This window comes from Pelobates fuscus, chromosome 8 (assembly GCF_036172605.1).
Source record: "Pelobates fuscus isolate aPelFus1 chromosome 8, aPelFus1.pri, whole genome shotgun sequence".
Taxonomy (NCBI): domain Eukaryota; kingdom Metazoa; phylum Chordata; class Amphibia; order Anura; family Pelobatidae; genus Pelobates; species Pelobates fuscus.
Genome location: NC_086324.1, coordinates 163,844,632 through 163,916,720, shown reverse-complemented (window position 1 = coordinate 163,916,720; position 72,089 = coordinate 163,844,632). Strand labels below are relative to the sequence as shown.

Sequence of the window (72,089 nt, the reverse complement as noted above, 5' to 3'; positions counted from 1 at the left end):
TGTGTGTGTGTTTGGGGGTGATGTGTGTGCGTGTGTTTGGGGGTGATGTGTGTGTGTGTGAGGGGGCTGTTAGTGTGATTTTTTTAAATTTAAATTTAAATATTTTTTTGTTAATAATTAAAAAAAAAAAATTATATCCTCCCCCTCCCCTTCTTACCTTTAGCCTGGGAGGGAGGGGAGGGGGGGGTGAGGTGCCGTTGAAGCAGCCATGCTGGAGGTGGGGCAGTTGCTTAATATCCCCCCTCCCTTCTTAGATCATGCCTGGGAGGGGGGATTATTTCTGCAGCTTCCTTCCCTGGTGGTCCAGTGGTGAGAGTGAACTCTAACCTGCAGGCTAGAGTTCACTCTCGCGAGATCTGAGCGTTGCCACAGTTACCGCGGCAACGCTCAGACCTCGCGAGAGGACCCGGCGGAGCTGCTGGATAGAGCTCCGCCGGTCCTCTCTCCTGCTTCCCTCACTCCTCAGCCCCGGGCGGCCGCCTTTAACAGTGTCTCTGGGCCGGTGAGGGAGATCTTTGATCTCCCCACCGGCCCATGGAGACACACAGCAGGGCCGGCGCTCGGATAGCGCTGGTCCTGCAGCGGCCGGCCGGGGAGATCCTGTGATCTCCCCTGCCGGCCTCGGCCCCACGGCCATCGCGGCCCACCGGGCATTTGCCCGGTGTGCCCGATGGCCAGTCCGGGCCTGGTCCCCAGTATCTCTGCACATGGTGTATTATAACTGCAGCTATAAGATTACAGTGTAACCTTGAGGTCCCGTGTCAAAAATAAAAAGAAATTTAGCGTTTCTGTACGTGCTATGAAGTGAAAGGCTGTGAGGTTTCACCAAACCAGGAAGTGACTCAGAGGTCTACACCTTGCACCAAACTTGAGTGGATTCCTGGAATGTGCCGTCAAAGACTCTGTAAGTCTACAACCAAATCAGGGACTTTTCTCAAGGTCATAGAGAGGCAACAATTCGGCTTTAAGAGAACTACATAAACAGGTCCTTTATTTTAGCAACACTTTCCACACTTCCCTTTTCAAAACCTAAAATATACAAAATATACCAGGCTTGGTAAGAAGGTTCAGATATTTTCAGCCATCTGCCTAATGGAAATGTCAATTTATTTCAAGATGAACAAACAGAAAACAAAAGCAGAAAACAAAAACTAAAAAAAAGACCAGTATTTATTCTGCAAACATTATTATCGAATTCTGTAGACCAAGGGAATGTGCATATAGCTGGACCTTGAGCGCAAATTCCTAAATAAGACCACATGAGGCACGGCTGGCCACAGAGTGACAGAGGTGACTGTTGCACAGGGTGGACATTGCAGCAATCCTGGTCAATTAGACATGAAAAGGTCAAGAAGGTAAAGCCCTGCAACCATTTTTCTAAACTATGGCTGTACGCCTGTTTTTCTTTGCTGTAATATCACATATTGGGAGGATGGAGTACACCAATGGAGACTTGCCCAAGCCTCAGCAGAATATTGGGCAAAATAAAACGTGGTTCAGCTGTTTGGACATCATGGAACATCTTCTAGTTCAATACAAGCTGCGGGGCTCCTGTGTGACCAACAATGGTGTAAGACGCTCAGAAGGAAGCCTTGTTGGATAGAATCAATGGCAGCCAGGAGACTTTCCCCTGGCAAGTATCAGAGAATGAGTAAGGGCCCACCACACATGTGAACTCCAGTGATAAAAGCACTGTCAGCGACCCATACGTATGATAGTTAAAGGGACATGTCAAGCTGCATTTGACACATTGTTTAATGCATTCTATATATATTACAATAAATTATACACTGTGTAGTGGAGCACTAGTCCTAGCAGGGACTCTCCTCAGCTGGATACCCCAGGATATACTCAGCAACAAGTAGAATATTCCAAGGGAACAGCCATACACAGCAAAGTAAGCCAAGATTCTTCCAACACCTCCCCAGTAACTGGACGACACTCAGATTTGGGGGAATAACTGATTTTTACTGGAGGCACACTGCCTTTTTATTTTATTTTTTATTTTTTAATTCTTTATTTTTGTTGTGCATTATGGGTTACAAGCAAGCCTGTTGTGCCACGACAGCAGTTCCAGGCATATCAATGTAAGCATTGTCATTACAGGTTTAAGCTGCACATTTTTAAATAGTAGGTAAGCGTACTAATACATGCAATCAACGCTAACAGTATGCAAATTGTTGAATGTTGTGCTTGTTAAAAAGGTAGGTAGAGGAGAGACAAAGCTGGAGAACAAGGTTTGAGCATACAATCCACATTCAAGATTATATTAGTTAGCTCTTACTAGGCTGATCAACGAACGGTAATACATTTCACTTTTCTGCCTAGGTGGTGGGTAAATGGTTGCACATCATGCTAGTACTAAGATATGAGTAGCTTGAGCATATAAAGCATAACATAAAAGCAGTATCAACAGTTAGATTTTACTTCGCTCGTTTGAAATGTCCACCCCATGTCAGCCGGGCAAGGATCCGTTTCGGCGTGCTGGGTGGCCCGTCTGTGCTTAGTGCTGCCTGTGACAGTGGGACAAGAGGTTTGATGATTTTGGCTATAGTTTTAGTCCCGTTGGGCGTCCGAGTGAGGAGGCGATGGTTGCTTCTTGGGGCATTTGCAGTCTCGGCTGGTGTCTGTCTTGGATGAGGAGAGAGTCCCAATTTGGTTGTATTAGGCTGTCGGGCCCTTGTGGGAGGCTGAGCAGCGTGGTAGGGTAGTCCAAGGCCTTGCTGCCTCGTCTCATCTTTGGGCAGAACCCTCTGGTGTTGAGGATATTGGTGCTGCTCCTCCTTGGCTTGCCGGGTCCTGCTCAGGCAGAGTTTGCTATCTGTTTGTGTGGTATCAGACGAGGACCGAAGTTGCATGCCATGCGGTCTCCGCCATCTTGAGAGCGGGTTCCCGCCGGTTCAAAGGCGCTTCTATGGTGCTTCTATGGGTCACAGGGTGGGGGCCCGGATCACCCCCGCCGGCCCAGAGGGGGGGGGGGAAAGGGCCGGACTGCCTAGCTTCTCGGTTCTGCCGTACCGCTGGTGGGCAGGATAGCTGGGCAGCGGCCGTCCACCCAACTTACCGCCCGGGCGGTCTCCATCCTGTGCGATGGGGATCACCCCACCGAGGGACTAAAACCTTGCGGCAAGCCTCTCCTCGGGACCGGGGATGTTTGTTTGCACCGGAGCACAGTTGTCGGTTGTCGGGTAAGAATTTTGCCGGTTTTTAGGGGCTAAAACGGAGTAGCTTTTCAGGAGCTACTCCTCTGTGCGTCCGCTCAGCATGGCGGTCCGGCCCCGCCCCCCGGCACACTGCCTTTTATGTGATTTTACCAGCAAGGGTGACGCCCAGGTGGACCTTGTGGGGCACCTGGACACAAAGTTAACAAGCCAATGAAACAGTGTTGTACATGGAGACACTCCCATACAGTATGTACAAGCCCTCCCCTCTACCTGGTAGATAATTTAGACAGATAATGTAATAACTCAATTATCCCCAGGCAGGAAAACCACATATTTTTACAGTGTTTCAGAAGTACCACAAAAACATAACATATCCCCATAAATGTCACATCCCTAGATAGTTCTTATCTGGATGAACAACATATCCAAAAATCACCCAGATCAGAGCAGGGGTTCACGAATTCCCTGAAAGTCACTTTTTGACCGACCGCACGCATGGCTTTATGCCCAAAATAGTTCCAGAGGATTAGGTTGTGCGGCCGGTCTATTTTATCAGTCAAATAATGTGTAAATAGTCGAACGGATCCATTCATGCATAGTGTTAGTGCACGTATCATATTCAGTAGATTATTTCTACCGAATAGTGCTTCTTTCATGTAATTCCAGTCGAACTTAGGTGGAGGTGCAAGTCCCAGCGGTGTTCGTGCCGTTGAGTGTCCGATTTTAGTTCCATGCACTCGACGACCAAAGACCGCTGCCTTTGTTAGTGTCCCATGATGGCCGCCGCCACGTGTTCGTCTATACGAACAGCAACCACCCAGCCGACCACTTAGAACGTTCGTGTGGTTGCGATTTATGGAGGTGTGAACAGGGTTAATGAGTGGCACACTCCATATCTGGGCGGTCTACCGTTTGGTCGTTTGTTTGATTGTCGAACAAAACCGTGGGAACCACTTAATGGAATGGATTTTGACGAACGGCCAGGTGAAACAGGGAAAAACGTAGGTTTCAAAGCAAGGGGATTATGTCTCGCACCGTTATTGCACATTCCAAACATAGGGGACAAGGAGAAGGGGGAATGGGGGTACGGACAGCCCGGAACCGGTGTAAGAATATGGTAGCATTGTCTATTCTGCTACAACATATATGCAAACACAATAATTTAAAAATGAAAAAGATATATATATATATATTTTTGCAGCTCTGCAGAAAGCTCTAATTACACCAGGAAGTCACTCAGTCAACGATAGTGTACTCTTAACATTCTATAACATTACTTAGCTCCTAGCACCATAATGACTACAACCCACTTCAGTGGTTATGGTGCCTGGAGTGTTCTGACACTCCCCATTTTTCAATATTTTGGTTTCATACATGGATCTGCCGGGCAGCACTTCCTGTCTCCTCCACTAACACCAGGGAGCAGGAATGTCTGTTAGCTCTCCTGAGCTAAACTCTGCAGTGCAGGGCTTGGTTCATTGGCTGTGAGCAAACAGCTAATGCTGTCAGCCAATAAGTTAGGCATGGAGTACTAACAGACGTTCCTGCTTTATACGGCTTAGAACACAACAAATCATTGCCTGCACTATGACACTACCTTCCAAAGGGTAAAAAATGGCGTGGCTAAAGTCCTGCCATGTTTGTCATCACTTCCACCAAAAGCTAGGATTTGGCATTACAAGCTCACTGAGGGATTGTCTCTTTAATACACAAAGTCCAGGGGGCTTGGTAAAGGGTTACTAAACTTTCCTTTAGAGAATCAGCATGTTCATAAGAAATGTACAGTGAAAAAATGTTTTTTGTTTTTAAATGCAAGCTATTGTGACACCAGATATGAGTGGTGGCACTGGACAAGTGGGCACAGTATCCACTGTGAGCCTGACACACAGACGCTTGCAGACAACTAACTGCTATTCAATCTATTACAGTAAAAAAAAGTTTTTGGGTTTTTAAATGCACGCTATTGTGCCACCAGATATGAGTGGCACTGTGCACTGGCAGAGTACACGCTGTTGGCCTGACACACAGACGCTTGCAGACAACTAACTGCTAATTAATCTATTACAGTGAAAAAAAAAATTTGTTTTTAAATGCAAGCTATTGTGACACCAGATATGAGTGGTGGCACTGGGCAATTGGGCACAGTATCCACTGTGAGCCTGACACACAGACGCTTGCAGACAACTAACTGCTATTCAATCTATTACAGTGAAAAAAAGGTTTTTGGGTTTTTAAATGCACGCTATTGTGCCACCAGATATGAGTGGCACTGTGCACTGGCAGAGTACACGCTGTTGGCCTGACACACAGACGCTTGCAGACAACTAACTGCTAATTAATCTATTACAGTGAAAAAAATATTGTTTTTAAATGCAAGCTATTGTGACACCAGATATGAGTGGTGGCACTGGGCAAGTGGGCACAGTATCCTCTGTGAGCCTGACACACAGACGCTTGCAGACAACTAACTGCTATTCAATCTATTACAGTGAAAAAAAAGGTTTTGGGTTTTTAAATGCACGCTATTGTGCCACCAGATATGAGTGGCACTGTGCACTGGCAGAGTACACGCTGTTGGCCTGACACACAGACGCTTGCAGACAACTAACTGCTAATTAATCTATTACAGTGAAAAACATTTTTGTTTTTAAATGCAAGCTATTGTGACACCAGATATGAGTGGTGGCACTGGGCAAGTCGGCACAGTATCCACTGTGAGCCTGACACAGAAGCTGGCAGGCAGACTGATGTTCTAGCCCTAAAAAGGGCTTTTTGGGGTACTGTCCTTACAGCAGAGATCAGATGAGTCCTTCAGGACTGTAGTGGACACTGAATACACTAGCCTAGCTATCAATTTCCCTATCAAATGAGCAGCAGCTACACTTCCCCTCCTCTATCTAAGAATGCAGCTTCAGAATGAATCTAAAATGGATGCTGTACAGGAGGTGGGAGAGTCTGGGAGGGAGGGTCTGCTGCTGATTGGCTGGAATGTGTCTGCTGACTGTGAGGCACAGGGTCAAAGTTTAGTCAATGATGCCGAATAGGGGGCGGATCGAACCGCGCATGTGTTCGCCCGCCGTGGCGAACGCGAACACGCTATGTTCGCCGGGAACTATTTGCCGGCGAACAGTTCGGTACATCACTACAGCTGGAGTTAATGCTGCAATCCCCGTCCAGCTGTCAGACGGATATTGTTACCAATGTCTTGAGAAAGGAGAAATTGAATTACTATATACATATTAAACAACATAAAAACAGAGCTAACATCACAGTTGTGACTTCCTTTTTGTAAACTTCTTATTGTAAAATTTGGAATATGTATAAATCCTTTTAAACAAAAAAAAAAACTAACTTTTAAAAAAGTGGGTCATGTTAAATTGGCACCTTTCTAAGTTTGCTACTTTTTTCCCGTATATTTCTGTTCTTGCCTTTGAATCAAATGTTTTTACAACCTCTAAACGAGATTATTAAACAAGCTCCCCGGGCTCTCTGCAAAATCAATTGATATTGATCCGGTTCTTGATTTTCCAAGATGCCCTAGAATAGCAGCGAGCTCAGGAATCTTATAAAACACTGAACCTGTGACTATCAAAAAATGTCTCTTTTTAAATAGGAGCCATGTGCGTCACCTCTATGATTGCACTTCACGGACAGATCAAAGAGATTAGCACATCCGCATAAATTGAATAAACCAGCAATCTTACAGCCCCTTATTCTTAATATAATCTAAATCAATCGAATTGGCCACAGCTCTGTGAATTTGAAAGAAAGAAAAACATAAAGAAAGAAGAAAAAAAATAAAATAAATGGAAACGCTATACAGAAGAAGTTTTTTCAGTAAATTAAGAAATGAAAGAATTGACAAAAATGTCACATTTTAGGCCAGAATCACTGATTTCGAAAGAAAAAATCCTCAGTTCAGTTCTTCAATCTCAGCCGTCTTGATATTTTCTTTCCAGCTCTCTATATTTAATTATTGGTTTAAAGCATAATGCTTAAAAATGTTGACAGATCTTATCTATATAGATATTTTTGATAACCTAGAACCAAAACACTTCTCTTTAAAATTAGACGATTAGGTTAAGACTGATAAGAACAACTCTTAGTAATCAATATAGGTGTTTAGAAGTCCCCCTCCTCCCAGTTCACTGTTTTCTGATGTTGATGCTGCAGAAAAAAAATATATAGATATTGACAGATGCTGCGTACCGTGGATTTGTGGCTTGAGGGTTGTAGACCCAAGTGATTTGACATTCTGCGTTACTGCAGACATTGAATCTCTGTAAGAAAGAAGTTAAGACCTGTTTTGGTTCAATAAAGGTTACCGGTAGTCTCTACAAAGTCACTATGTGAAGCATTTAGAATTTACGCAAATGCCACTGTTAGAATGTTACTCAACACAATGGAATAGATTTTATTTTTAAATAAACAACATGCAGTAGTCTCTGCCAAAAAAAAACACATTTATCCTTTGATCAAAGGTAACTGATTTCTCTAATGATCATTTCTAAAGTCTAAATTGTCAGAGCTGCTCACAAAACTGTGAATGTCAGAAACCCAAAGTGAATTTAACATTTTGAAAAATAGCTGAAAACATAGATTATAAAATGTTAGCCATTCTGTAACTTTGCTATAAACATGTCAATTTCAATCTGAATTCACTTTGGATTCCTGTCAATTCACATTTAATTGAATAACCCTGAAACGCTCTACAACATATAAGCTTTTTCAAAAATAATCTTCTGAGAAAAAAAAAAAAAAGATTGCTAGAAGAGTCAGCATTTTAATCACAAGCAAATAATCTGAACGTTTTTTTTTACAAGGAAGGATACATTTCTATTTTCTGGCCTTTTCATCGGATATAAGGCAGGGGTGCCCAAAAGGTAGATTCCCAGATATTCACAAACTACAACTTCCATGATGCTCTGTCAATCTAAAGGCATTCCAAAAGCATGCAAAACATCATGTGAGTTGTAGTTCTGCAACATCTGGGGATCTACCTTTTGGGCACCCTTTATCTAAGGAAATTATGACACAGTCGTACTTATTTAATCAGCCTTAGGAAGACAAAAGAGTTACCCTGCCAGGAATAAAACTTACAGACCTGAGGTTTGAACAGGTTTATCAACCAATTGAGATATTTTCTGTTAGATGTAATTATACACCAGCTAAAGAACAGCGTACAAAAGTTTACATTTAGAATCTATACAGATATACAAACATTATAATAAGAGCGTCTCACAAAGCGGTGTCCTGCTCTGTACTATATACTAAAAAAGCAAAGACAAGTAACCTCCATAAACATTCATAGTTCCATTAATAAAACAATATAAAACTGCATAATAAAAACAGACCAGTTGAACAAAAGATTATCACTTGTACAAAAAAATGTCCTCTATAAACAATCTGATGGTTCCTACGCATTTCGCTTCTAAAGTTTTCCATTGTCTTGGTAGTGACAAGAACAGGGGCAGCGAGTACGTTACTTTGAAAATATATTCAACACATTCCCTGTTGGAAGAAAGACACAAGAAAGCAAATATTCTGCCTTCAATTATGTGATTTACGGAACAGACTTAGAAAGCAGTGGAATGAATACCTTCCCTTTAAACGCGGTCATTAATTATACGCATGTGGAATAAATTCTGTGTACACTAGATCCATGCTTATTCTGCCCATTAACGGGACTTTGGGCGTATTAGGAGAAGATGAAGAGCCTTGAAATGTAATGAGAAATCTTGCCGGATTATTTGCTGCTTCCCTCGGAGTGTGATACATTTGCATCTGTTAGCATTCACGTCTTTAAATATTAGCCTCAAATGCATTTATCACAATTCTCTAGGGTCTTAGAAAGTCGTATTCATTCCGAGTATTTCCTCTCCCCCTCGCTCTCCAGTTTAGCATATATTAGGGTAACGTGTGCAATAAAATTATCTCTAAGTGTTTTATTAACCATCTTTAGTGGGTTCATTAATCATTTTTTGGACTAGGGACCAGAAATAAATTTCCCCACAATGTCTTCAGCGTCAAAAACTATTCATCTTTGTTGTGTTTGCCTACATCATTTTATTATTTCCATATTTTAATTAAAGTCAGTTAACACCTATTAAATCCCACAAAGAAATAAAATGAAATGTAATTAAATAGGGGTAGTATATTTAGAGTGGCTTTGTTGCATGTTCTGTATAATAAAATGATAATTGTAATAATGACTGTTTAATGTGTTTTGTTTTTTCATTTATAAGTGATATCATTTCTAAGCTATGATATAATTACCCAGTAATAAAGCTCCCCATCTCTTTACAATGTACTATATGCAAATTGATTGTTGTTTGACCTCATCAAGCAGATTAATACAGTAGGGAGGGCAATTAGCATTAAGCGCCAACAGGATGTAGGTACCATTATTTTAAATTGGCCCCACGACTACTCCAAAAAAAATACCAGGACACACTTGGTAAAAACTGCTTTAGAAGTACATTAGTGATAGTTTAAATCCAAATGATCCTTAATTCCGTCTCTCGTATACGCAAACCTCAATTCTTGATCGTGTTGAACCTTACTTACCATTTAAAGAAAGAATTGTTTTATCCAGTGAACAAAAATTGCATTGCCAAATGTAGGCTAAAAATAGCCAAATTGTAACTATAGTGAGTTGGATTTTTTTTTCCCTACATAAGCCTTGTTTACTTTAATATTTTGCAATTTACTACAATATTTTTTTTTTAAACAAATACATTCTTTAGAATTTACATAGGAATTTAAAAACGATACATTTTAAAATCACCTTTTCACTGATCAGTTTGATTTCAACACACCTAGTAACGGTATTTTAAACAAAACTCTTAGCTTATGGTAAGAGATTGATGTGATAACATTGCAAATTCGTTTTTTGTTGTTGGTTCCATATTTCACATAATTCTCAGTTAGACAACTTCCGGTACTTCCCAGATAAGGACAAAAAAAATAAAACATTCCAGAAAAGTCTGTTTGTGAACAGCTATTCCTGTCAATGTCAGGCAACGTGGGGACGATTCTGACTCCACCACTTACCTTGCCTGTAGAACGGAGCTCTGGGACTGCTCTTTGGAAGCAAATTATGGGAAATTAAAGGAACAATATAGAGTCAGGGGCACTAACATGTATTAGTGACCCTAGAATGTTTAAAAAAAACACACAAAAAAAAATATTTACCCCCCCCCCCCCCGCTCCTCTCTCTTAATATAGTTACATCTTACTTTTATTCCAGTCTGCAGCTGGCTCTGCCCCTGGTTTGACTGCTTGGCTGATATAATCAGAAGAGTTGATCAAAGCAAATCACAATGCTTTCACATAGGAAAGCATTGGATTGGCTGAGAGTGTCAAGGAGGCAGATCAGGGGCAGAGCCAGCACAAGCCAAAAACAGCGCTGGCCAATCAGCATCTTCTCATAGATATACATTGAATCGATGCATCTCTATGAGGAAAGTTCAGGGTCTCCATGCAGAGGGTGGAGTTACTGAATGTCAGTCACACTGTACAGCACTGCCCCAAGAAGCACCTCTAGTAGCCATCTGAGGAGTGGCCAGTAGAGGTATCATTAGGCTGCAATGTAAACAGTGCGTTTTCTCTGAAAAGACAGTGTTTACTGCAAAAAGACTGAAGGGAATGATTCTACTCACCAGAACAAATACAGTAAGCTGTAGTTGTTCTGGCGACTATAGTGTCCTTTTAAGTTCAATTTAGGATTTCAGTCCAGAACTGCACTCTCCTGGTACGAGCCAAGTATAAGAATATTTCTAAATTAATTTGCTTGATTGTGTCGGCATTTTGCCCTACGCCTAATTTTAGTCAGAGAAATCTTTGGGAATAGCCAGAAGGGCTGGTGAAGGACAACTAATGTTTGGACTTTTAGGCAGAAAAGGATGAAGATCCCACAGGACCCTAGGCAGGTTACGGTTTTGTCCCCTCTCCTTCATATAGGGATAGTGAATAGGGCCAAGCATATTCATGGTTATGTGGCCCCTGGGCATCTGCCTAAGGTCACCTTATAGCAATCCTGCACTGCTTCTAGGACACACCTCTGTTCTCCGGGTGAGGAAAGTGGATTCACCCGCCTTTCTTGCCTGACTCTGGCTGCTTCTGTCCGGCTTTATTGGGTTTCCTGTTCTCGTTTGGAATATTTTTCCTTTTTAAAGTTAGGCCCACCCCTGCAGTTATATATATATATTTCTCCTGACCACCAACTTACCAACAGAGCGATGTATGGTTCTTCTTCTGTTTGGTAACTCACAGAAAAACATCCCTCTGTTTCCTGCTCTAGAACACTTGCCCTACAATGCTGGTGGTACAATGTATATATCCTCCCTTTAAACTTATTATTAAAGTTATTGAAGCACTGTTTAGGTGATAGATCTTTAGGAGCGTTTTCTGCCCTGTTCCATGAAATCATGGTGAATTAGCTATTGTTCAGAGCACTCACTAGAAGGCCAGGATGTGCTCTTTTAAGCGTTAAAGATTTGTAGTTCATCCAATGCACCACAACAGAACATTGCTGATCGATAAGCTCCACTGTACCGTAATCTACAGGGCATCCCCTATTACCAGTCATTGCAGCAGCGCTGCCTCTTGCTTTTGTTTATTTGCTAGCGCTGCCTTATTTCCAGCTTAATGCGGCTTGGCAGTCTTTGGAGTGGTTAAATCTTTGTCACAAGTAATTCATGCTTACAGTTGTTAATCAGATTGGGGTTCATGGGACAGTAATTCCTTTCTTAGGAGATTATCCATTTCATCGGCCACGGCTCACAAGGGACAGCTCAGAGCAGCCGAGGGATTTGTTGTTTTCTAATTTCCTTTAACGGGTTATGTTTACAAGGATGACACTGTCTGAGAAATCAGCGTCGGATGTTTCAATGGTTTGAGAGAATGCCACTCCAAAGCCAACACGCTAAATAACAACTAATACAGAATCACATCTCAACAGGGTAAAGCTGGGCCGGAGAAATTCTGTGACAGCAGGAAGACTAGATACAATTATTAGAAAATAATAACATGTAACTCAACTTTAACCCCTTAAGGACCAAACTTCTGGAATAAAAGGGAATCACACATGTCACACATGTCATGTGTCCTTAAGGGGATTAAGGGGATAAAGGGGGAAAAGTCCTTTGCACGGCTCTTTGTATGCATACGTGAGATTTATGCAGATGGAAGAGCTAAACATGAATTCATTTACCCAATGGTTGGTTTTTATATTCAAGGGGGGTGCTTTTCACGTTCATTATAGGATTAAATAGTGGATCTCTCTCTCTGCATATATACACACGCACACAACATACATTTTCATAAGCAGGTAGGAATATGCTGCAAGTATAGAGAATTTAGCATTGTGTAAAAAATAAAATATATAAACCACTCAGTAATTCCCATCTTTATTAACACTGGCCCATCCACATTAAATGGACTCTGCTATAACAGGTATGGTAGAAACATGCACAGCTGCTACATTTATATGTACATTACGCTAGCCTGAGGGACTGGCGAACGGGGTGTTGGCAGCATAGCAAGTGCTACCCTAACTACAAACAGTTTCTTAGTTGGAGTAACCCCCGTACACGAGAGGCATTTACCGGACGATACCTTATGGTGGGGAATGCTGTACACATATTGATAGGAAGGTAGGTTCAAACGTTCATTGCTGAAAGTCGACTTGAAGAAGCCGATGTAAACCCCGCAGTAGTTAAGTATATGTATTTATAACGCTATATGGTTTGTGGGTGGCAGAGTCATTGTAGCACTATCTGCATCAAGTCAGGTGTAAACATTCCATACTACGAGCATGGGGTGGCATAAATTACATCCCCACATCTCCGAGAAATTTAAGTTGTTGGTACCATACAGGGTTTTATGTGGCATTAACATATGGGGAGAGTAGGAGAAATTCCCTTGGAAGTAGGGACAAGGATATAACATTTTGGAAAAATCATAGAACCAAAATTTGTGTTTTTAATAAGGCATTAGTGCCAAATTTATTTAAACACAAACAAAAGTTATAAACTCACTGTAGCCATTCCCCTGTTTCTCACTATCTATCTCTGCAAGATTCAGGATTACCACCCGCACACCAGAGTATCTCTAATACAACACCAACTACAGCAAAGATAAGAAGCTTGCAGACCATTAGGTTACATTATATAGCCTAAATCTCTTTATTGCAACACATTCATACCTGCTTGATAAGCATCATAATCTATATAAGCCTGTAACAGGCTTAGAGCTAGATTTCTTTGTCTCTGCTTTCACAGTGGTAAGAGTGCTGTGCAGGCTCACATGTAGGGAATCCTTGATTCTCTTTAAAATGTAAAAATGCTACCTATCCTGCCAGCACTGCTTAGCCTAAACGCACGATTGGTTTGGGCCCAGGGAAACATGGTTGATCTGGAAGTAAATTCCTTCCAATTTTCTCCTTTACTGAGAAGGACATAACCCAAGCGGATAACCCAAAACATTTGTACGTTAGGTTCCTGTAAATAAATGTTTTTTTTTTAGCACTTGCTGTGCACATTTGTTTGCGCTGCCCTCCTTTTTATTTCTGTTGATTACTTTACCCTGCTTGGAGCTGCAGAGGGGGGTGTCAGCAGCACAATAAGAAAACTTTGTATTCTGATTTTCTCTGGGTACTGCAGTAAGTCTTGCCTGAGCTATATACTGGTCGGTACTGAGTTACAGAAACCTAACATTATCCACACATTTGAAATCATGTATGTCAGCAACCAACAGCGCCCCCTGGAGGAATTTTCAGCAGCAAAATTTACAAGTCAGTTTCTATACAATTATCCTAGGATGCAAAGATTTAAAGGACCACTCTAGGCACCCAGACCACTTCAGCTTAATGAAGTGGTCTGGGTGCCAGGTCCTTCTAGGGTTAACCCATTTTTTCATAAACATAGCAGTTTCAGAGAAACTGCTATGTTTATGAATGGGTTAAGCCTTCCCCCTATGTCCTCTAGTGGCTGTCTCATTGACAGCCGCTAGAGGCGCTTGCGTGCTTCTCACTGTGATTTTCACAGTGAGAGCACGCCAGCGTCCATAGGAAAGCATTATGAATGCTTTCCTATGTGACCGGCTGAATGCGCGCGCAGCTCTTGCCGCGCGTGCGCATTCAGCCGACGGGGAGGAGAAGAGGCGGATCGGAGGAGGAGAGCTCTCCGCCCACCGCTGGAAAAAGGTAAGTTTTAACCCCTTTCCCCTTTCCAGAGCCGGGCGGGAGGGGGTCCCTGAGGGTGGGGGCACCCTCAGGGCACTCTAGTGCCAGGAAAACGAGTATGCTTTCCTGGCACTAGAGTGGTCCTTTAAGGTTTGTTTTCCCACTTCTGATGCCCAATTGTTTTATTATTTATATAGTGCCAGCAAATTCCATAGCGCTGTACAATGGGTGGACTAACAGACACGTAATTGTACCCAGACAAGTGGACGCACAGGAACAGAGGGGTTTAAGGGCCCTACTCAATGAGCTTACTGATCTCTTCTATTTTCTTTTCTGAGTTCCCCCCTGGATCAACAAGGCCCAAACAAGGAGGTATGACATGTTGAGCTTGATACACACACCAAAACAAATGGACTCTGCTACAAGAATAAATCACACATTGCCCCGACTGTTTAATACCATTTTAATGCTTTTATTTTTAATTATTTTTGCATTATAATATCAACTACAGGTTATCAAACGTGTCCCCCACAAAGAAGCATTCTTGAACGTAAAAAATATAAATTCTGCATATTAAAAGTGCATACACCTTGAATAATAAAACATAGAAATAAATAAAAAGGCATTGTTACACCATCATGCACCAGGCCATACATTACTTAAGAACCTGCATTTGTAAAAAACAAAAACAAAAAAAACTTAGCCACCTGAACCTTAAAGAAGCGGTTCGAGATCCGCTTTCCTCACATTTCCAAATCTGTGCAGGGCAATCCGGAGATGTCTAAATCCCACCAAGCCACTGAAGGCGCTAGGAGACAGCTGCTTTTTGGCAGGCAGGACAGAGAGGTGGGCTATGGTTCGGAAAGCGTAAGACAGCAGCAGGAAACAGAAGATTCCTAAATCCAGTGTAAGCATAAAAAAAAAGGCAAAAAAAGGAGACTTGTGACAAGCAAGCAGCATTCGTAACAGGTTCTCGAAGTAAAGGCATACATAGCAATTTCCTGAAGACTTCTAATGAGAAAATGAAGTGAAGCTGCATTCAGTAGAGCAGATCATTAATGAAAGCCAGACACATGGGGAGGTGATGCGGATTCCGCATGCAGAGTTGGAGTGCGCTCAGAAAGGTTTTCTAATACCAAATTCCCAATAATGTCTGCTAGGATGTCTGCCGGGGCAGGTTTACACTGCTATATAACCCAAGAAATAAAGATTGCTGGGATTACTCATTAAACATTGGATTCTGGTGAATCAACAAGGGAATTTAGACATTTTAAACAAAAAGCTAAACTGTAAAACGTGCCCAAATTATATTTTCTAAACAACTGGTCTGTTTTATCCCTTACTTTACTATTCCCCTGTCAATTCTCCACATTTCCAGTTTAATGAATAAAGGCCATTAAATAACCAGTTTTGCCCAAAGGTGATCTAGAACAGCTTAGAACGGCTAGAAAAACCTAAAATGTGACTTCTTGTTACAGGAACACTTCAAGCACCATATCTACTACAGCGCAGTGTAGTGGTTATGGCACTAGGAGTGCCCCGACAGCCCCCCACTGTAAGTAGTCAAATAATTTCTTAACGGTTTGGCTTCTTACCTGGGGTGCACTGAGCGGTGATCTGGCCTTTACTACTGACGACAGCCAGAAACTCTGTCTGAGATAAACCTTGCATTGCAAGGATTAGTTTATTGGCTGAGAGTAGTCAGCTGACAAGCCTCTTTTAAAGAGCTAGCTCAATGAGATCTCAGGAGAGATTAGGAGCCTCCAGTAGTGGAGACAAATCCCAGGTAAGAAGTCAAACCGTTAAAAAAAAAAAAAAAAATGGTTTAACTACTAATGGTGGAAATTTAACTATTTTGTTGTGGTTTTATTGTCAACCCAACTCAACCCAAGGTCTAGTAAATAATGTCCCAGGTATCTACAGTGCTGGAGGCTGGGAGATGATGGGCTAACAAAGGCAGCTGTGCATACTGGGATTCTAGCTGCGTTAAGCAAGGCCATGCGTGATAGGTTGCACTATTGACGCTTGCTCTAATGCTGTACCCAATATATACAGGATGGGGCTGTCCACGCTGCCTGTACTAATCTGATCAGACCTTGAGAACTGGCAATGCTCGTGAGGCACATGTAATGTCTGAATGCGCGAGCTCGATCGATGCTAAAAGCCAGCAGACCACATATGGAGCACAAGGGAATTTCTGTGGCCCTGAGCTTTTCCTGAGATCCAAATGGCTTTATTAAATTACATCATACTCTAAAGAGTGCCTGTTGCTCTCCACCATATGAATCTAAGTGATCGATATCCTGCAAACATAAAAAAAAAGTAAATCACAGAAAGCAAAAAATGATGATGGTCTCTGCAGACAAGCTTTAAGATAAAACCTAATATTATTTTAAAAGAACCATAGCAAAGCCAGCATATTGTGGTGGTTATGGTGTAACAACTATGGGTGCATACTGTCTGGTTTTGTTTAAAATACGGGGAAATCCGCAGCACCCACAGGCCACCCTCACAGCCTGAGACGTCATATGAATAAAGTTCAGCTTCCTTCTTACATGTCCAAATGACTTGAAAAGGTAGCCAATCCATAGGGAATGAGCTTTGGATTCTGTGATAACCTGGACCATTTGTTTTTCTGCCAAACAGCTTGAAATCAGTTTGACAAAATCTATAAAAAAAAAAGACTGCACCTAGAGGGTCCTAGCACCATAGTCACTAGTGGTAACGTGCTTGGAGATTCCCTTTAAAAGTAAATCACTGGAGGGAAGAGAGGAAGAGACTGCAGGAAAATGCAAATAAATTACACCTGAATATATATGCACACATACACATACACACACATACATACACACTCAAAAAAACAAACAAACCTAGGCATAATTAAGATTTTGGTAAAGTTAAAAAATAAATAAAAATGAACATATGAAAATGAACAAAATTATGCATACTGCAAACCATAACAGTTAAAATGTAATAAAAAACACAAAAATATAGCAATTATACAGTATTAGCAATTTAGAAAAAAAGAGGCAATTTGACAGTTTTGCCTCAGGCAAAAAGGCCATAATGTTTACATGATGAAAAAATGCAATGAGTGTGCTAAGACATTGGTAGTGTATGTAAGCTGGGACCGGCATGAGATGAACAGGCATTAACTACACTGAAAGCGACTAAATTCAACCCATTATCTTTTATTGCAGTATTACTTTAAGATCATACCTGAATGGTATGCAATCAACCAATCACATCAAAACCTAGACATCACCCACGGGGAAAAAACAAACATACTAAACTCCTTGAGTACAAAGCCAGGTGTGTTTAATACTTGGAAAGGTAATGGGTATGACCTATAAACTATTGGTTGTCCAGCAAATTGCCAAGCTTCCAGGTAAATGCCCCCAACTCTATGCACACTGTAAATACTATAACCATTTCATCTCATTGAATTGGTTACAGTGTCTGGCATGGTCACTGCATTCAGTGTTAAACCATTTTTGAGCAGGTTAACACTAAATAAGATCCCTGGACACCCACAACCTAGCTCCCACCGGAGGTGTGGCTAAGGCAGAGATTATACACTTCCTACTAGCCATACCAGTTTATACCTGAATGGGTGCTGTGATTGACTAAAAGCAGTCAGATGACACTCTCAGCCAATCACAGCTGCTCAAGCTAATGCTTCCTCGTTAGCCAAAGCAGCACATAGAGGACAGTCTGCTGGGGACCTTGAAAGCATTAAAACATTAAGAACTATTCAACAATAACTGGAAAGATGGCACCAGGGGACTCCAGGCACTATAACCACTTCAACGAGATGATGCACTTACAACGGCTACAGTCCCTCCAAACCAATCTGAGGTGGTCTGAACTTGTCTCTTTTTTTGGCTAGTTCTATAAAGGTTCTGTGTTGGAACACAGTTTACCATGCAAATTCTGCCCAGTAGAAAAAGTAAGGAAAAGATTTTATGGCAAACACATGGAGAAACTCTTAAATATGTAAAACAGGCAGCCTTGCTCAAGAGATTATTTCAGAGAAGTGGTAACTTGTCATATCATATTCAGAGACTGATTAGATGAAATAGCCGTATTGGAAGGCTGATGCCTGCAATACCTAGTCCCTATGATTAACGCTATAAAGAGCTGTTCTGCAAGATCCGCACTCGAGGTAGTTCTCGCTGATAGTATAGAATCTGTTACTGTGCTGCATTTAATGCTTTGCAGATTTAGTGAGTCAGAAGTGAGTAATTTTCTCCACAATTACCAGCATGTTGAAAACCCCTTAATGAATCAACTAGACGTCTTTAGAATTTTGTGAGATGGAATGAAGACTGGGTAAAGAGAGAGATAGCAGCAGTTTATGGTTTTTTCTCACTCTTACGAAAATGCTACAAAAACAAAACAAAAAGACATATAAACATGTTTAGTGTTGTACACTGTAAAAAACAAAACAAACGAAAATAAAAATAAAAGAATATCAGTGCCAACTATTTCACATATTTCATAATCTACAACGCCAACTTACTGATTAACAAGCCTTTCGGAGGTATTTGGGGAACATTGTATTGTGAAGAAGCCGAGCTTGCATAATCAATGCAAAGTCAAGTCAGATGAGTTTTTATCGGATCAGTGTTTCCAAAGGATACAGTTATGAAAAGTGTAGTAACGGCTAACTTTACCACTGCAGAGGTTTGTGAAGTCACAACAAGACATTTGTGAACTAAATTTCCCATGATTCTTAGCCAAATATAGTCAACAGATATCAATAGCGCCAAGCCTTGCAGTCACTATACTACAGCATATTGGACCGACTATGTACTTTCAAAAACAAACAGCTGGAATACGCAAAATATAAAAAAAAGTTGACAATTAAATGGGCACTACAGGCACTCACATGTGTTGGATACAATGTGTAAAGACGTTTACTGTTTTCTAACCTGTTCTCAAGGCATTACAACATTCCAACTTTTAGGTATTTCCCAATTGTGTTTCAAAAGAGGTAGTGAAAAAAACAATTTTATGCATTTGGGACTAGGGCAGAAACTACTAGGTTAGGATAGGCCAAGTGATTTAAAAAGAAAAAAACAACAACATTTTTAATATAGTTTTGCTAAACAAGGCCACCATATTTCTGCCCCCTCCCTTGAAACCTGAAAGATTTTTTTTTTTGGGCTGTACATGGTGTGACTGTTTTTGGGAGTTGTGTGTTTTGTACTGTACAAAACAGCTGAACTACAACTGATTGACAACTCCCAGAAACCCTTGCTACACCCACAAAGCATTACTTATGGGCTAAGCCTGGAATTCTAATGATTCTTCAAGGAGCATAATGACTGGTCCATTTCCTGGTTTGCGGAGAGCCTATTGCAGAAGCTGCAAAACCTATATTTTTACAGCAAATTGAAATGGGGGAGGGGGGGGTATTTTGTAACCATTCTTTTCTACGTATTCTAATGCATATTTTAATGCATTATTGATGAAAAGCATAAAAATAAAAAATATATGAACTGATAGACGTAAGAATTTAATTTACAAATCAATGCCCTAGAAAGGACCATTTTACATATCCGCTTTCTGCATGGGTAAGGAGAGAAGTAAAACAAGAGAGAATAGGGTCTTATCTTTTTAGATGAGACTAAGCTGGAGAGCATTAAGACCTCCATAAAATCGGTTTTATATTCAGTCTGTAAGGGTTTAGAAAGCAGTTCTATGGCAGCAATATCCAAGTTTATTGTACATTTGACTAGCAAGGAGCATCATGGGAGCTTCAATGGCTCAAGAGTGTGACGGTGAAATTTTGGCACTCCCTGTTATTGGTCTACACTTCCCATCATTCTCTGTTGGCTAACTGCAGCTGGAGGAAAAAGATTGATCAGCCCCGCTATTACAAATACCAACCAGAAATCCAACTTTGAAAAAGTGTCCTTAAAGATGGGGCAACTGCTTTTATTATTTGGAACTGCAATTACGTGAAAAGAGTAATAAGGAAAATGCTGGATCCAGCTCCCTACTGACTATGGTGAAGTCCAAGGATGAATTAGATGGACAGGTAAAAAAAGATGAGACAGATAGGTAGATAAGTCAGAGAGATATTTTTTTTTTAAAACAGACATTCATCTAAAGGTTACAGATCTGGTCTACACTAAAATATGGCATTCTATAGTCAGATTTAAAAAAAATAAAAAAAAATTTAAAAAATGTTGTACACATCTACAAGCTCCCAATTGTATGTTTAAAATGCTAACGACAACGTTTCATCACTAACCAGAAGTGCAAATAAATGACCACTCTAGTACAAAAATAAAAGACTTCTATCATTCAGCCTTCTATCCCCAAACACGCTGAAGAACACACCAATGATTACTGTACACAGTTTGCTAGCAGTGAGAGTGCGAGAGGGTAAATACCAATGGTTGCTTGCATAGGTTACGAGTGCGTGCACATTCCATTTCTACTTTGCCATGCAATAGTGCCTGAGGTTTGAAAAAAGAAAATAGGTAAAGTCCAGCTTCTACGTCTCTGCCAGTCTGTGCTACGGTAGAGGAAATGGCAAAACTCCCACTACTTTTTAAGGCTACCAAATGGAGGGCTTCGCCAGATCTGTGATTCTTGGGGGAGGGAGGGGGGGCTGTAAATAGCTTTAAATGTTTACAAACATAAAAATTGAGGGGGGGGGGCGTTTATTTCAGTGAATATACAAAGCTTTCATAGGATGTTTTAAAATGTTCCAGTGAATTTATAAAGGATTGTGTTTTTGGTCTTGTTAAACCATCAAAGACAACCCTTCTATCCAGCATTTACACTCAATTCTAGGGAGAAATAACGGCTGTTAAGTGCCACTTTACTGCCAAGACGATTGTGACGCACAGAAGGTATACATTAGTAAGCTGACCTTTTTCTGCAATTGTAGTGGTGTAGAAGCTCTAAATAGTGCGCTCTTTCAGAGACTGAAGAATTACAAGTTTAAAAAAAAAAAAACCCTGTACAAATAGCTTTGCAAAATACTATAAGCACAAAGTGACACATTCTGGGCAGTTTTTTTGCCCCAGACACCTCTGATCTCTTTCCAGAGAGGTCAAATGTTGCTTAAATCTGAAATACAGCAGTATTGGTAAATACTGAAAGCACCACAAGTGACAGCAGCCATGACGAATGATTTCCCTTGCGATAGACTAGAAGGGCCCAGCTCATTAAAGTATTATACATGGCATGCCGGCATTGTTCGGATATACATAAAGGCGTCTGCACCTGCATTTCACTTGGCAGTTGTACGTAGCAGATACTGTTAAAATGTCCATAAAATAGAGTTGGAGCTCAGACGAAGCTAGAGGAAGATGGCCCATGGCTTGGCAGTAGGGTCTTACTATCTATCTTATCTAGAGCTTGACAGATGACAGTGGACACCTTGGTAGAGAAAGCAGAAAGCCAATGTAAAAACAGCCACATGTCAAGGAGCCTATTAGAAGGGTTGAACGAATAAGGGGGTTCTTCTCAGGCTATGAACCAAGAGGAAAGGATGCTTCTAGGGCAGAAACAATTGAGGTTAAGAGCAAAATGCAGGTACTGACCGTGACAATCCCAGACAATGGCTAGTGAAGCCAACTCTGTAGTCACATGAATAAGTTTGTAGTGCTTAGTTTCTCTAACATAATCCATGGGCCTACATAGGCAATAATATGCGCAATATCAAAGGCCATAATTACATAAAGCAGGAGAGTACTTTAGTTGCCCACATGAAAACATGCTTGGCACAGGGAAAGATCTCCAATGAAGTAACTATAAAACTTCTCAATAACTACGATATATATGATATGATAAGAATAAAACGGTGGTGGAAACAGACCAAAACATCAGCCATCTATGCTATAACGGACACAAACCTTCCCATGCATACATGAGAGCAGAAAGTTAGCTTGTCCCCTCTTTGTTTGGCATTGGAAAAACAATTCAACCTTCATCTTACCCACGTTTTGTGCTCAACTCGGAAGTGAGGCTTTGGTAAGGAAGAAAGCATAGATAAAAAGCAGCATTTTGAAGACAGAACAAATAAATTATATATATATATATATATATATATATATATATGCTGTACATAAATGCAGTATATATATATATATATATATATATATATATATATATTTCAACTTTCTCTTTTGAAAGTTAACAGCAAGCAGACGGGTTTCAGTAGGACTGGCTGAGAAGCATTTTTCTGCTGGTGGAACCTGTCCTGCACTCTCCAGCCAGCCGATCAGTTGTTTGATCCATAATGCAACAAAAGCCAATGTTCATGCGGCAAGAACTGGTAGGAAGAGTTAAAGATAAGATCTCCCGTCTCCCAAAAAGGTACCAGATAAAAACTAAAAATAAAAATTCAGGAGATCTGAAAACTGGGCATATTCTCAACAACTGTTGTAAGCAGGGACAGCTCTTCTGCATTCATGTCTACAAAGATCGCAAGTTACAGCTGCCCCTGCACCCTTGGTCACTGAGTTTTTGGAGATGGCTTTGACGTAGAAGGAAACCTTTTCAGGTATTTATCAGCAGTCTTTTTGACACTGTCTGACGACTGAACTGGTCTTTCATCTGAGGAAGACTTAGCTTTGTGTGCAGGTAAGGAAGAATGTTTTTTGGTGCTAGAATCAACCTCAGTGGATTTCAAAGGAGGAGCAAGCTCTGGCTTCTCCTGGCCTGAGCTCTTCGATCCTGAAGGTTTCTTAGACAACAGGCTGGTCTTTCCCAAATCTGCAGAGCGTCTGTTTTCTTTCTGCCTCAGAGCAGATTTAAAGAAGCTGAGTCCTTTGTCCTCTGACTTGCTGTCTCGCTTCAGGCTAGATCTTGCTGCACTATGGGGAGTTCTAAGGCTGGCCATAGAAGAACTCCGTACTGTCCGACTCTCTGTTGACATTTCACTTGCTTTGGGTGGTGCCACCCGGGGTGTGCTGGGTTTTGATGCACAGACTTTGTCTGAACCTATGCTGACCCTTGACCCTTCTCTGCTTAGACTCTTTTCCGGGGCGCGATGTTTAGTGGAAGAGGTGGATACAGTTGAGGTTTTTGTAGATTGAGCAGATTTCTTGGGTGCTGGGGAAAGAGTGCTACTGACTGCAGAACTTACTGATTTCTGTCTCTGCTGAGAAGCAGAGGAAGGAGTATCCTGTGTTCGAGTCGTCTCTTTCCGATGCTGTGTGGATGCACGTCGTACAGGAGTTTTCATTTCACTCCTTTTAGTTTTTGAACATTGCTTTGCAGAAGCAGCAGGTGTTTCCACAGAAGGTTCCTCTGCCGGCACACGTACATTTTTATCTTGTTCCACTGCTGACTTACTGTCTATTAGTTTTTTACCCAGTATTTCCTCACTCTGGGGATGGTTCTCACGTACAGGGGAGGAGTTTACAGAATCACTTTGATCCACGAAGGCAATATGGTTATTGTTATCTAGAGGATCAAGGAGAGGGTTCCTGCTCACAAGTTCAGCAGCACTTTTCCCAAATGACTCCACAGGAGCAGATTTTTTGGCCAGCGGTTCTCCATGGGTGACGCCATCTGCCACAGCAATCGGGGCCCGACATGATGCTCGATTCTCTCTTCTTCCACCCTCAATGTGCTCATGAAAGCTCCCTGACAGGTTTCGCAGGCTTCCAAAACAGGAAGTGGAGACGTGGTCATCTGCTTCCCCAATCTTGCTGAGGGATGAGCCATGGACTGGAGAGTCAGAGGGATGACGACAAGAAGTGGCTGCCCGCAAGTGGAGTTTCGCTGCAAGGGACCATGATGGGCGGAATACATTTTCATTAGCAACAAGTGGGCTGGTGACAGATCTCCCAGATATACTCTGTCGCTGAACGCTGCGAACAAACGGACGTGAAGAAAAGCCACCTGGATGGGAATACACAAATGTGAAAACAACTCAGTATCTAAAAAGATCTACATTGCAGAGCTACAAAATTCTGTGCTTTTAATACATTTGCTGCCTAGAGAATGAACCACTGGACTGTAAATACCATGGACATGTCTCAATGTACTGGTCATGGTGAAAAAGTTTCTTTGGGCACCGTTTACTTGATTTAAAGGAAAGCGTTGCCAAGCTCCCCTGCCCCAATGTGAGAGCCCCAGTGTTTTTCAAACTGCACAAAGATTTTGATACAATCCTAGGGGCAGTGGCACCCAAACACTATGCACCATAACTACTGCAATGAGCTGCACTGGTTATAGTGTCACCATGCTCTTTTATGGAGACAGACTGCAAAACATGAGCATGTAATTATGAGCATTTATTTGATATATGTTTTCATAAAACAAATTTAGTTTGAAGTCAAAACAAAGCCCTTTCCTGCTTTGACTTAAATCGATCAAAGGGCGTTATTTAAGATCAGAAAAGTGAGGCGACCATCTGCATAACAGAACAGTAATTACTACAGCCTGCCAGGCCTGCACCATATCACTAAATGTGTGCAGTGATGGAGTTTTATTAAAATAATAGTAAGTGATGGGCTCAACAGGAAAACAAAATTATTTATTGTTTCAAACACATTGCTAAGAATGAATATGGAGAGAAATACCAATGTTTAAAAATAAATATGGATATCTATGTTTGTTATCCAACTGGCTAGCACAGTGTACACATGAAATTATTAGAGAAATTAAAAGAGGCCTCTCCCTTTAAATGTAAATTATAGGCCGCTGCGAATCTAATGTGAAATAAATACATGTATGTTAGCTTTGGATCAAAGCCTATGAAAATAGTTCAAACCAGTGTTAAACACTGGAAACCTCACCGATGAAATATTCAATTTGTGAGGCATTAAATCTATAGGTCGATATCTGATGAAAAACAAAAAAAACGCTGTGCTCTTACCGTCATCCTCGCTTCTCTCCCCAGTCATTTCTACAGACTCAGCCAATGATGCAAGCGAAGTGCGTCGGGACGAGGCCGCAGAGGCAATGCTCGGTTGCTTGCTACCACCGAGACGGGAAACCCAGTGATCGCACAGAGATGAACTTGTGGAACCTGGCAATGAACAGTGGAATGAAGAAATGGCAGCCCTTACAGTCACTGCAATTGTGATAAAGGTAGGAAATTATGAGCAACCAACCACTATGAATAAGCATTACAGTCAGTGGGAAATGCATGAGGATGGTTTCGCTGTGCCTCCCCCACGTACTGTGGATTGCTGGTTTCATATATAGGGACCATCCATTAAAACTATACTTAACCCCTTAAGGACACATGACGTGTGTGACACGTCATGATTCCCTTTTATTCCAGAAGTTTGGTCCTTAAGGGGTTAAATATATTTTTTTTACATTTTCTATAATTAAATCTTATCAAACAAACAAAATAAAAGACAGCGCATGCTGATACTGTACAGTGGACTTTTAAAGGCTAGTATCCTACCATGAACATTTAAGCACTGTATCTAAAGAAGCGTACCGGCCACAGAACTGTTTGCAGACCAGGATGGGACGGCCGCCCTGCGCTGGTAAAAGAGGATGTAAGCCGTCTGCTTGCACACGTCGTCCTCTGGCAGAGGCTGCACTTCGCTGTCATCAAAGCAGTACCACAATCCATCCACGGAGTTCTTACAGTACGCTGAAACAGAGGATAGAACAACGACGACATAAAAATGGATAGTTAACCAGAGTGAAAGAAAAACAATACCAGTTATTTTATCATACTTCTTCACAGTCATACTGACTCCAGCAGAGTTACATATAGCTCCCAATTCTATTCATTAACATTTCATTTGTTTCTTAATTTTTATACTTACAACATGCACGAGAAAGAACACAATAACCCTATGACAGTGCTTGCTTTGCCAACGGGTATTTGCATATCTGATCAATAAATTCACTCTATTTCAAGCCTATATTCCGTTCTTACTGGAGACTTTTCCAAAACGTGATCTACATGGCCGATAACAAGCTCCCCTCCTATAGTAACAATATGTCCAAATAATGTCTTGTTGCAACTCTAAAATACTCTTTGCTGCAATTTCCCTGCTCCATGTAATAAACTGGCACCTAAACAATAAATTATAATTATTTATGCAAGCCTTTAAATTCCAGCGAACAAAGTTCCCCTTTGGGCAAACCTATATTAAACCAAAATAGAAGATTGGGGGATTTTGTAACTTGGCTACCCCGAACTAAGTTTAGCAATTCAGTCAGTTTAGTCAAGTGAACATTCTGCTAATATTTACTTTAAAGTACAAATATTAATACCTGTATAGTGACCGCCATGCATGGTTCCATGATGATTGCACACAGCATATAGGTCATATATGAAATCCTCGGGGTCGCGGCCCAGGCCGTAGGGGCGTCTCCAAGGTGACCAATGAGAAGGAAGACTCCAGGAGCTCTGACTACGTTTCACTACATGAGGGGTCATGTCGAGCCCCATCAGAGGGAAACGGACCATGTTCTGTAGCTTTACCCTTCGATCTCCATCCTGCACAGAAATACAATTACCCACAGAAAGACTCACGCACACGATTCCTCACAAGCTGCCCTGCATATAGCACACACGCACATAGAAATTAATTTCTGGTCAGGTTCACTAGGACAAGTCCTAAAACTGAATAAGTTTATTAAGTGCACTCTGAACAGGCCTGACTAGTGGCAAACATCAACCAACAATCACTCTGTATGAAACATCCAATGCAAGTTCACATTTCAACGATTCAATAAAGCTGTGTGTCAATCTGCATAACAGTTAGCTCCTGTATATAGAAAGGATGCTATACATTTATATGTTAGGCTATAACTGCTCTGGAACATTTTATCTTGGATAGGTACAGTGTCAAATCTAAAGTCAAGTTTACAAAGCCATTTCATGGCACAGTTCTAATTCCAGAAATGAGGATCACTAAATATAATCACATTCTATATATTACTTGGCTTGTGTGCAAAAAGAGACTACCACGGTATGGTGTATCAGTAGGCTGGTTAGAATTGGGATGATATTATGGTGTACCAGTAGGGTGATTAGGGTTGCTATACTGTGATAGTGTATCAGAAGGATGTTTAGAGTTGCTATGGTGTATCAGTAGGCTAGCTAAGGTTGCTATGGTGTATCAGTATGTTGGTTAGGGTTGCTATGGTGTGATGGTGTATCAGTAGGCTGGTTAGAGTTGCTATGGTTTATCAGTAAGCTGGTTAGGGTTGTTTTGGTATGATGGTGTATTAGAGTTGTAATGGTGTATCAGTATGTTGGTAGGGGTTGCTATGGTGTGTCAGTAGGCTTGTTAAGGTTGCTATGGTGTGTCAGTAGGCTGGTTAAGGTTGCTATGGTGTGTCAGTAGGCTGGTTAAGGTTGCTATGGTGTGTCAGTAGGCTGGTTAGGGTTGCTATGGTGTGTCAGTAGGCTGGTTAGGGTTGCTATGGTGTGTCTGTAGGCTGGTTAGGGTTGCTATGGTGTGTCTGTAGGCTGGTTAGGGTTGCTATGGTGTGTCTGTAGGCTGGTTAGGGTTGCTATGGTGTGTCTGTAGGCTGGTTAGGGTTGCTATGGTGTGTCTGTAGGCTGGTTAGGGTTACTATGGTGTGTCTGTAGGCTGGTTAGGGTTTCTATTTTTGTGATGGTGTATCAGTAGGCTGGTTAGGGTTGCTGTGGTGTTCTTGTATCAGTAGGTTGGTTAGGGTTTCTATTTTTGTGATGGTGTATCAGTAGGGTTGCTGTTGTGTACTCGTATCAGTAAAAGCAGACAGGTTACAGCTGCCCTGGTGTGATTGGCACAATAGAGAGGCTATTCGCATTAGAATCTCTATCGATATACGGATGGGCAATGCTTGCAGATGTAGGCTTTTATATTCTAAAGCACCTAGCAATACATCAGTTGGTGCTTTGTTAAGGTTTATCAGCAAAAAAAGCCAGAAGCAACCCTGATATTAGGTGTTAGTAATGCAGTGCTCCGGGGCATTCGCTTACCTGTCGAAATCTCTTCAGGTGCAGGATTAGCACATCAGGCAGGGTCCACAGACTGAGTTTAATGCTGCCTTGTTGAAGCTGTTTACAGTGAGGGCAGCGCCAGGCATTGCCAGGAGCCAGCTGCAAACAGGCAGCACAAGCAATCAGGCAGGCACATTTACAAGCGCTAAACGGCAGAGGCAGCAACACGACGTATTACAGGAAACAATGCATGTGGACACGAAACTTCACACAATTTTAATATTGCACTTTTTATGGCAAAATACTGATCTGAATAATTTCATCAGGGTATAGAAACATAACAGGAGCCTTTCTGCACTGGGGTGGAGATCACAATCCAGTTTATTCCAGGCACACATTACTATGATCAATGACAGAAACGCGGCAACGCTTAAAATAATGAAGGAAAGGAAGCCAAGATGGAATTACGCTGTCCCAGGACAAGATGTCTGCATTTATAAATTTCATTTTTCACACCTCACAACATATAATGGATAAGTAATAAAATATTAAAAACCCTGAGAAGCGATGGTTCAAAAAGTAAGAAGTAATCGATGATGTAGCAGACTTATTTTATTTATACATACATACACACACCTTCCCTTCCCTAAAACACAGTCAACTTAAACTCATTTTACCAAGTGGGTGATCGACAATACATCTTAATTGGTATCAGTGCAGACAGGGGATCTAGCATTAGGGTGAAGAGTATGGGTTTATATTTTGTTTAAATCACTCCTAAGCTCTAAATACAATATTTACCTACATTGGAGTTCATGCTCAACTCACACTAGGGATGGCAAATGGAAATAAAATGACATTGATTATAAAGGCAATATGTGTATATAATGCACTTCCTGCATTGCTGCAATGCACTATTATTCTATAAAAAAAAAACATTTTGTCAGAGTCAATCGTCTCCAAAAATAACAAGAAAAGGAAAACACAAAGAGCAATATATCTAAACTGTAACTAAGCGCTTCTTCACAGCTCTCATTATTAGTAGCCTGCTTTGTATTAGGCATGCAAAAAAAAAACTCAGCAAGTATACACTTCAAAGTCCCTAAAATCACCATCCTACTGTGCAGCTAAAATAGGGAATCATCTGAAAAGGGCTGAAAGCAGTAATCTTCTAACTGTGGTATTACCGAATAGGGCTAAATCATTCATGCAATGTAGTAATAACTTATTCCATACATGAACAATCTAAGTAGTTAAAGAGTTCTATTCGTGTTGGGGGCATGTGGTTAAATCATTGGGCATGCGCACACACAGACCGCATGGTATAATAAGCCAAACTGCGTGCATTGCTGCAGACAGGACGGACACACAGACACTCACTTGCTCCTCTTTAGTATACAGCTGGAAACATTGGGAAAGGCTGCAGTTCTGTGGTTGGTGATGTACCTCTCGCTGCAGACGGACACTCTCAGAGTCTGGGACATATTCCTCTTCTGTGTTACCAAATAGGCTATGGAGAACAGACATTAGTAGCAGAGAGTGAGTGTGATCTTTATCATCTTACTTGGTGATGCATCATGAAAAGAGAAAAAACATGTTCTCTCAGTTACAGACTGATTTATAGTAATTCAAAGAAATATTATATGAATAACAGAAACCTAAATCCACATATAATATTAGCTTTAGTTTCACTTGAGGCAAACTTATGTGACAGCTGAAGTTCGAAGGACTCACACCAAACTGGAGAGACCCTGTTGGCAGTCACTAGGTGGGATTTGTTGATAAATACACGAACACTCCAGGCACCTAAAGCACTTTAACTTGCTGAAGTGCTCAATGTGTGAAGAGTGGCATATTTTTTCATTTCACGAAAAGTGCAGATTTCAATAGAAATTGGAACTTTTATAAATTGACCTTGTTACACCCCCTGGCTGTCAATCAGACAGCAGGTCCAGTTACTTCCTGGTTGTTTAGCTCAGTGGAGATAAACTCAAGAGGCAGCAATTACCAGGAGCAGCTGAGTTGCAAAGATTTCTCATTGAGGAAGTCTGTGATTGGACAGCTGCAGAAAGTCTTGGCTGGGTTAAAAGGGGAGGGCTTGTAAAGGCTGCAGATAATAAACCTGCAGCTTTTACAAGTTGTTTTGCACTATGTTCCTGATTAAGAAAATGCGTAATTAAATGTATGCATGTTTTTTCATTGAAGGCATATCTACTAAACATATTTTTAGCTCTTTATTTAGGTCATGGAGTGTCTCTTCAACAAGAGAATTGACAGTTTTAGTCTACACTTGCAGAATTGGAAAAATAGCTCAAATGGAGAATTTTTCCAATTTGACTACTTTAGCCTAAAATTTGAAACACACCTTTCTCACAACTCAACTCCTTTCTATAATTACCAGTTTAGCAAATGAACCCATGCTCTGTGTAGCAATGTAAAGATCAGGTTTAAGAATCAAGCTCCGTAAACTTGCAAGCACAAACACACACATTTTAAATATTCAAATTTTCTCAAAAAACTCTTGGAACAGAAAGAACGTTACAAACTGTAGGGAAATAACGTTCACATAGCTGATGCATTTCACAGCGAACGAGAGCTCCATTAAGACATGACCATACGTTAAAAATAAAATTAAAAGAAAATAATAATAAAAAAATGATATATCTATATATATATCATATGAATATTGTATGGTGTGGCTTCCATATATGTGACAGCTCACTTTTAACGAGTAATCAGAATACTGCTTTCTTTAAAGCGGAGTCAACATGAAGAATGCTAAGGGCTCTTGCTACATATAAAAATAACTCGTTATTTAACACTCAAAAACAAGTAGCATATTACGTGGCATTACTTAAAAAAAATGTAAAAAAAAAAAAATTGGCTTAATCTGCCAGGAAAGCAAATAAATTTTCAAAACTTGAAGAAAAAAAAAAAAGAAAAAGAAAAAAATAAGCACTTTAAAGCAGAGCAGTAATCCATTACCATTGAATTTTTCTACCCACAATTAGCACTATGGGAGACAGCCAGCATACTCCGCTTCCCTATTGTACCCAATGCATTACCGTTGCAGTCATATGTAACCTCTTATAACAGCCGATAAAAGCCTCAACATTGTCATCACCGTGTAAGGAAAGAAATATGCGTATAAACACACTATTATTATTTTTTAAATATATATTACATATAAATAATCAAAGTGGCTCTCATGGCAAACTACTAAAGAAGCAGATGATTTGCCGCAAGCCTCTGTAATGCTGTAAATGGGTGAAGACACGTAGAAAGTGGTAATAAGCTGCTGATATTAGCTGTCATGCTCCGGCACAATCTAAATGTTTCCTTCTCAGTTTGCTATGCCTCAATATACCCACATAATGGCACCTCGGTGGACCTGCAGGATTTCAAGTCCTGTGAGATTAAAACTTGAGCTGGATGATTTTTTTTTTTAACCTACGGTTTGCCAGAGGATTAAAGGCATTGAAAAAACAACTAAGATAGAAAGAGACGGTCACACAGAGTATATATAGTCAATATTGTCCCTTGTTTTGGAATATCTGTGCAGATTTTTAGAATCTATGTGTTCAGCGATTTAATATGATCACTGCATATACAGAGTCTAGCTCCTTGGCTGCCGAAAGAGTAACTCCACCTCCAGCCACTTTCAGTGACTTGAAGTGGTCATTGTGCCTGTAATCTATATGTTCAGCGTTTTAACATGAACACTGCATATACGGAGTCTAGCCCCTTGGCTGCTGGAAAAGTAACTCCACCTCCAGCATCATCATGGGGTGTTATCACGCCGCCTGGAACAAGAGTTCTGGGTTGGGTAATGTCAATTCTCTGCTAATTGTCATGCACAGAGTGCCATTCAATGGCTGAGAGCAGACAGTTGACACTTTCAGCTAATAGTGTGCTGTTGCATAAACATAAACAGAAATGATTTAAATGGCAGAGAATTGAGCAGGGAAACTGCACGGGACATGATCTATACACCGTAGCTGCTTCATTAAACTAAAGTTGTTTCAATGACTATTGTGTCCGTTTAATTTACCAAAACATGTTTAGATTTTATAAATGGTATCAGACAGCAGGCACTAGACGAAAACCTCCAAAAACACACATAGTTAAGAGAAAGATCTTCCTAAGAGATTCAGTATTGTCAAGCCCTGCACAGGTAATACTTTGCTCGTCAATGAAAACTTATGGAATATACACATGATTTACACAAAAAAAAGAAAGTGTGTTTAGCAACAAACAAGGGTTGGCAAAACATAGACAGTGTAATGAGCAGTATAAAAGTGTGCATTTGTTTTTTTTTTAAATAACACCATACCAATGATGAAATAATTTGACCAAGGATAGCAAAATAAAAAATAAAAAAAATCCTTTATCAAAATGCATTAGTACAATGGTAGCAGCAGTGTAAATAGCGATCACTGTGAATGCACGGGATCCTTGGAGAAAATGTAACAACGCCAGTTTAAAATTTGCAAAAGCAGACAAGATGACCTGCCGCCGCATTCTGAATGAGGCTTGTCTTGCAAGATTAAGGCCAGTAGGACAGAGCTACTATTTTATGATATCCTAGGCTTCTCCTATTACAGTGAAGCACAGCTCGCACCCCTCTGCAACTAGTGTATGGCTCGGTGACTAAAGAGTGAGCACGGTTAACTAAACAGAAAGTCACTGCTATTCAAAAAAAAAAAAAAAAAAATTTACAAAAAAAAAAGAAATTATACATACTATAAAAGGTATGAACAATTTAAAATTGAAAAATATATAAATGGGGAAATTAATAGTTAAAAAGGCAAATATAAAATAACACGAAAATGTATTTAAGTGTAATAGTGTTTTATGTGTAATAATGGATCGTTTCCCTTTTTAAAAAGTAAATAAGAATATATTTTTACACTGACTTCCAGATTCTGTGAATTTGGATGTGTAATTACCTAGCGGCCACTGTAAATTTCTTTCTAATCTTAGGCAGATGATCAGTGGTGCTATGAAGTAACAAATGTCTCTAGATACATACCCAATTCAAAGACCTTGCAAGCAAGACAGTGATCTCAAAGCAACAACAGAGATTAGTAGAGTTCTGCTAAGATATGGGCAGAACTCCAAAGAGGCACTGCAACTAATGAACACCGGTGCATAAATAGTCTGTGCATCAATAAAAGAGCAGGTACACAAAACAGTTATTCAGTTCAAGAAAGTAACAGCAATAAATAGAAAGTTTACATTATTTAGAAAAATTGCATGGCTGTACTCACTATTCCTTGGTTTCGCGGTCCCATTCCACCACCATCTTGACGTGAGCAGCTCCACCAATGCCGCAAGATTTCAAAGCCCTGACAGAAGCATACAACAATGCAAAATTTAGGTCAAGATGTGGCACGCAACATTGAAAAAAGTAAAACATGGAGGACCCAAATCTTGGCTACAGGTTTACAGGTACAGACAATGACGGGTAGCGATATTGCCACATGGCTTAAAAATTTCACAACGAGACCCATGTTAACGACTTCATTACAACAAGCAATAGAAACATAGAATGTGACGGCAGATAAGAACCATTCGGCCCATCTAGTCTGCCCAGTTTTCTAAATACTTTCATTAGTCCCTGGCATTATCTTATAGTTAGGATAGCCTTATGCCTATCCCACGCATGCTTAAACTCCTTTACTGTGTTAACCTCTACCACTTCAGCTGGAAGGCTATTCCATGCATCCACTACCCTCTCAGTAAAGTAATACTTCCTGATATTTTTAAACCTTTGTCCCTCTAATTTAAGACTATGTCCTTTTTACAATGTCTTTTACATCAATCGTGACAAGCCATAAATAGGGTAGCATGGAATAAAAACATTGCATTACCATTAATAATAATAATGAAAAAAAAAAAAAGAATGGGGGCGTGGCTTTGACTCGGACGGGAGCGGACGCATGGTGGCTGAGCTCCGGCGACAAACCACACAGACATCAATTTTAAGGCGTGTGAACGCCCGATCTCGGAAGCCAAAGCACCTAATACCTCCTACTAGATATGGGGAAGAAAACCAAAAAGATGAAAACCCTCGCTGGGGAAGGCTCCCGCAATATCAGCGACCTGCTACTACAGCGGCCTAAAGCCAAAATGGCGGCGCCACCTGATTCCCCTTACTCCTCCTCCTCCGAGGAAGACTGTATGGACGCCCTGGACAAAATCACATATACAGGGGGGACCGCAGCCGAGCCACCGCCTCAGGACTTACAGGCACCGGCCAGGAAAAGCGACATTCAGGCCCTCATGAAGAATCTTCGGACCTACTTCACAGCCGACCTCGACATCATCAGAGAAGAGGTCGCGGGGATCTCTGCCCGAGCAAAGGCCACTGAGGACCGCATCACATCTGTGGCTCACCAACAAGCCGGTAACACTACACAGATACACCAACTGCAGGCAGCCCACGCAGTGATCCAGATTAAACTGGACTGCATGGAGGATACAAGAAGGCGCAACAATCTGAAAATAAGGGGCATAGCTGAGGCTGTGGACGACAGGGAATTACCTCAGTTTCTGCGTCGTCTGCTGGCATCCCTGCTGCCTCAACGCTCGGCTAAGGGGATACAACTTGATGGCTGCTTCCGCCTCCAAAAATCCAACAGGGCCCCTGTTGGGACCACCCGCGACGTGCTGGTCCGCTTTGTGCTGAACCGGGACAAGATGGCAGTCCAGAAGGCAGTGCGGAACATTACCTGTTTGAACAAATGCAACTGCAATTCATGCAGGACTTGTGTAGATCCACGCTGGCCTGGAGAAGGTCCCTCCAGACGGTCACACAGACCCTACGCTCAAAGGGAATCCCCTATAGGTGGATACAACCCTGCACCCTCCAGGCCACCAAGGACGGATACGTTCATCAATTCACCTAGGCAGAGGAATCGGAGACGTTTCTCCTAAAGCTGGGCCTCACTACACGAGTGGAAACCTGAGGCAGACAGAATGGCACATGGCTGGACGAAACCAACACCTTTGCCAACATCTACGCCCCAAACACGCGACAGGACAGATTCCTCCGGGACGCACTCCGGGCCCTTACGTAAACTTCTCCACCAGTACAGGCTTACAGATTGTTGGAGGGCGACACACCCGACAGCCAGGGACTACACCTTCTATTCGACCCCGAATGACTGCTACACACGCATCGACTACTTCTTTCTGCCATACTACTATCTACCCAGACTGCGGGACGCTGCCATAGGGGGGACAATGTGGTCCGACCACGCACCACTCACGATCCAACTCACATCGCCACTACACAAACCCAAAACCACGACATGGCGACTCCACGAAAACCTCCTATCCAACCCACAGGTGGCCCAAGACGTACAACAAGCCCTGACAAACTACTTCGCCGAGAACCTACCACAGGACACATCCCCCCTCTTGACTTGGGAGGCCCACAAGTGTGTGATGAGAGGAATTCTCATCTCACACTCCTCTGCCCTGAAGAAGGCACGGGACCACACGATCCAAGAACTAACTGCCAGGATAGGGACCCTAACACAGGCCCACAAGCAAACACTAGACGACACACTTCTCGAAGAACTTACAGCAGCCCGTGAAGAACTAGCACGGACCCTGCGGCAATCGTACACTAGGGCTCTCCAGCGCACTAAATCGTTCTTCTACACAGAGGGAGATAAGTGCGGCAGGTTGTTGGCCAGAATGATTAACAAAAAACGCTCCATGACATATATTGCACGCATGCGCGACGCCGCAGGCCAACTACACCACATGCCAGATCAAATCGCTACAGCCGTAACCCGCTTCTACACGGAACTTTACGCGATCCCCCCCCACACCCCTCGGGCGGACCCTAACGTGGGAACGACCCGCATGAACGCATACCTCTCTAAATACACTAAATCTAAACTCTCCACAGACGCAGCGGAGGCTCTGGAAGCGCCCCTGACAGAAGGGGAACTGGCCCTAGCCATTAAATCCTCAAAGACCGGCACAAGCCCAGGCCCTGACGGCCTCCCCCTCAAATACTATAAAACCTTCCTGGCCACATTGTCCCCCCAATTTATCTCGGCCTTCAACTCTATAACAGAGGGAAATACTATCCCCCAGCAAACACTAGCGGCCAATATTGTCCTGCTGCCAAAGGAGGGGGGAGATACCGAACGGTGCACGGGCTACCGACCGATATCGTTACTTAACTGCGACCTACGCCTATTCGCCAAAATACTAGCTACAAGGTTGAACCCACACATACCAGACTTAATCTCACCTGACCAAGTGGGATTCGTCCCCCACAGGGAAGCCCGGGACAACACGGTCCGGGCCCTCTCCCTGATCCACCACGCACAGCGCACCTCGGAGAGCCTTCTCCTCCTCTCTACGGACGCGGAGAAGGCCTTCGACAGGGTGGCGTGGGACTACCTGTTCTCGGTACTGGAGCATGTTGGCATGGGGACCCACATGCGCCAGTGGATAGAGGCCCTCTACTCGTCCCCCACGGCCAGGGTGTGCATAAATGGGGTCTATACAGACGCATTCCCGGTCAGGAATGGCACCAGGCAGGGCTGCCCTCTGTCGCCGCTTTTGTTCATCCTGGCCTTGGAGCCCTTCCTACAAGCGGTAAGGGACAACCCAGATATCTCGGGGGTGGCGGTGGAGGCAGACCACCACAAAATCGCAGCATATGCGGACGATATGCTATTTTTTATAACAAACCCAGAAATCTCCCTCCCAAACCTCATGGCAGAGTTTAAGACATACGGCCACATCGCCAACCTCAAGATCAATTACGCTAAATACTCTATTCTTAACATTGGCTTCCCCCAGAAGAGGGCAGACCAAATCCGACGAAATTTCCCCTTCCAATGGCAGGACACCGCTATTAAATACCTGGGGGAGAAGCTCACGGACGACCTATCCAAACTCTACCATATGAACTTCACCCCACTGATGGCAACATTACGGAAGAACCTGACAGAATGGGCCACACCTCACTTCTCCTGGCTCGGCAGGGTGGCCATTGCCAAAATGAACATCCTTCCACGGGTACTTTACCTATTCCAGACACTGCCACTCCAACTCCCTACCACCTTCTTCTCCGCACTCCGCACCCTCCTCATTAAATTTATCTGGAAGGGTACTAAACCCAGACTCAAGTATACACAACTCACACTCCCCAAAACAGCAGGAGGCCTGGCCGTTCCTGATTTTAAACTATATTACCAAGCATGCCACATGCAACGGGCCCTGGAATGGGCAAAAGAGGGGATTAGCAAACCCTGGAAGGCCATCGAAACACACCACGCAGGCAGGCCCCTTTCAGCCCTCCTGTGGCTGGACCCATCGATTGGTAGGCGGCTAGTCCGCCAACAGCCCTTCACCACCGCCACCCTAACCGTATGGCACTCACAAGTGAGGAAACTACGCCTCTCCTCCTTCCCGTCCCCGCTACTACCTCTGGCGTACAATCCGGAGTTTGAACCGGGGGTAAGACCGGGGAGCCTCCGCTGCGTCCTCCCTCAAACCATACCCAGACTCCGAGACATGACCGCCAATGGGAAAATTGTGCCCCTACAGACGCTCACGGGCACACCCACCCAGCCTTTCATGACAACATTTAGATACACCCAAATTAGGAACTACATCACCGCTATACCATAACATCCCGACATATATAGGGACCTTACGCCATTCGAACAGCTATGCCAAGACCCGGAGCCCATGCCCCATAGTATTTCATACCTCTACTCCATGCTACAACGGCAACAGGGACACCCCCCACCTCCCTTCATGTCCAAATGGGAGACTGCCGTAGGGGAAACACTTACCGAGACCCAGTGGCACAAGATCTGCGACCTAGTGCACCATTGCGCAATCGCTAGCAAAACCCAGGAAACGGCCTATAAGGTTCTCACACAATGGTACCTGACCCCAGAACGCTTACAGAGAATGCATTTGGACGCGGACGGCCTCTGCTGGAGGTGCAAGAGAGGGGCAGGATCCTTTCTTCACATATGGTGGGAATGCCCACTCATAGTACCGTTCTGGGAGAAAATAGCTGCCATGGTGGCCATGTTCACGGACAAGGTCCCACCCTTCCAGCCCGCCCCATACCTCCTACACCACACGACAACCCCCACATCACGTTACAAACGCTCCCTGACCATCCGAATTCTTAATGTCGCAAAACACCTAATACCTTTGTACTGGAAAAAAGACACAACCCCAACACTCTCCCTGTGGTTTACCAGAATGGAGGAGTTACGAGTCACAGAGGAGATCTGGTATTCAGCCCAAGACCGAACGCAGACATACTTAGACGCATGGACACCCTTGTGGCACGGGTGGGTACAGAGGCATTCCGGACAATGCACTTGACCATGGGGGGAGGAACAGACAATCCCCAGGAGAGGACGCTGGGAGACTAGCGGGACGATCCACACCTGGCCCAAAACGTGATGCCTCACTCCCGCCCCCCGTCAAGAGGGGGTGGGGCGCGGTCCGGGGGACCCGGGGGGCGGTGCCTGGGCCGACCCCGCGGGGGTGTGCGGGGAAGGCTACGGCGCCCGCTGGGGCGCGACCACAGGCGGAGCCCGGGGCGGCCTGCAGCCCCGCTAGCGAGGGGGGTGGAAGTGCGCCAGTTTTGTGAGCTATAGAGCTAATGAGTTTGGAAGGAGTCGTAGGATACCCCTTAGGTTATCCCCATCAGCACAACCTACACCGCTGGGCAGAACCGAACCATACTAAGGTAGGGGGCCAACACCCCACAACACTGCCATCCAGGACCATAGACACAGGGTCACTGGAGGGTTGCACGTCCTGAAGGGACCCTATACAACAGATGGCCACATGCCTCACTACTGCCTAGAGGCTACAGGGTGGGCAGGGGGAATAGACAAACAAAACACAACAGTGGGGCATGCAAAACCACCCAACGTAGAAATGGTGCATATTGAATATAACAGAGTACGAAACACCACCGGGTAACACCGGACCTGCGAGTCCATAATACACATGCTATTTACTCAAGAAAGCGACCTGCGAGTCGCCCAGACACGTACGTCATCATATGCCCTCCGATGTATAAGCTTTTGTGAATGACCAGAGGGACCTGGGAGTCCACGTTTCTCTTGTACATGTTGCAAAACCAACAAAAACGAAAGGTTCAATAAGAAGATATTTAAAAAAAAAGAAAAAAAAAAAAAAAGAGTACTAAACACCATGTAACACCGGACCTGTGAGTCCACAATACACATACTATTTACTCATGAAAGCGACCTGCGAGTCGCCCAGACACGTACGTCATGACATGCCTTACAATGTATAAGCTTCTGTGAATGACCAGAGGGACCTGCGAGTCCACGTTTCTCTCTTACATGTTGCAAGTCCAACAAAAACGAAAGGTTTAATAAAAAGATATTTACAGAATGGCACATGGACAGAGTGGTATCGTTTGTACCAAGGGCACCGGCTGAGTCAGGGGAAACAAACAGTCCTGCGTACTCCTCATATCCTCCACAACATGCGGACCCTTTTCTGCTTTATGTTTGGTTTTTATGGGTTTTTTTTATGCTTCAGTGACTGTTAATGGATGTTTCCATAAGCTTATACACCGGTTTAGCCTCCCCCTGCAACTTTACCCTTATAGCTCAACTACACAATACACCCGCAACCCCCCCACCCCCCCACACAGCGCTCGGGGGTAAATGAGTGCTACAGCAACCCATATGACACTAAGACAGCCCTCACCTTGGTAGGGACCTGTCCAATACGCCATATAACTTATAGCCGTTAACCTTAGCCAACAGGTCACAGGGCCGACCCCCTTCCAGTCAGGCAGAGCTCACGGGCTGTGCAACCTCGATTGCACACCACGAATCGCAATTATAATGTATGTCACCTTAAACCTATCGCTGTATGACCACACAAAGTATAACAGGATGCCCACATGACACCACAAACCCTGTAAGGCATCCAATACTATTGAACCACAAGAGCAGGCACAAGGACCATTTACCCTAAGGTTAACCATGCTCCTTTGATGGATACACTTGTTTCCCTTTTTTTTTTAAATTTGTTATTTTCCTTTTTATTTTTTATTTTCCTTGCTGTTATCAATTTCTAATACACCTACACACGACCTGTGCAGCACAACACCGTAACCCATCAACATAGCCCATCATTCCTCCCGGTACACATCGAGGTTTGCCATGTACCCACTGCTAGTATTGTTTATTGCACTATCGGTCCACAGGCACGCCCCGGAATACTAAACATACCTCAGGGCCACATAGAGTGGACCATCCACACGCTAGATGAAGCCTTACTTTATGTATTATCCCAGGCGGTGCTCCTCGATGTCTTGACCGTGAGGGATACCATATCACCAGTTTTACTTGTGGTACTTAACCACATTGACATGTCTAACCCATGTCCCCTCTGCAACAAGGATACTCAGTTTAAAAGGTTTTGCGATATTATGTTTAACTAGCTACAATACTTTAACTATAAATAAGTGAGTGCTTCAGCTAAGCATGCAACCCTATCATACTTCCATAATGCCAGCTTGTTTATGCTATATGAATAACCTGCCTCCCTTATCCCTTAGCTGACATGTTGGCTCCATTCTCGACACATCTACATTAACATATAAAATGTGCAATGTTATACTATGCCAAACAATTGTTTCTAATATGTTGACCATTTCGCTTGCAATCGCTGTTGTGGCATTGCTTGTTGCAATGTACCTTCCTTGCACGACAAAATAAAGAATTTAAAAAAAGAATGGATATCTTCAGGTTTCTGAAGCACAGATGTTTGAGTAAGTGATTTTTTTTCTGCATCTTTTACGAGTTTACAATTAACCAGGAGTAAAATTAACAGTTAATGTATTTTCCAGACACTAAGGAGGACTCACTTAAATGCACTGCACTCTGATCTTACATTGGGAAATTACCTTGAATTCTCAAGACAAGTAATGCATGTAAATTTTTGCCTTCCTCAAGGTGCAATGCAGTAACTGAAATGTCCATTACTTGAAGTACCAGACATGGGGACAAGTTCAAATACATAACTATGGCTACAAAACATCCATCATTTAGGAGAACATAGGTCAATACAGACACATTTGATTGGCTCCATGCTGTTCTGAGCAAATTAAAACAGAGATCACTCCGAAATGAAAGTCAATGAATAGAAAATACACAGATGACAATGACTTATTGACCGCCTCCTAGCCACCTGAACGTTCAACCCACACACACGAAAAAGCTTTGGCTTTTAAGCAGTGCGGAGTGTGTGGTGGGTGTTGCATGTCCCACCTGACTTGATATATTACAGGACTCAAAATGTCCATTTACCCACTAACCACACCACTACCAAGTTTAACTTAATGGAATCTAGGGAATTGGGAACACTATAGTCATGTGGTCCTGTCACTTTAACCCTGCAATGTAAACCAATTCCATTTCAAGTAATATTTTCAAATGTGTATGTAAAGCATGTGTATGTATATAGTGTCCTCTAGCCGTTTAGTTTACCATTCCCTCCCTTTTAAGTAGTAAGTAGTTTACTTACCTTTTCTCCCATGCCGCGCAGCTCTGTGAGCTGACTTTATAAAAAACAAACAAAAAAAAACAGTGATCTCTGCCAATCCAATGCTTTCCCATCAGAAAATATTAAGAGGCTAGGGAGCATATGCTACAAAACACATGCGCTGTACCAATCAGATGGTCTCTGTGAAATAGCTGCGTTTTCCTGTATGGCAGCTACTAGAGGCATTAAAGCATTACCTTTCATGCAACACACCAATGTTTGCAGTTGCAGGGTTAAAACTACAGGGACAAGGCATCCAGACCACTTCATCTCAATGCCTATTGTGTCCCTTTAACAACTTGTGAAGAATGGTTGTGGCTTTTTGGCTATTTATATGTACTGATTTTGCCAGACAGGTAGCAAAAAAAAAATAATGAATTAATAATAATAGAAAATCAATATATATATATATTGTGTTTACCTTTCCACAGTGGGGTGACAAAGAGGCTTCTCTTCCTGAGGCAAGAGGTATGTAATGCCAACGGCCGTAACTACACGTAGACTGAAGGGGCAAACCTAAAAATACACAAACGATACGTACAGGTTTCCAGGAACGAAAATGGGAAAATATGATTTGCTCCTCACCTTTAATTCAATAATACTCAAAATAAAACAGGGAAGCGGCAATACATGAAAAAAAAATAGGATTTGTTTATCATATTATATATGTATACAAACATATTCACACACACACACACACACACACACACACACACACACACACACACACACACACACACACACACACACACACACACACACACACACACACACACACACACACACACACACACACACACACACACACACACACACACACACACACACACACACACACACACACACACACACACACACACACACACACGCGCATCACTATATGAAGAAAGGTGTCTGCACTTACGGACGTTCAAGTTTGATAGAAATCCCTACTTGTGACTTTCATCAGGATAAACAATAAATTCATTATGCACAAAAGCAGTGTTTTATAGGCAAGAGTGATAGGGGATTGACTTACCCTAGGTGCTCCGAATGATCATACTGATCGATTGCAGTATTATTTTAAGATCACAGGCACTTTTTCCTGTTTAGTGCATACACGTGTTCTTACATGCACTTTAATTATTGACCTTACAAGGCACTTTACAATTAATGATTTATTTTATGAAGCACTTCGATAGTGTACTTTGATAAGAGTCCTGGTCAGTTTTACGAAACACTCTGGACTACATAAATACCCATTTTAAATAGATTTTACACTTTACTAATTATGTTAAAATTCTCTTTAAGGAAGATAATTGCTGCCACTTTTTCACCCATGCAAGGATGTGGCAAGTAGTAAATAAATCAATACACAGACACTGTTGCGCATCACCTGCATATCTCCAGCTGGACTGTGAGGGGTCCTAGAAACTTGAGAAATCATGTTTTCACAACTGTCCCAGAGTTCCCAGCTTAAAATGCAAATTAGTAAAAGACAGGCATCGTGTCTCAGGCTTCATACTGCATTTCTGCAGATACCCTTAGCAATGGACACAGTTCTAAACACAGCAGCCTGGGCTCATGGTTACCAATCCTTTTGAATCATAGCACATGCTTGGTTTAAAAAAAGCTTTGATTAAAGCAGGGATTCTAGCTAAAAATTTTATACGTACTAGCTGAATTAAAGCAGTATTTATTAATTTCAATAAAGCGCCCACACACGTTGCAGAGATTTACACAGGCTAAGAAAAAATATTACACAAACAAATTGTGTCAAACTATTCTCAAAAGAGAAGGCGAGGACTGCCCTGCTGAACTAACAATCTAATGCAGGGGTGTCTGAAAGACAGATCCCCGGCTACTTCTGTTAAGATGCAGCTCTATGGTAGTAGGAGATCTGCCTTCTTCTCCATCTACTCTGGATCTAGAGAAAATGAGGTACGATTACATAATGTATCCAGAAAATATAAGAGAACGCCGGGTGTACAGTCTACATCTAACTAACCACTTTCATAAAAAAATTAAATATATGTAAGCTAATTGTAAAGTAAGGAATGAATAAGGTTGAACGAAACAGTGAAAGTACTCAAACAGGGTTGGTACTTTACACATATGTTTTTGCCTAATTTATTTAAATGTGTGCTTGAAAAGAATGGGCTTAATTAAGATTACACTAACAACAAGATTAGAACGCAGGAATCCTATGAACACATCCCTTTTTGCAGTGAGAGCAGAAGCCCTATAGTGGCACCCACCTGAACACACACAGATGGACGCAAGGAGTACTGCATCTTTTCTAAAATCTCTTTCTGCAGCACATCCCATGTGATGTTCCGCTCCAAATGCAGAACAAATGGCTGCCCAAATCTAAGAAAAAAAAGATCAGAAGAAACTTAGAACAACATTGTCACAGACTGGCACGGAGTCTCTAATCCTAATATAATAGGACGACATGAATGACCAGACGGCTACCTTCTGCCATGCTGCCCGCTGTAAGCCCTGTTGCACACCAGAAGAACAACCTTGTCGTTAACAGACAGTCTATTCATAGGAAGTCGAGCGGAGCCAGAAGAATAGTGGGAAGATCTGTGATCTGTCCCATTTCTGATATAGTTCTGGTTGTTATTGACACAGTTTCCTGGGAAAGTGACAAATAAATACACATTATGGAGAGAAATGACAAATGTTATGATAAATGATCACTGAACTGTGACAAAATATATCTTAAATGTATTTAAACTTCGCAAAAGCATTTGTTACGGTTCTATGAAGCAGGTTATTGTACAAACAGTATAGTGTGTGGTGGGGGGGGGGGGGATGCTTAAAGACACAGTGCAGATAGTTGCGATTAATGGAAAATGCTCAAGTTAAACAAAGGTAGTACACCTTCCTGCTACCACGGTGGCTGTGAGGAGGGAGAGGTGTCAGGAACCAGGGGGCCCAAACTTCTAGGTTAAATAGTTGGAAAATGGTACATTACTTAAATTAAAATGGCACCCAGACATACCTGCTGCTATAACAACCTAATACAGTTAAGTTAGCTACCGTGTGGGAAGGTTCCTTTAACTTTCTCCTTATTCCTAACCACTATCCTTTTTTTATTTTTTTCAAGCTCTTGCCACTCTCTGTTTCTTAACTTCACACTCTGCACTGTCACCCTAACAACTTTAATTCTTACATCTTAGACTCACTGCTAGAACACGATGGTGACCAATTTGACCATCACCCATTGGACTCATTAGAAAGTTGCACAATCAAAGCAACCACTGTCCAGCTGCCAGCTGCCAGCCACCCCAGAGACATATCTTGGATCCACTTCTCTCAATTTTCTTTTTGGAATTCATGATTTTGAAGGAAGCATTAAAGGGTGTGAAGATGACAATATCAGGTAAATAATGGAAACAAACCTAAATGTGCAAATTATACTCAAAGGGGGGTTCATAAGTGAAATGAGTTTTACATTGAACACTCACATGAACTCTGTTGCCTATTATCAGCAGCTGCAAGGGTTAGATAAAGGGAAGCCACCATTTTCTTTACACTAAACACACTTCAAGGTCTCATGGCAAGTGAATTACTGAAAAACAGTGTTCAATGGAAACATGGGTCTGTCCTACCTCTCTGGCTTAAAATTCCTTCAGACGGAAAGATTTCTGGAGTCTCAAAAGCAAATATGCAATCACTCTCATGGACAGTATCCAAATCATCTGTGTCGGAGAACGAGCGATGGAACCCATCAAAATACATTTCAGTGATTACTATCTGGAGAACAAGGACAAGACACATAAAGTCATGTAGATAGAGGTACATATAACACAGCACAGGTCTGCAAACAATATGCACAACACATGACAAACTCTTTTAATCATTTAATAGTAATATTACCAATCAATGGCCAACCAAGTCTGACAGCTATGGCTCATAACGGGACTATAGAGAAATACAGTGGGAAGATTAGGCTGAATGTTAAGGTACAAACGGAACTTATAACCCTATAACGCACAGTTCAAGTGTTACTATAACCTCTTTGAGGGGGACCTTTCCGGTGTAATATGCCATATTGGATATTATCGAGAAGATCCCCCAATTCTGACTGTAGTATAACCTGCAAAAAAAAAAAAAAAACACAAAAAAACAAAACAAAAACCTATTACCTGGCGCTGATATTCCATGCCCACTCTGATGTCACTGGGGCTTTGCGTGGTCCAATCACATGCTTCTCATAGAGAAGCCAGTGGGTGGGAGAGAGTAAAAAAAAAAAAAAAAACTCAACAAACAATATTCAATGGAGATAGGCACGAGGGAGCGCAATATGGGTGGGGAGAGCAATCTTTCCCTTGTAGTGCATGCCAACGACAGACGTATAATTGACATGAGGCATCCCAAGACAGTTCCAGGCTGCCCAAGTCATGTGTGCTGGAGGTGCAACAAGCCCCCAACACACTATTACAATTCTCTCAGTATGTGCAGCGTTTTTAAGCTAAAATACTGAACATACTAACTCCTACCACCATGACAACTTCAGATCACTGCAGTGGTCATGGTGGTTGGAGAAACCCTTTAAACAGCCCTTCTTTTGAAATGCTGACCAATCAAATCAAAGGCACTCCTTTTTAATCACTGCCACTATGGTTGAGATTTGGAAACAGTCAGTAGAATAATTATTCCTGTTCCATTTCCACAGTGATTGCCATACTGTTCAAACAATGCCACGCAGTTCAGCTAACAAAGTTCTAATAAAACTCCCATTATTTGAAAAAAAAAAAAAAAAATGATTTGTGATACCTAGATAGTCTCGGGTGGTAATTAAAGCTCATTTTACTGTAACTTGGTTGGAGGAAGTTTATCCGTTAGCAGGATTGTTAAAAACTGGATTGATGTAAATAAGTATTCTACAATGGCAAAACTTGAAACTTGATTGTCAACCTAACACCTTCCTCAGAACTCAGAAATGATGAAACCATTTTACATTTCTGAGTTCTGAGGAAGGTGTTAGGTTGACAATCAAGTTTCAAGTTTTGCCATTGTAGAATTTGAGACAACGGTCATGGCAGATGAAGTCATACTCACCTGGTCAGTGGGAATTTTGGTCTCCATTGAAATAGCTTCCCTCAGCCTCACCACATTTCCAGACAAGGGGACAGCAACTCCAATACGCATACAGTGAGAACATTTTCCCTGGTAAACCACAGTCACATACAAAGGCCTGAGAACCAAGAAAGAGATATCTAAACCTTTAATCACATGGAAAGTTATTCAAAAACTCAAAACAGCGCACGTCCACATTAAGCTACGTGAAATATAAAGCAGCTCAAGGTGTTTCTGGCAAAATAAAATCTGTATGAAAGTAATAATAAAGGTGGACTAAATATCTCCTTAGGTCAATGGTAGGAGGGTTCTATATTCTGCTGAGCGGAGACCTCATATGGTCGGTTTAAGGTCTTTAAATAGGAGCTTGGTAAATGAACAAAACCCAAGGACTCCACAGCAATAGAAAACGGGGAATCGATACCCAGAGCATGTATCCCTGCCAGAATATACTATGAGAATATCCAGGGTGTCATGGTTAGACATCACTGTCCTAGATAACAATATAGAAGTGCTTGGTCTCTTGAGGGTATATATCAGTGCGTGACTTACATTCACACTTAGAAACACTTCCAAAAGAAACAGATAATCAACATGTGTCAATTATCAGGTGTAAATTCGATAGACAGTGGGTCCATGCATTTGTTTGTTTATGAATCACCAGAAACCAAGAATGATTTAAATTGTAACGCAATTAGCAGAGTCTCACTCAAATGCACGGATACAGTGGCTTGTAATCTCTGCGGACTATGCAGGAGATAAACATTTGAGTATGAGGTGTAGTTAAGTGCAGGTGGGGAAAAGGTTACAATTTGTTTATATATATATATATATATATATATATATATATATATATATATATATATATATTTAGCATTTTAACAATTTGGATATACAGGTTATAAGTCACTTCACAAGTGGCTAGTTTTTGGCCGATTAAATGTCGACCTTATTGTGTGATGTTCACAGAAAATACATTCAGGTTTGAACGATAGAAAACGACTGCTGGTGCAAATCAACATGTTCAATGTTATTAAAATCTGGAAAATTTGGAATAATGAATGTCATAAGCAAACATTCTTTTTATTTTTATACAAAATGAAATAGATCTAGTAACTAAAAAAATATTGTTATAACTTGTAATTTGTTTTGCACACATTTTACAGCATGTCTTACTCTTTTGTTAGGTCTTATTGTGATTTTCATTTTATTTGTAAAATAACACTGGAATTAGATATTAAACACAAATCTGGGATAAGGAAGGGGGGGGGGTTAAGTTGGTTAAGCATCCAAGCATGTTCTTACCGTGTATAAGGCAAAGGGATGGGCAAAGAGATGCAGAGAAAAGGGTCGAAGGTGTTACTCTGTTTTTGACAGTGAGGACATGTCAAGGAGGACCTACAAAGGAAAGATGGGAAAAGGACACAGAGTTAGCAAAAAGACAACAATACAAGACAAGGGTTCGGAAGTAAAGGAGTAAAAATGATAAAAAATTGACATTTCAGGTACCAAAAGTGCAAGAATTCATCTGACATAGCATCACGCAGAAATCGTCCATATGCATGGTATTTGCTGCTTGTTCACTAGTAGAAAGGGGGGGGGGGGGGCGAGGAATGGGAACTATTGGGAATAGGAAAGTTAAGAACATCCACTCATGATTTCCATTCACCAGCCGTAGCAAATTCCTGAGCTCGTGACATCACTCACATACTTAGTATTTCTCCCCTAAAAAACGAAAGGAACACCTGAACTGGCTGAGAGATCACAGCGATTTCCTGGTTGAAAGGGTCTACACTGGAGGCAGATCACAAGCCAAGGACTTGCTGCAAACAAACATTCTAGGAATCTAGGATTTATAAAATAAGGATGCTACATTTCCCCCCGGAGAGTATCATTAAGAGAGAATAAAATGCAGTAATAAAAAGTGAAAGAAGTCAGACTGCCCAGTGGTTCTAAATCTGTTCTGACAGGAAGTCAAATTACATACATGGTATTTACTCCTGTTTATTACACTACACAACTATATATCTTTCCAGGGTCAGAGTTCTCTTCTCTGCACTGTGAGGACCTGCTGCTATAGTAACAATTTATTGCAGGTAGGTGCATGTATATAATGTACTGTTTCAACTGCTTAAAATACTCTGAAATAGTATGGCTCCTGACAAAAAGTTAAAGGATTACTCCAACCAAAATCCAGTGTTTTTATAAAACACTGGTTATGGGTAGCGCAACTCTTTCTGCATTCCGAGTTGGGGTCCACCCGCCTTTTTAAGTTTTTAAAAATAAATAATTTTTAAAAAGTGAAAACCCTACTTGTTTTTTAGAGCAGATCGAAATTCTCTTGGAATCGGACCATCCTTGTATTACATCACTAGCCCTCACTGGATGGGGAGGATAATCAAGGATGACAGGGAGAGCACCGAAAGGGAGTATGGTCATGCCGCTTTTGGCTGTCTGGCACCAGACACCAATTTTCCACGGAATTTACATTAGCCAGCCCAGATATTTTGTTAATGTTAATGACACTCCCAGAGGTGGAGTTACCAAGTGTAACGCTGCACATACAGACTCTAGGCCCCCTAACCCTTCAAATTAATTAAGTAGTCATGGTGATTGGAGTAGGCACATTCCAGAAGCACAGAAACAGACAGAACAAGTTTGCAGGAATGAGGTAGTTTACCTGTACTGGGCCTGGAAAAGTTCCTGGACAAAAGTGTCACTTGTTGGAAAGGTCGGCCCTTCCCCAGTCAGATCTTCATCCAACGGTGGCTGCAGTGAGAAAGATTGGTCAGTAAAGAAAAGCAAATACAACTATACGGGCCTCCTCCCAGACAGCTGGGCCATACCATTTATCTCTCTGCAAACAAATCACTTTTTATATCAATCTCTTTGGTAACTTTGTTTTCCTGCATATCTTGAATCAGCTCAGCAGATCAGCTGATGCTCTCAGGCATAAGCTAGCCCTGCCCTCTGTGGGGAGTAGTAGAGGTTTGGAACAGTGTCTGGTGGACCTCAGTTAAGAATTAACACCATTCTAAAATGGCACTCCTGGTACCATTACTTCTTAAGCATGCTGAAGTGGTAATGGTGCTTGGAGTGTTTGTTTAAGAATGGCTTTATACTATAGCTATTTCATAAGAAATCCATACCTGAAAAATGGTCCTGAATATAAAACTTAACACACACAGAGTTGTTTACCAAAGTGGGAGTTATTGGGAATTTAACATGAATTTCAATTCATAGAACAAAATAACTGAATTGGAAAATACTCCAAGTCTCTTCAGTCTAGCTATTTTTGCCTCATATTTGGAATTTATTTTAAATTCCTTACAATTCACACTTTAGTGAATAACTTTGACAGTGATTTATTTTCCAAAAGTAACAACCATGTGCATGAGTATGCCTTTAATGGGATAGTCTAAGCATCAAAACAACTTTAGCCTAATGAACTGGTTTGATGTAAAGATCATGCCTTGCAGTCTCACTGCTCAGACCTGCTTCGTTAAGCTCAAGTTACATTGGTGCTTAGAGTGTCTCGAACTCCAAATCTACATACCGTATATACTCGAGTATAAGCCGACCCGAATATAAGCCGAGGCCCCTAATTTTATCCCAAAAAACTGGGAAAACTTATTGACTCGAGTATAAGACTAGGGTGGGAAATGCAGCTACTGGTAAATTTCTAAATAAAATTAGATCCCCCAAAAAAATATATTAATTGAATATTTATTTACAGTGTGTGTATAATGAATGCAGTGTGTGCGTATGTGTGTGTGTATGAGTGCAGCGTGTGTGTATGAGTGCAGTGTGTGTGTGCATGAATGCAGTGTGTGTGTGCATGAATGCAGTGTGTGTGTGCATGAATGCAGTGTGTGAATGCAGTGTGTGCAGGGCCGGTGCAAGGATATTTGCCACCGTAGGCAAAAAAAATTTTGCCGCCCCCTCCCCCCCCCATATGTCCTGACTTCCCCTCCTCCTCCCTCAGTGGTCCTTACCTCCCCACCCCCGTGTTCCTTCACCCCCCCCCCCAGTGGTCCTTACCCTTCCCTCCCCTAGTGGTCCTTACTTCCCCCTCCCCTCCCATAGTGGTCCTTATCCCACCCCCTCCCTCTCATAGTGGTCCTTATCCCACCCCCTCCCTCTCATAGTGGTCCTTATCCCCCTTCTCCCTCCCATAGTGGTCCTTATACCCCCCCTCCCTCCCATAGTGGTCCTTATCCCATAGTGGTCCTTATACCCCCCCTCCCTCCCATAGTGGTCCTTATACCCCCCTCCCTCCCATAGTGGTCCTTATACCCCCCTCCCTCCCTCCCTCCCATAGTGGTCCTTATCCCCCCCTCCCTCCCATAGTGGTCCTTATCCCCCCCCTCCCTCCCATAGTGGTCCTTATCCCCCCCCTCCCTCCCATAGTGGTCCTTATCCCCCCCCTCCCTCCCATAGTGGTCCTTATCCCCCCCCCCTCCCTCCCATAGTGGTCCTTATCCCCCCTCCCTCCCATAGTGGTCCTTATCCCCCCCTCCCTCCCATAGTGGTCCTTATCCCCCCCCTCCCTCCCATAGTGGTCCTTATCCCCCCCCCTCCCTCCCATAGTGGTCCTTATCCCCCCCCCTCCCTCCCATAGTGGTCCTTATCTCCCCCCCCCTCCCTCCCATAGTGGTCCTTATCCCCCCCCCCTCCCTCCCATAGTGGTCCTTATCCCCCCCCCCTCCCTCCCATAGTGGTCCTTATCTCCCCCCCCCTCCCTCCCATAGTGGTCCTTATCTCCCCCCCCCTCCCTCCCATAGTGGTCCTTATCCCCCCCCTCCCTCCCATAGTGGTCCTTATCCCCCCCCCTCCCTCCCATAGTGGTCCTTATCCCCCCCCCCCTCCCTCCCATAGTGGTCCTTATCCCCCCCCCCCTCCCTCCCATAGTGGTCCTTATACCCCCCTCCCTCCAATAGTGGTCCTCATCCCCCCCCCTCCCTCCCATAGTGGTCCTTATACCCCCCTCCCTCCCATAGTGGTCCTTATACCCCCCCTCCCTCCCATAGTGGTCCTTATACCCCCCCTCCCTCCCATAGTGGTCCTTATACCCCCCCTCCCTCCCATAGTGGTCCTTATCCCCACCCCATCCCTCCCATAGTGGTCCTTATACCCCCCTCCCCTCCCATAGTGGTCCTTATACCCCTTTTTTTGTTATTAATTTTTTTTTTATTATTTATAATTTTTTTATTATTATTTCTTATTTTATTTATTTATTTATTTTCGTCCCCCCTCCCTGCTTGATATATGGCAGGGAGGGGGGCTCTCCTTCCCTGGTGGTCCAGTGGCAGTTCAGTGGGGGGGAGAGGGGGGCTGGCAGAGCTGACTTACACTGGGAGCTGACCGAGGTGCTGACCGGACGGCGCAGAGGAGGAGAGAGCTGACAGGAGCTGCAGGAAAGGTAAGTTACAGCTCTGCCAGCCCCCCTCTCCCCCGGTCTGTATTATGGCAATGCAAATTGCCATAATACAGACCTTGACTCGAGTATAAGCCGAGTTGGGGTTTTTCAGCCCAAAAAATGGGCTGAAAAACTCGGCTTATACTCGAGTATATACGGTATATCAAATTCATAAAATTAACCAAGAAAATATAAGGCATTGATGGGGGAAAACATTGACAAAAATTAGCATAGATTTGACTTAGCATTTCTGCATAAACAATGCCATAATTGTATTAAATATAATATTAAATATAATATTGTTAGCATATGAAAAAAAACTAAAAAACTTTTGTGATGGTAAATGGAGAAAGATGGGTGCTGAACTCCCCTACAAGAGGCACGTCACATAAAACTAAAATGAGCAAGTGAAAACCGAGAAACTTTAACTTTGTGAAAACAAGTCAAACCAACACCTGGGAACATTGCTTAACCCCTTAAGGACACATGACATGTGTGACATGTCATGACTCCCTTTTATTCCATAAGTTTGGTCCTTAAGGGGTTAAAGGAACACCACTCAATGAAATGGTCTGGGGGCACATGCCGCTCCTTAATCATGCATTTGAACACATTGACCTTGTGCATGCAAGTGTTGATACACCCCTGGGTTAGTAAATTGGAGTGTACGGTTTGACAATATACATGTTTTACTCTTTGGTTTAATGATCACTATTAAAACCCAAAGCACATTTTGGGAAGATTTTTCTTTGAAAGAATGATGAAGTTGTTACATGTGCTTTGCAACTTACAAATACAGATGATACCCTAGTCGTATGAGGTAGATCCAGAACCAAGACAGTGAATATATAGAGTGCTATTCATTCAAGTGTGAATTGCCAGGAAATCTCATCAGAAATTTGTGACAAATATTTAAGCGAAATTCAAAGTTTAGGCCAAAGTAGCTAAACTGAAAAAGTAGCCAACCTGGAGAATTTTTCCAGTTTGATGACTTTGGCATAAACCCTGAAAATAGGGTCGCAGTGACTTGCTAGCATGCATACAGGAGCAACGTACCCGAGGTTTGGGCTTGACAACAAGATTCAGATCTTCATGAACTCTGTCCAAAAGCCAGAGAAGGAATTCCTGGGCATCATGCTGAGAAGTGCCTCGATACTGGAGAGCATTGCGTGATACAATGGCCTAAGAGGATAACAAAAAAATTAGAACGTTTAACAGTCAATTCACAGTCAATAGTGACAGCAATTATACAAAGAACAATCAACACTTAACGGGACTCAAGCAGCCTTCCACATGGCTTACTGGTTCACACTTCCAGCACGCACCTTTTATACAGTCCGATGTACACACCAAGTTATTAAAACAGCATTTAGCACTTCTGATATTTCAGCTAGACACCAAAAAAAAGATTGTGGTAGCACCAAACACGATAAAACTCTGTGCAAATAGAAAATTATTGTTAAGCATCACCTGCATATCTAATGTTGGACTTTTAGAAGTCCTCCTTGGGCACAGAAATTATGTTTCAAGCAGGTGTTGTATTTCAAACTTCCCTAAGCAAGCAATGATTACTGTTTCAAACATAGGTATTTCCAAAAATACTTATTTATGATTTTTCATAAAGATAGAATCTGTTTTTAAAATATATTTAGTGGATACTGACAGAAGTAAAAGATGCCAATTCTGGCAAAGGAATGAGAAGAGAGAAAAGCGGTTGGTGTAAAAGTAGGAGAGCTTTGGGTTTGTGTCTGTCTCCTCTTGCCATTCTCCCTATCAGGTGCCACCATGCAAGTGGATTTATTACCTGGATATGTCTGCAAAAATAAAAAAAATGTGAAGAACTCCACAAGTGACAGAGCCGCCTTAAGAAACCTGTTGGCTGGCTCAAACGTGCATCAGGCTGTGTTTTGGCAAGTTTATGAAAAATCAATGCTAGCCATGCTTCAGCTTAAACATCCGCTAAAGTTAGCTGCCATTAGCCATGTTTTAGACATTGCAGTACACAGAGCAAAGAACCAAATTCATTTCCTTAGAGAAGGAAAACACCTTATTGTAAAAAAAGAAATTCGAATTTTTACACATTAAATATGCAGTAAAGGTGGACTCTCGGTCTCTAAACTGCAACTCCTAACACTTGGAGCTAGTTAGTTCCGTGACAATATTTTTTTTATTCTATAATATGGTAAAATTAAAAAAAAAAAATGTAAAAATCACACTAGTTACTAGTTATCCACATGGTGGTTTTAAACAAAAATAAAACTGCACTTTTTCATACATATTTATTATAATGCAACTTGAATCATTAAAACCTCCCCCAAAACAGTGACAGCAATTGGCTTCTTAATGTAATCTCCATGTTCTAGAAACAATTGCCATCTCATAATGAGATGCTATTAGGGTGTATTGTATAAATAACACATTAATCACGTACCTAGAAGTCATATTTCATGACTTGGAAATCACAGAGACTGTGTGTTTAAGAGACATTTCCCATAAGGTTTGCGCAGAGTAGAATAGCTGGGGGCAGAATAACTAGATCAAACTAGGGAGAGTCCAAAATGGACAACCGTTTCCATGGCAACTGTGTTCTACCCATCTTTCGTATGCGACTTGAAAAGAACGCAAGAATGTTTGCTGAAGGTATAATTGGCGGGTTTCAGCATTTAATGAAAGAAAGGGTGTCTGCCTGTCAGGTCCTTTACAGCAAATGTCTTCATAGCAACACACACATACCGCAGGCCCATTGCATCTTACACTTTATTGATACAAGGTGCGATGTGCTTTACAGGCTGCATTTGAAGAAGAAATTTATATATTATTATTATTATTATTATTTCCCCACCCCCCCAACACAGTCTATAAAGTATATAGATATTATAAAACACTGGATTTATTTTTAGGTTAGTCCAGAGCTTTCCAAACTTTTCATGTTGGTAACACACTTTTTACACATGCATCATTTCGCGACACAGCGGCGGTTGAGACGGTGTTCTATTTTTTGAACACGTCACTTTAGTTGTGACCGCGTCACCATAAGTACATGTAGAATCTCTTGATCGTCTCTCTAGCACTCTGGCCCTTATTCACAATATAGTAATATAACATACCCAGCTCAAGTTAGCTCTTCTCACCTTAAAGGGATTCTCCAGTGCCAGGAAAACAAACCAGTTTCTCTGGCACTAGAGAATCCTGGAGTGCCCCCCTTCCTCCCGCCCCCCATCCCATGTCGCTGAAGGGCTACTTCAGCGACATGGGATGGGGGGCGGGAGCGTAGATGTCCTTGGCGCTGGGTCAGGCTCTGCCCACACTCCTCCCCCGCAGTCAGCCAGCGGGGGAGACCTAATACGCACGCGCAGCAATGGCCTCGCGCGCATTAGACCTCCCAATAGGAAAGTATTTTTTAATGCTTTCCTGTGGGAAAAATCTGACGCTGGAGGTCTGTGAGGACGTGAGACTCTGAGTGAGTGAGTGAGGACTGAGAAAGTCAGACTGGGTGCGTGACTTCCTCCAGCAGAACGGGAGCATCTCTGCAGGTAGCGTATTTATTTAGTATGCCATGGTTGGGGGCACTGATGCAGGTGTCAGGATCCCTGGGATGTGAAGCAAATTATGACTTGCATCACTGGTCCCATCGATAATGTTTTGCCTACAATGTATTTTTAAATAGTGCAGTATCGAGCCACTAGTCATCCAGTTTGTAAAAGTCTGGGTTGCTTCCCTGAAGTGAGATTAGCCTAGAGAATTAGGGACAGCATTTATTTAGAAATAGCCCAAATCTCGTCTTCATAATCACATACATATTTTGATCCTCTAGACTGTATGCAGACTTCCGTTGAGACACATTAAAACAGAAATCAATAATGGAAGCAGCAATAAACAGTCCCTAATGAAAAAGCCTTTTAAAAACACTATTTATATGAAAAGTTTCACTTTGAAGGAATTATTACTGTGATTATTGGCTGAGAGAGCTGGGCGAACTCAGCACTCTCAGCCAAAGGCATTCAGTTGGGACAAAATTTGACACCGAGAATACACAAATGTGAATTTCACATTATCAATGCAGCGGAGTAGGGGGGAAATCTTTGGCTAAGAGAACCATGTTTTTTGTGTACTCACTTGAAACTGCTGGATACAAAACTGGTAAACAGTGCCCAGAGACTCTAAGCAACAAAAACACTACATCATGCAGTATTGATTAAAGAGACACTCCTACACCTAAAGCACTTGCTGAAATGCTTTATGTGTGAATAGGGTGTTATCTTTCATTTTACCAAAAAAGTGTGGATTTCAATAGAAATTAGCACTTTTATAAATTAACCTGGTTACACCCTCTGGCCATCAATCAGATAACAGATCCTGTTATTTCATTCAGTTGCACTGGGAGGACTGTGATTGGACAGCGACAGAAAATCTTGGCTGGGGAAGAAGGGTGGGGCTTGCAAAAGCTACAAATATAATTACATGCATGCATGTTTTTACTAGGGTTATATATCAACTAAACATTGATTTTGATCCTATTTTAGGAGGGAGGATGGGGGTGGGGGAGATTTGGGCAGTGCACTGTCCCTTAAAGTACCAAGTGAGGAATATCAAAAAATATATCTCACATATACAAATATATCAATATCACATGTGGGCCATAGATGGTGGGATGCAAGTACAATGGATGGTTAATCTCACTTTTCTACAGGGTCCAGCAAAACTAATTACTGATTTACGTAACTTAAATAGCATTTTTAATTTATGTTTTACATTTACAGCAAACTATAGTCAGAGGTTTTATAGTCAAAAGCCAAAAGACAGAGGGGGAAAACAAACACAAAAATAGCCTTTATTATCTAAAGAAGATCCAGAAACATGGAGATTGATCTATTTAGCAGACCATCAATACTGTATTCACTTTGTTTGAAAGTTCCAGAGACTAGCTAATGTTATTCCCTTGTACTTTCTCTCCTTCCAAAGGTCACTGCTTTGTTTAAACTCATTAAAACAATCAAAGAACATTTCCGGACAATCTATTTTTGAAGAAGTTGAACAAATCAAAGCTGTTTTAATCCCAATCAGCCAACATCAAGACAGTGACCTCAGCCTCGTGAAGTACTCTTCAGACTTTTAGTCTGTATAAACCGTATTTTAAATGGTGCCAATCAATGAAAGATGAGGCTAAAAAAAAAAAAAATGTATTACATCCATTACATTAAACAAGATGGTACATGAAGGAATAAGAGTATGCTGTTATTTTTAAAGTGGAACAATCACCTTCGAGCACTTCCAATCCCACTAGACCCTAGCTATAAACTGCAGTATTTTTTTTTATTCTCTAGTGACAAACTGCTTTTTTTATTTATTTAGCTTTTATTGAAACTTACAAAGTTCTGGCACAAAATGTAAATCACTGGAATCCCATGATGCTGTGTATGTAGGCCCATTAATACGCATACAGCATCATGGTAGGAATATCTGAATGCCCATAAGCATATTGCATTGCGTTGCAAGGGAGGGAACTTTAGGGGCAAACACTCCAGATGCGCTAATCCTGCTCGATAGCCTGACAGGATGCAATATTGCCCGCTCAGTCACCTTGTAGCCTAGTCACCACATTTCAGAAAAAATGCCAGGATCTTTCTCACCATGGTCTGATAATCATAGGACGCGATCTTGGTTATTTATTTAGGAGTCTGTGCGGAGAATATATCTGATATTAACAATTATTGCAGAACAAAGGACTGTCAGTAATAAATTTCTGCAGTTTAAATTTCTTAACGTGACTGTAGTGCTGTGTACGTAAAAAGGAGGGGATATGAAATTATCATCTGGTGACGACCAAGCTTCTTTCCTGTCTCCCAGAAGCAACACTTAAATACAAATTCAAACCGAGTCTGGACTATGACCCAGCTACGTCAACTCTCTTTTACAATAAAAAACACTCCTCTCTACAACACCGCCTCCCCTTGTCTGCCCACCTCATTTCTTGTTTCGATTCTATACTTTACTGTATTCCCAAGATTTAATACATAGTGTACTGAATTCTATCTATTCATACCCACTGTGTACGGTATATTGGCTCAATAGTGGATACATTTCTGTTACTTCTCAATTGTATTTTCTCCCAACAACCTTTTGTCTAAACGTTCAATTTCCATCTAGATTGTAAGCTCACAGGTAGGGTTCCCTTCTTTTCAGTATCTAATCACATATCCCTTGTTTGTATTATATAATGGTATTTTTGCATTGCTTCTAATGTGCTCTAGATAACAGGGCTATCGAAGCATTGTTCAAATAAACCAGTCATATTGACTGCCTTGCCATTAAAATTTAAAAGGATACTATGGTCATCAGAACAACTACAGCTTAATGTAGTTGTTCTTGTGTCTATGGCCTGCAGGAACAGGCTATAGACAAGAGAAAACGCAGTGTTGACACTACCTGGGAACATCCCTAGTGACAGTCACTCAAACTGCCATTAGAGGGCTTCCTGGGTCAGTGCTACACATGACGTTCAGCATCTCCACACTCTGCATGGAGGCGCTAAACATTCCTCATATAGATGCACTCAGCGTTTTGCTGAGCATGTGCAATAGCCACCCAATGCTTTTCTATAGGAAAGTACTGGATTGGCTGAGATCATCAAGATTGATGAACTCTATTAAGGAGGCGGAGCCAGCCGTTATGAAGTAAAATCACCTTTTACTTAGCTGACGGGGGACCGGTAAACAAATAATTTTTTTCCTAATTATAGTGACAGGGAAACAAGTTTGTTCCTTTAAATGAAAAAAGCCAAATACATTTTTAAAACAAAACCAACGAAATATATATTAAAGACGAATACAAATTAAACCAATAAAATGTGAGCAGTACTAGAATCATTAAATACAACGAAGATATAACTTAAGTGCAGTTTGTATAAAAGAGCACGTTTCAGGAAATTCAGATACTGTACATGTAAAATTAATGTTTTGTAGGAACTATATTTAAGTTTATTGATCCAGGAAGTCCACATATTTTTGGCATCATTTCATTTGTGCATGTTCTCGTAAAGAATCAGCATGACCAGGTAAGAGGGCACACCATTACCGGTTCAGGGTTCTCCTAGCATCATAACCACTACACCGGGCTTGCTCTACTCTTTAAAGGGACACCCGCTTAAGTGGTCTGGGTGCAATTTCCCTATCCCCCTTAGTTCTGAAAGGTAAAACAGTTTTAGAGAAACTGCAATGTTTACACTGCAGTTCTAAGAAATCCTCTAGTGGCAGTGTACCACACATACACTAGAGGCAATTCCGGGAGTTTACCGGACTCCAGGTCCCCTAAATGACTATGGACGTCCTCAAGCTCTGCAAGAGGACATCAAGTGTCAGTGAAAACCCCATAGAAACATAGAATGTGACGGCAGAACCATGCAGCCAATCTAGTCTGCCCATAGGAAAGCGTAATGCACTAGCATCGTTCGTCACGCATGTGCATTAGGACCCCCCTGTTGGAAGATGTTGAGGAGGCAGAGCGCTGACCCAGCGTCAAGGGACAAAGGCACCGGAATAGGTGAGGATTCTAACAAACCTAGTACTAATGTTTCTATGTGCTTTGAAAAGGAAACAGGAGTCAAAATCGTTATAAAAATCATCTCTCTTAGCAGAAACTGCTAATCATGTTTTTCTGGTTTTAATACTTGATCCAACACGTTTCTTTCAGCATGGTATATCCAGCACAAGCATTTGGTTAACAACATTTCGTAAAGTTCCACAGTACAATGGGCAAATGTTAGATCTTATTTAATTCCAAGTAAATATTCGTGTATGCTCCTGCACAATCATTATAAGATCTGTATACCAAGCCCAGAGGTTAATTCAAAAAAACATTCTGCTTAAGAGGAGTCATTAGAGATCACAGTATTGCATTCTAGCAATCTAGCAAAATTATGGTCTCGAATCAACCTATGTGTGCTGTGTCATCACTCCCAAGCTAATAAACACAAGGAAAATTAATATGTATGTGCGGTCACAAGTATGTGCTAAATATTAGTGTTTGAAGAAAACAAAACTGTAACAGTACTGTCATTCATACATAAATAATCCCTGTTAAAAGATGAAGAAGAAATAAAAAGGAGTGAGCAATGGCCTGCACAATAAACAAGCACAGCTGGTGTTGGAAAGCGTTGTGGTTTTTTATTTAGAAACCTTAGTTAAAATAAAGTCCAGGAAAGGAAGGAAACCCTGGATTCTCTGTGATGATAGAAAGTGTAAAACCATCTGCCTTAATGATTCTCAAAACAGAAATGCCAAACTGCCTGTCATCACCTGCCTCAAAACAAGACAAGACAAACATATGTTCATGAACGATCACTTTACACACACACACCCATCTAGAATCAGATGCAAATGTTCAGGCTCACCAAAAAACAAGAAACAACACATTACCCTCCATGAACCCAGCCCAAAGGCCAGGCCATCGCTGTCACACCATTTCTTATACACAACCAGGTTGCACTTATTCACCAACCTTCCCTACAACCATGTCACTAAGTTTGCTAGCCCATTTGTCTACCAGTCCGATAACGTCTCATCCAGCCACAATCTATTATTATTATTGGTATTTATATAGTGCCAACTTATTCCACCAAAGGTTAACCATCCAATCACTGTTACCCTAATCTACTGTGATATCTATCATCAATAGCACTAATACATCTCTCAACAGGCCAGCTCATAGTGAACGAACAAAACAAGACCTTCCTGGAACATAAGTTTCCTTTCACAGCAGTTACTATAAAAGTAAGAGCATTACTTTGTTCTCGTGCAACCAGTATCTCTTTTTGCTAAACACCTGCCAAAAGCTCCTACGCAGGACAGCAACTTTCCATCCAAAATCTAATTTCTGCAAGACAGCATTCCTGCAATCCAGCATCACCTCCACAGGACAGCTCCCATGCAATCCGACATCACATTCACTCCACAGGACAGCCCCCATGCAATCCGACATCACATTCACTCCACAAGGCAGCTCCCATGCAATCCGACATCACATTCACTCCACAGGGCAGCTCCCATGCAATCCGACATCACATTCACTCCACAGGGCAGCTCCCATGCAATCCGACATCACATTCACTCCACAGGGCAGCTCCCATGCAATCCGACATCACATTCACTCCACAAGGCAGCTCCCATGCAATCCGACATCACATTCACTCCACAGGACAGCTCCCATGCAATCCGACATCACATTCACTCCACAGGACAGCCCCCATGCAATCCGACATCACATTCACTCCACAAGGCAGCTCCCATGCAATCCGACATCACATTCACTCCACAGGGCAGCTCCCATGCAATCCGACATCACATTCACTCCACAGGGCAGCTCCCATGCAATCCGACATCACATTCACTCCACAAGGCAGCTCCCATGCAATCCGACATCACATTCACTCCACAGGACAGCTCCCATGCAATCCGACATCACATTCACTCCACAGGGCAGCTCCCATGCAATCCAGCATCACCTCCACAGGACAGCTCCCATGCAATCCGACATCACATTCACTCCACAGGGCAGCTCCCATGCAATCCGACATCACATTCACTCCACAAGGCAGCTCCCATGCAATCCGACATCACATTCACTCCACAGGACAGCTCCCATGCAATCCGACATCACATTCACTCCACAGGGCAGCTCCCATGCAATCCAGCATCACCTCCACAGGACAGCTCCCATGCAATCCGACATCACATTCACTCCACAAGGCAGCTCCCATGCAATCCGACATCACATTCACTCCACAAGGCAGCTCCCATGCAATCCGACATCACATTCACTCCACAGGACAGCTCCCATGCAATCCGACATCACATTCCCTCCACAGGACAGCTCCCATGCAATCCGACATCACATTCCCTCCACAAGGCAGCTCCCATGCAATCCGACATCACATTCACTCCACAAGGCAGCTCCCATGCAATCCGACATCACATTCACTCCACAAGGCAGCTCCCATGCAATCCGACATCACATTCACTCAACAAGGCAGCTCCCATGCAATCCAACATCACATTCACTCCACAAGGCAGCTCCCATGCAATCCGACATCACATTCACTCCACAGGACAGCTCCCATGCAATCCGACATCACATTCACTCCACAGGGCAGCTCCCATGCAATCCAGCATCACCTCCACAGGACAGCTCCCATGCAATCCGACATCACATTCACTCCACAGGGCAGCTCCCATGCAATCCAGCATCACCTCCACAGGACAGCTCCCATGCAATCCGACATCACATTCACTCCACAGGGCAGCTCCCATGCAATCCGACATCACATTCACTCCACAAGGCAGCTCCCATGCAATCCGACATCACATTCACTCCACAGGACAGCTCCCATGCAATCCGACATCACATTCACTCCACAGGGCAGCTCCCATGCAATCCAGCATCACCTCCACAGGACAGCTCCCATGCAATCCGACATCACATTCACTCCACAAGGCAGCTCCCATGCAATCCGACATCACATTCACTCCACAAGGCAGCTCCCATGCAATCCGACATCACATTCACTCCACAGGACAGCTCCCATGCAATCCGACATCACATTCCCTCCACAGGACAGCTCCCATGCAATCCGACATCACATTCCCTCCACAAGGCAGCTCCCATGCAATCCGACATCACATTCACTCCACAAGGCAGCTCCCATGCAATCCGACATCACATTCACTCAACAAGGCAGCTCCCATGCAATCCAACATCACATTCACTCCACAAGGCAGCTCCCATGCAATCCGACATCACATTCACTCCACAGGGCAGCTCCCATGCAATCCAGCATCACCTCCACAGGACAGCTCCCATGCAATCCGACATCACATTCACTCCACAGGACAGCTCCCATGCAATCCGACATCACATTCACTCCACAAGGCAGCTCCCATGCAATCCGACATCACATTCACTCCACAAGGCAGCTCCCATGCAATCCGACATCACATTCACTCCACAGGACAGCTCCCATGCAATCCGACATCACATTCCCTCCACAAGGCAGCTCCCATGCAATCCGACATCACATTCACTCCACAGGACAGCTCCCATGCAATCCGACATCACATTCACTCCACAAGGCAGCTCCCATGCAATCCGACATCACATTCACTCCACAGGACAGCTCCCATGCAATCCGACATCACATTCACTCCACAAGGCAGCTCCCATGCAATCCGACATCACATTCACTCCACAGGGCAGCTCCCATGCAATCCGACATCACATTCACTCCACAGGGCAGCTCCCATGCAATCCGACATCACATTCACTCCACAAGGCAGCTCCCATGCAATCCGACATCACATTCACTCCACAGGACAGCCCCCATGCAATCAGACATCACATTCACTCCACAGGACAGCTCCCATGCAATCCGACATCACATTCACTCCACAGGACAGCTCCCATGCAATCCGACATCACATTCACTCCACAAGGCAGCTCCCATGCAATCTGATATCACGCAACATCCCCTTGTTTTCCACAGGACAGCTCCCATGTATTCAGCATACCCTCATCTCTTTCAAGACAGCTCCAATGCAATCTCCATCCTCTCATCTAACAGGACAGCTACTTCCTCTTACAGGACAGCTCCTATACAATCCCCATCCTGCAGGGCAGCTCCCATGCAGCCAGCATTTTTCCCTCTTTCAGGACAGCTCCCATGCATCCCCCATCCTGCAGGACAGCTCCCATGCATCCAGTATCATTCCCTCTTTTAGGACAGCTCCCATGTATCCAGTATCACTCCCTCTTTCAGGACAGCTACTATGCATCCCCTCATACTGCAGGGCTGTTCACACAGTCCCATTCCCTCTTTCAGGACAGCTCCCATGCAACAAGCATCATTCCCTCTTTTGGAACAGCTCCCATGCAGCCAGCATTTTCCCCTCTTTCGGGACAGCTCCCATGCAGCCAGCATTTCCCCCTCTTTCGGGACAGCTCCCATGCAGCCAGCATTTTCCCCTCTTTCGGGACAGCTCCCATGCAGCCAGCATTTTCCCCTCTTTCGGGACAGCTCCCATGCAGCCAACATTTTCCCCTCTTTCGGGACAGCTCCCATGCAGCCAGCATTTTCCCCTCTTTCGGGACAGCTCCCATGCAGCCAGCATTTTCCCCTCTTTCAGGACAGCTCCCATGCAACAAGCATCATTCCCTCTTTCGGGACAGCTCCCATGCAGCCAGCATTTTTCCCTCTTTCGGGACAGCTCCCATGCAGCCAGCATTTTTCCCTCTTTCAGGACAGCTCCCATGCAGCCAGCATTTTTCCATCCAGCAGGACAGCTCCCATGCAGCCTCCATCCAGCAGGTCAGCTCCCATGCAGCAGGACAGCTCCCATGCAGCCTCCATCCAGCAGGACAGCTCCCATGTATCCCCCATCCCGGCTCTCCCACCTTGAAGTCCCGGCTGTGCTGGGGGGTGTACTCCAGGGTCCACAGGGATCGCAGCAGTTTGGCCAGTTGCTCGGTGACCTCCCCCCGGCTCTGGGCCCCTGGGCTGGGCAGGGAGTTGCCCGGTAGCGGGTTGCTGTGGCCCCCGGGGGGGCTGTCCTCGCCCTCCTTGTACTGCTCGAGGCCCAGGAACTCTGCGAACAGGTCGGTGTTGCTCAGACACTGCAGCACGGCGTTCATGAAGCAGGTGTTGCCGTGGTTTTTGAGTCCGGACAGGCCGGGGCCCCGGGGGCTGCCGGGGGGCGGCGGGGGCAGGGAGGAGCCGGGCTCCGGGCTGGGGGCCTGGCTCCGGGCTGGGGGGCCCGCCTTGGCCGGCTCGGGGCCCTGCTCGGTGCTCAGGTGGGAGAGGGTGCTGAGGGTCCGCAGAAAGCGGCTGACCAGGCCTCCCCGCCGCCAGAACAGCCTCTTCCCCAGGGAAGCCTTCTTCTCCTTCCCGCCGGCCGCCGGGGCCCCGGGGGAGCCCGACACCTGCGACATGAGGGCGGCCCCCGAGCTCCGGGCATGCTGGGACAGGGCCCGGGGAGAGGGGGGAAGGCGGTCTCAGCACACAGCTAGCTTCCGTCCGGGGGGGGCTCTCCGCCGTGCTGTACCACTACCCGCTCCGCCGGCGGCACGGTCACGTGATCCGCTCTGCGCAGGACCCTTCCTGGGGAGGGAGGCGGCGTCCGCCATATTGGTTACGGGCAAAGGGGGGGAACCTCGCCCTTAGCTTGTTACTATGGTGATAGCTCGGCCCCGCCCCCCTATATTATGGAACAGAGTCAATAGTCTTACCCTGGAGCTTGTTCCCCTCATCCAGACGAATGATTTCACCGAACAGTGCCTTAAAAGGTTGTATAGAACCGAACGCAGGCGATGATGAAAGTCCAGCGGTGTTCGGGAGTTTCTGTGTCCGATTTTAGTTCCATGAGATTCATGCCCAAACACTGCTGCCGAGTTCATGCGAACAAGATGGCCGCCGCCTCGTGGTTGTCCATAGGAATTGCGGCCACCTAGACGAACAATTAGAACGCTGTCCTGCGCTGAGAAACGTTACAAGTTGTTAATAGGTGTTAACAAGCTCCAGGGTCACGGAGACTGTGACATTATATTTCACAGGGTCCATAGTCTGTGGGCAGGGGGCTGGAAAATTTTATGTTCGCGACATCACTAATGTCCTTAACCCCTTAATGACGAGTGACGGACGAGGTCCGTCACTCAGTGGATTGCCATACCGACGAGTGACGGACCTCATCCGTCACCCGTTAAAATTAACCCCAGTTCGCCGCGATCGCGGGGTTAATGGTGCTCCGGTCTGCCTCTGTATTAGAGGCAGACCGGGAGCACCCGATAGTGCTGCCCCAGCACATGTGCCCGCTCTGACAGCATGTCAGAGCGAGCACATGTGCTCTGTATACTCACCTTCCGCCTCCCTGCACTTCCGGGTTCACTGTGAAGTGCAGGGAGACGGATCTTCACTGATCCTGCCCCCTGTAAAAAAAAAAATAAAGTCTAATTTAAAATCCCACCCCCCTTTACCCAGTTTAATAAAAAATTAACCCCTTCCCTGCCAATTGATTACTGACTACAGTGATCAATTGTCAGGGATTGCATTTTACTATGATCTGACTTTTTTTTTTTTAACCCCTGAGGGTTAATTCTTTTTTTTTTTTTAACCCTCAGGGGTTAAATTTATTTAATTAATTAATTAATTTAAATATTTTAAAATGATAAATTTAGCTAGCTGGGGAGGATGAAGTTAGTGGGGAGTTGGGGGATTTAGTGTTAACCTAACTAGGGGTTAACGTTAAAAAATGTTTTAAAATAAGCTTTAAAAAGTTACAAAATTAAGTTTAAAAAGTTTTAATAACTTTTAAGTAAAAAATACAAAAAACACCCCTCTTTACCCAGTTCAAATAAAAATTAACCCCTTCCCTGCCTACAGTGATCAAAATACAGATCACAGTATTATACTGTGATCTAATTTTTTTTTAACCCCTGACGATTAACTTTTATTTATTTTTTTAACCCTCAGGGGTTAAATTTATTTAATTAACTAATTTAAATATTGTATAATTAAATATTTTGCTAGCTGGGGTGGGTGGGAGTTATGGGAAAATGGGGAATTTACTGTTGTGCTGCTTACTGCTAGTTAGGGGTTAACTGTAAAAAAAGCTTAGAAAAATGTTAAATCTGTAAAAAAAAAAGTTTTAAGAAAGTTTAGGAAACTTTAAAAAATGTATAAGCAAAACAAAAGTTTAAAAGATAGTTTTAAAAAGTAAAAAAAAGTTTTAAAAAGTTAGAAAATACATTTAAAAAACGCTCATTACCACTACACCTGGAACAAACTAGAGAAAACATGATCCCACGCTAAGGTTCAAAATATGCCTTTCGAATTACCCCAGGGTGTATTCTTTAACCCCTTCAGGACGGAGTCAATAGTGCACGTTCTGATCAAAACAAAACGTAAACAAAAACTGGAATTTGCGCTATATGTCTGTTTACCCGTAGTTCCCCTCTTTCAAATTATATGCACCCACACTTATTATATATCATTTTGTTCAGGAGAAACAGGGCTTTAATCTATCATTAACTATTCATATATGGAACATAATTTATTATGAATAAAATTAAAAAAAATGTGAGAAAATTAGATTTTTTTTAAAATGTGCATTTCCGTCTGACATTTTAACTGTGAATGTCATAACACTGTTAGGTTTTACTGCAAGAAAATGCACAGATTTGTAATCAGCAATGTCTCACGAGTACAACAGTACCCCCCATTAACAGGTTTTATGTTGTTTTGGAAAGTTACAGGGTCAAATATAGAACATTCCATTTTCAAATTGAAATTTTCCAGATTAGTAATGTTACCTTTGAGACGGTGTGGTAGCCAGGAATGAGCATTACCCCCATAATGGCATAGCATTTGAAAAAGTAGACAAGCCAAGGTATTGAAAGTGGGGTATGTTTAGTCTTTTTTAGTAGCCACTTAGTCACAAACACTGGCCAAAGTTAGCGTTCATATTTGTTTTTGTGTGAAAAAAGCAAAAAACGAATATTTGGCCAGTGTTTGTGACTAAGTGGCTACTAAGAAAGACTGGACATACCCCACTTGCAATACCTCGGGTTGTCTACTTTTGCAAATGGTATGCCATCATGGGAGTAATTCTCATTCCTGGGCTACCATACGCTCTCAAAGGCAACATAACCAATCTGGCAAATTTCAATGTGAAAAAAATGAAATGCAAGCCTTATATGTGACTCTCTAGCTTTCCAAAACACCATAAAACCTGTACATGGGGGGTACTGTTATTCTCGGGAGACTTCACTAAACACAAATATTAGTGTTTTAAAACAGTAAAACATATTACAACAATAATATAGACCATAAAAGTGCAGTTCGCTTGTAAAAAATGCGAAAAACGCCACTTTTACTTAAAATATCATCGTTGTAATACAATTTACCAGTTTGAAACACTAATATTTGAGTTCAGCGAAGTCTCCCGAGTAAAACAGTACCCCCTATGTACAGGTTTTATGGTGTCTTGGAGAGTTACAGGGTCAAATATAGTGCTTGCGAATTAAATTCTCTGCACTTTCTCCCTGTGTTGTCAGGCATGTCAATCAAATTTTAATTAATCAAATCACATAATTACGTTAAAAGATTATTTAAATATACACGTAGAATTTTAATATATATGCATTTATAGGTATTTAAATTCTACGCGTATACTAATGTAATCTTTTATGTAATTATATGTATTTATCTATATATATATATATTTGCGTTTTTTTGTATTTTATATATAGATAGATATATATAGAATGTCATTCTAAGTGTATTTTGTTACCGATATATATATATTAATAACAAAATACAGTTAGAATGAAATTACATATGCATATATAATTTATATTAAATTTTGTTTCAATATTTTATTTATTTATTTTATTATTTTATTTATTTATTATTTTAATTATACGTATTTATATATAATATATATATGTACATCTATTATATATATAATATATATACATATATAATATATATATATATGTAACATCATTCTAAGTGTATTTTAATATTAATATATGTACTTATATTAATATTAAAATACACTTTGTATGACGTTACATATATATAATATGTATATATATTATATATATATAATATATATACATATTATATATATATAAATATATTTATTTTATTTTTACACATGTCTAATTTTTTTTTTTACACCTCCTACCAGCAGGGGGACTGTCTGATATTTCAGACAGTCCCCCTGCTGGCAGATCCACAGCCAGCTATAGGAGGCCATGTGATCGCTGTTTGAGAGCGATCACATGGCCCCCGGGGGCCTCATTTGCCGGAAGGGGACTGCCTGGGCTCTCAGGCAGCCCCCCAGAAGAGGATCGCGGCGGAGGTAAGTACACCTCTCTTCTTGGGGGCTTAAGCCGTTACGGCGTACCATGCCGTCGCAACGGCTTTAAAGCCCATTTAATGCGTGACGGCATGGTACGCCATAACGGCGTTAAGGGGTTAATAAATAGTATGTGTTTGTGGGGAAGTTTCAATAACCAACCATCTAAACTACTCCTAAATGGAACATGGACACAGTGTAAAACTTCAAAGTTAGAAAAAAACTGAATGGCTGCGTCTCAAATGTGCCCCTTCAACATCCACATATACCTGGCAAAGGTACATACGGGGGTATTTTTGTACTCAGCTGACATAGCTGAGAAACATATGAAGTATTATACAGTCATAGCACACATAAGGTTTGCAAAATATACTGTGCAAACTCACTTTGTGTGTCAAAAAGGCAGAAAAAACGCTTATTACCACTACATCTGGTACAAGCTAGCGGAAAAATGATCCCACGCTAAGGTTCAAAATATGCCTTTTGACCCGAGAGACATTGGACACCCTCACGGGAATGACGCACCCATTTCTTTATTCTTCTTTTTCATCTTAGACTACGCCTCTTCTCTCTTCTTCTTCATCTACTCTTTAATATCGGACAGGGTGAAAGGCCCCCAATCCATATATACCACCGACATAACAACTCCTGGCCGGACCAGGACGGCTACAGTAGGGATTGGTGACACTACCCCCAACCGAATTTTGACTTTAGGTACTCAACAACGGCCTCATTGGCGCAGATAGTTTGTCAAGCGATACATTCTGCTGGTTCGCTATTTTAGCTATATGTAAAATACAAAACGTGAAATGTCTCTGTTATAAGGCAGGCATAAAAATTGGGAGCCAAAGACATACCTGTAATAATCCAGGAACAAGGTTAATATTCGTGTCAGCTATACAGTGTACTATATATAATGTAAGCTAATGATGTAACAAGACTTTCACACAAAAATAAAGTATTGAAAGAAAAAAAAAATATGCCTTTTGAAATACCCTGGGATGTCTTCTTTAAGAAATTATATGGCTTTATGGGGTATTTGGATTATATAGCCTGGTAAAATACTCTGAAATGGGACATGGGCACAGCGTAAAAATTTAAAGTTTGAAAAAAAATGGAATGGCTGTGTCCCAAATGTGCCCCTCTGATGTCCACATATACCTGGCAAAGGTACATACGGGGGTATTTTTGTACTCAGCAGACATAGCTAAGCAACATATGAAGTATTATACAGTGGTAGTACACATAAAGTTTGCAAAATATACTGTGCAAACTCACTTTGTGTGTCAAAAAGGCAGAAAAAACGCTTATTACCACTACACTTGGTACAAGCTAGCGGAAAAATGATCCCATGCTAAGGTTCAAAATATGCCTTTTGAAATACCCTGGGGTGTCTACTTTAAGAAATGGTAGGCCTTTGTGGGGTAGTTTGAATTTAAAACCTGTGAAGATGCTTGGAAATTGCACATAGGCCCAGCGTCAAAATTCAAAGTTCGGTAAAAAACTGATATGGCTTGGTCTCCTATATGGCACTGTAGCTTCACAAAATAGTGCCAAAGACATTCATTGGGGGTGTCTTTTTACTCAGAAGACTTAGCTGAGCATAATTTGGGGTTTTTGAACTTAGTGGCACATATGAAATATACAAAATGCCCAGCAAGAATGCAATCTGTATGTAAAAAAATGCCCAAAATAATTTTTTACCACATACTTTGGCATATATTGGTGGAAAAATGGGGGCATGCTAAGGCACAATATGCACCTTATGAGATACCCTGGAATGTCTACTTTTACAAATGGTAGGCCTTTGTGGGGTTTTTTTGAACAGTCAAACTGTTATAATACCCCAAATGGAAGCATAGGCTCATTAAATCTGTCTCTCAAAACTCTACTGTGAATACTGAAAAGGGCAGGTCTCCTGTATGGCACTGTAGCTTCACAAAATAGTGCCAAAGACATACAATGGTGGTGTCCTTTTACTCAAAAGACTTAGCTGAGCATAATTTGGGGGGTTTGAACTTAGTGGCACATATGAAATATACAAAATGCCCAGCAAAAATGCAATCTGTATATAAAAAATGCACAAAATTATTTTTTACCACATACTTTGGCATATATTGGTGAAATAATGGGGGCATGTTAAGGCACAATACGCACCTTATGAGATACCCTGGAGTGTCTACTTTTACAAATGGTAGGCCTTTGGGGTTTTTTTGAACAGTCAAACTACTATAATACCCCAAATGGAAGCATAGGCTCATTAATTCCATCTCTCATAATTCGACTGTGAAAACTGAAAAGGACAGGTCTCCTATATGGCACTGTAGCTTCACAAAATAGTGCCAAAGACATACAATGGGGGTGTCATTTTACTCAGCAGATGTAACCGAATACAAAATAAAACTTTGTACAGGAATAGCACACACCAACTTTACAAAATACACATGAGAAGTTCTTTGTTATAAGTTTGTGTGCGAAAACCCCCAAAAAACACAATTTTACTCCAATATTTAGCAGAGGTTGGCGGTGAAATGGCTACGTAGAAAGTGTCAAAACAACCTTAGGTAAATAGCCTGTGGTGTCTACTTTATATAAATATATACTTTTGTGTGGCAATTTTGTTTTCTTTTATGGCTATTAAGCTTACAAGACAAACATACCAAATTCTAAAATCGCTCCACATTAAAAGTTTATTTTACTCCTTGTGCTTTGTGACCTGTAACTACCAAAAAAAACTGAAAATCCCAGACACGTTATATATTCTGTAAATCAGAACAACTAAATTAATTCATTTTTAATTACTTTCCTTAACCTGCACTAATTGTGCACACATTATTATTGCAAAAAACTGTAAAAAAAAACCTCA

The 72,089-nt window shown here is 42.3% G+C and overlaps 1 protein-coding gene across 1 annotated transcript; it reads right to left on the bottom strand.

The window, feature by feature from the left end:
* Positions 1-22,525: 22,525 nt before the first annotated feature.
* Positions 22,526-65,322, bottom strand: USP31 (ubiquitin specific peptidase 31). Its single transcript, XM_063430633.1, has 16 exons — positions 64,761-65,322; positions 53,376-53,501; positions 49,581-49,669; positions 48,206-48,298; positions 46,883-47,018; positions 45,430-45,574; positions 44,285-44,450; positions 44,068-44,179; positions 42,252-42,346; positions 33,502-33,579; positions 29,612-29,741; positions 28,271-28,390; positions 26,569-26,794; positions 25,778-25,936; positions 25,202-25,354; positions 22,526-24,222 (listed from the first exon to the last, which is right to left on the bottom strand). Exons 1-16 carry the CDS (start codon positions 65,292-65,294, stop codon positions 22,829-22,831), a joined length of 3,756 nt encoding a protein of 1,251 aa, XP_063286703.1. The 5' UTR covers positions 65,295-65,322; the 3' UTR covers positions 22,526-22,828.
* Between the last annotated feature and the right edge of the window lie 6,767 nt (positions 65,323-72,089).

What these genes read in the sequence shown, in the direction of transcription:
- USP31 (XM_063430633.1), bottom strand. Translation starts at nt 65,294, where the DNA reads ATGTCGCAGGTGTCGGGCTCCCCCGGGGCCCCGGCGGCCGGCGGGAAG. An exon ending in TGTCACCCCACTGTGGAAAG is followed by an intron (nt 33,580 to 42,251) that starts GTAAACACAATA and finishes TGCTTCTGTCAG; the next exon opens with GGCTTTGAAATCTTGCGGCA. An exon ending in GACCGCGAAACCAAGGAATA is followed by an intron (nt 29,742 to 33,501) that starts GTGAGTACAGCC and finishes TGTTCTCCATAG; the next exon opens with CCTATTTGGTAACACAGAAG.